General features: G+C 40.2%; 4 protein-coding genes across 6 annotated transcripts; 2 read left to right on the forward strand and 2 right to left on the reverse strand.

Moving 5' to 3' along the window:
- Positions 1-8,406: 8,406 nt before the first annotated feature.
- On the reverse strand, positions 8,407-10,868 carry LOC134291008 (uncharacterized). Its single transcript, XM_062858251.1, has 3 exons — positions 9,980-10,868; positions 9,699-9,904; positions 8,407-9,639 (listed from the first exon to the last, which is right to left on the reverse strand). The coding sequence occupies exons 1-3, from the start codon at positions 10,866-10,868 to the stop codon at positions 8,407-8,409; spliced, it is 2,328 nt and encodes a 775-aa protein (XP_062714235.1).
- Positions 10,869-11,548: 680 nt separating this feature from the next.
- Positions 11,549-14,672, reverse strand: LOC115266788 (uncharacterized). 3 transcript variants are annotated; one of them, XM_062856147.1, is made up of 3 exons: positions 14,468-14,672; positions 14,338-14,404; positions 11,549-14,276 (listed from the first exon to the last, which is right to left on the reverse strand). In XM_062856147.1, the coding sequence occupies exon 3, from the start codon at positions 14,035-14,037 to the stop codon at positions 11,560-11,562; it is 2,478 nt and encodes an 825-aa protein (XP_062712131.1). In that variant the 5' UTR covers positions 14,038-14,276; positions 14,338-14,404; positions 14,468-14,672; the 3' UTR covers positions 11,549-11,559. The 3 variants fall into 3 exon arrangements, with proteins under 3 accessions (XP_062712131.1, XP_062712133.1, XP_062712132.1); XM_062856149.1 differs by having other exon boundaries at positions 11,549-14,154; positions 14,210-14,276; positions 14,338-14,672; XM_062856148.1 differs by having other exon boundaries at positions 11,549-14,404.
- Positions 14,673-24,868: 10,196 nt separating this feature from the next.
- LOC109426306 (cytochrome c oxidase subunit 5A, mitochondrial-like) lies at positions 24,869-25,446 on the forward strand. Its single transcript, XM_019701763.3, has one exon. The coding sequence runs from the start codon at positions 24,934-24,936 to the stop codon at positions 25,387-25,389; it is 456 nt and encodes a 151-aa protein (XP_019557308.3). The 5' UTR covers positions 24,869-24,933; the 3' UTR covers positions 25,390-25,446.
- A 1,852-nt stretch (positions 25,447-27,298) lies between these two features.
- Positions 27,299-33,722, forward strand: LOC134291009 (uncharacterized). The gene is made up of 3 exons (XM_062858252.1): positions 27,299-27,322; positions 28,432-33,582; positions 33,630-33,722. Exons 1-3 carry the CDS (start codon positions 27,299-27,301, stop codon positions 33,720-33,722), a joined length of 5,268 nt encoding a protein of 1,755 aa, XP_062714236.1.
- Positions 33,723-72,089: the final 38,367 nt, after the last annotated feature.

Here is a 72,089-nt window from a genome sequence, read left to right on the forward strand (position 1 = left end):
GCACTCCATCGCACCGAAATTTTATCCTTGCTGCTTATTATGCACTTAATTGCTGGTAGAACGCAAAACCCAATTTCACATAACATGTAAGTATCAAATTGGTATTATCTCACCCAGTTGTCCAAATTTATGTACATAGTTGGTATGTTTTCTTGCTGGTAATTCAACAGCTGCGGTTTGTTAGCGCCGACGATGCATCTTCCAGAATCGTCCCTGCCGAATCCCGATGCTCCTCCACTTTGACATTGACGCCGCCTCAGAATATAAGAGAAATAGCAGAATATTTGCACTGGCACATGTGTCTTTAACTTCTTCGCTTTCATTAGCAATCCTTCTATTTTTCACAATATTAAGTGCATTTCACTGCGATTCGAACCGAGTTAATACTATTTGGGAATCAGAAATTTCTGTGATGATTGATGGTGAAAAACAGAGCAATATCGAATTGCAAAAAAAAAAGAAATAAAGCGAATCGTACAATAAAATCGAAGAATATAATTTAATACCATATAATAGGAATAATAGAAATATAAAAGTTGTTGTAAAAACCACAAAAAAACATCTGAAGAAATTGTTAAAGTTGTCATCCTACCAAATAAATCGAAAAAAAAGGATCAATGGACTTTCGGGATAGAAATGTTGAAATGGAAATCATAAATAAATTTTTGAAAGAATTTTATAAGGATTTTTTTTGAAGATATTCATATCAGTTTAACAAGAAGTTTATTGAGCGGGTCTGTCTTGAATTATTCTGGATTTTTTCCACAGTTTCTTCAATGTATTTCACCAAAAAACTAATCGAAATTCTAAAATGTTGACATGAATGTATATCCAAATATAATTGAAATAGTCACACATTTTCTTAAAGAAAAAAAAAATGTGCACAAATAATATCTTAAGAAATTGCCGTTTGAAATTTTCAAATCACCATTCTAACACTGCCATTTTAACTCCGTCATAAAATTCTCACACAGAGTTCATTCACGTCTCAGGGTAAATTATAAGGGATTACTCTAGAAATATCATCAAGTTCTGTCAAATAAATCCTTCGGATAAGTAAGGCAGAAGTTAACCTATAGCCCAAGTAAACCTATTGCGGAAGAAGATGAACTTTATTTGAAAATTTTCAAATACCTTTGAATGTCTCCAACTGCCCTCACACAATCAAATTTCTATGAAATATGTATTTTCTTTCGAATATAATGATTATTAGTTGATCGAATTTAATTAAAAGTGCTTAAGAAATCGTTCCATTAGCTTTTTCATCGTTTTTCAGGAAATTTAGATTTTTCCCGGGATCCCGGGAAATCCCGGAATTTGGAAAATAAAAATCCCGAATCCCGGGATTTTTTTCAGTCCGGGAAACAAGACCCTCTGTCCTACCAAATTGTCTCCCAGCTCTTCAAAATCGCAATGTGCTGCGCTGCTAGGAGGCTCACGAAAATCTGGTGGGTGTGAGCTAGGCGCCTAGCTCCCGGGGAGTCGTCTCATGCGCTGCGAGAGCTGTTGGTATCTAAGGTGAAAAACAACTTCTTGGTAACGAAGAACCTCAACAACTTTTTCCGTACATAACTCAAGTATCTGGTTGGTCTATACGATACGACTAGGGACTCTCAATGCAAAGGTTAAGGTTTCAATTCTCGTTCATTTAGGAAGTTTTTGTCGTAAAATTTTCTAATTTAATCAGCGCATGAGACACGAAGCTCATGAGACACATCTTGAGAAAAATGAGGCGCGCAACTTTCAGTCTCAAAATGTACAGAGCTCCTGGGAGCTCGCTTGCCACGTGGCTCCCGTACATGGGACTACAGCACGTGTACATCAACTCTGGTCGTGGGTTTAAACCCTGGCCCGTCCCTTTTCTCCTACTGTGTATCTTTTAGTATTCTTTCTCCCTTCTTTCTACATATACAACTCATGTATATTCGTATGTTCAGAGCCGTCGCTAGAATAGAAACGGGTTGCAAAAACCGTTTCCCTTCCATTCAAACTTTCACACACACAGTGTCAATCTATCAGATAACGCCTACGAGTTATGCAAGCAAGCGAACTGTGCCGTATATCATGGTAAATCTTCATAATAAAAAAACAAACAAGGTGAATAAGGTGATCTGGAATTCTGCTGGAAGCTAGTCCACCATGGCCACGAAGGCCATAGCTAGGCTAGCCTAATAAATAAAAAGAACGCAAGACACCTTCCATCAAACTAGACGGCTGCCGACTGATACCTCAATCAGCAACCGCTACACTCTTTATTCATTCCTGGTATATACAATTTGTCAATCTTCTTCAATAAATACAGATAAATACATACCTACGCCAACAAATCTACCTCGCTCCAACACTCCAAACTGGTACCTGAAGGTTCGACGCTATCCGAGCGTTTAACGCTACCTAACTTCCAACTCATTCACGCACCAATGTGTGAACCCCCTGCCAACCATATCCCATCAATTTGTGCAGACGCAGAGGTATATTCGGTCTGATGTGGATACAAGCGATTGCAATAATCGCTTCCATCCCCTTCCCCACATTGACCTGCAACCTGACTTGGCAGGCGCCATTGTCGCCTAAAAAATAGAAGATCATCAACACTCACACATTGAAGATGTTTGCTAGTCCCCGGCAGATATCTCATTGGTTCCTTGTGTGAGTATAGCTGGTCTGGTGATACTGGAGTAGCATCAACGGGCGGCCAGTAAAGCCTAAGCTCAAGCTTAAGCTAAATATTTTAGCATACTATTTTTGGAAAAGTTGTTCAGAACATTTATACTTCGTACGCGATGAACAAACTTGAACATTGGCTAGCAAGGCGGTAACATTGGCGTAACGTTGCCACGGTTTCTGAGTCCATTTTCAAATATAAAGTACATTTTTTCTTGATATTTTACCATGGTTCTGAATTTGAAGTTGGTGTCTTCGGCGAAGTTGTTCATAAGGATATGAATCACTGGACGGTGCTGTTAGTATAATTGATTTAATTTGGTTTCCACCAAATTTATCTGGCCAACTTAGTCCGGTAAAGTCATCTTAAGTAAGAAATTCTTCAAGCAGGTAGCACTATGGATAATGAAAAATTATTGTTGATAATAGGTTTCTCAGCTCAGTAAAGAGATACAGTGAAGATCTATAGAGATTGAAGACGTCACCTTTAAAGTGTATGAGAGCCATGGGTTGGAAAGGTTTTCAATAAAAAATTACCGCACTTGACGTAATCTGTATTCCTTTGAGGATTCCTCACGAAGTTTTCTTTAGAGGATTCCTTCAGTTTTTTTTTCCGAAATTCTTACGGAGTTTCTTCCCGGAGTTTTTTTTTATTTATATCTCTTCGGTTTACTTCCGGAAGTCTCCCAGGGATTCCATCCGGGATGTCTCCATTCATATTTCACAAGTTTCCTTAAGGAGTTTCGTTCAAAAATGTCTCCTGGGTTTCTATCAGGGAATCCTCTTCCTAGAATTTCTCGATAGATTTCACTGGGGTACTTATAAGCATGAGCATGAGCATGAGATGACCGTACAATTCGTAGTTGCTACTCCGTTACTGACCAGAACCGTCAACATTGCACAGGGAACCAAAAGGAAGGGGCCTGGGTGTAGCTTTCCATCCTCAATGTGCAATTTTGGAGATTCAAAACTTTATATTGTCAGTACCGGTGCCGGCCACGTCCTTACGGTCATCGGGGAAGGGAAGGAATGTTAGTGTGACATCCGTTGCTACTAGAGACCGTGTGTACCTCCGCATCCCCACGGTTGTCAATGGGGTACTTTTAAGGATTTAAAACTTGGTATTTTTCGGCTTTCAGTCACAGAAAAGCGTTGATTGTTTTGGATCATTGCCAATCAACGCTTTTCTGTGACTGAAAGCCGAAAAATACCAAGTCTTACGCAAACCCAGTCATACCCCGCAGAACATATAAGGGTTTATTTCGGCAGCTCGGGATTCTTTCAACGATTTCCCCCGGGATTACTTTTAAGATTCTTTCCGGAGCTCCTACATTGGCCATTCCCGGGTTTTATTTAAGCCGGGATTTCTTCATTGATTTCTCCCAGGTTTCCTCAAGTAATTCCTCCCAAGCTTCATTCAGAGAATTTTTCAAGGACTCTTCTCTGGAGTTGCTTCCAGAATTGCCATTAAGATTCCTTCATAGATCTTCCCCAGGGTTCATCATTGGTTTCTCCCAAGATCCCTTTTTATGGATTTCTCCCAAAATTCCTGCCGGGTTCTTTCACGGATTATTCTCGAGATTCCATCAAGGATTCTTCCTTGGTTTTTTCCCAGTATTCCTTCAGGGATTTCTTCTGGGATTCGTTTTTGAATTCTTTCATTGATGCCTCCCGGAATCTCGTCATATATTTTTACCGGATATATTTCTTTGCAAGAATCGTTTAGGGATTCTTTTGAGGAGTCTTACGGAGATGCTTTAAAGATTTCTCCCGAGATTGCTTCCGACATTATTTAATTAGGAATTCCTCCTGAATATTTTCAGAATGTGCTTCGAAGATTTTTACCGGGATTTTTCCATTGATATTCCATACGATCCCTTTGTAGATTTATTCCGGGATTTCATTAGAAATTGCTTCAGAATTTTTTTCAACGATTCTTCCAGGGACTCCGCCTTGAAATTATTCAGAGATTTCTTCAGGACTTTCTTCATTGATTTCTCTCGAGATTGTTTTTTTTGATTTTTCGGTATTCATCCCAGGATTGTTCGGTGATTTTCCTCGGGATTCTTTCTCTGGGATTCATTCATTTAGCTTTCCTTGATTATCTTTACAGATGACTCCAATACTGTGTCAAGGATTTCTCCATGAATTCCTACATTGATTTTTAAAGGATTACCTTCAATGATCCCTCCCGGAGTTCTCCCCAGGATTGCTTTAGGGATTCTTGGGATTTCTTCTGGCATTCTTTCAGGTATTCCTCCCTAAATTTATTTGAGTATTTCTATGGAAATTTCTCTTAGATCCTTCTATGTATTCTTTTGGGGATTTCGCTCATGATACCTTCATTGATTCTTCAATGTTTTTCTTGCGGAATTTATCTTAGTACTTCTTGAGGGTTCCTTGCCAGATTTCGGTGATTAGGGATTTTTATCATGAATTCCTCCCAGGTTTTCTTCAGACATCCATCCTAAGATTTCGTGAAAGACTTCTTCCGGGATTCCTCCAGGGATGTTACCGAGATTGCTACACATTTTTCTTGAAATTCCTTCAATAATTCCACCAGGGATATCTTCTGGAATCCCTCCAGGGGTTGCTCTATGATTTTCACAGAGATCTCTGCCTAGAATCTTTCAGGGATTCCTTTAGGATATTCAGAAGGACTCCTTTTAAGATTCTTCCAAAGATTTCTCTTAGATGTTTTGTGGATTCCTTCTGGGATTTATTTCGGGCTTTCTGCATGGAGTAGTCCTCACGGAATTTCTTCAGATATTCTTTCCAGGATTCCTTCAATGAGCCAATGAGGATTCATCAATTCTCAGGTTTCTTTAGGGATTCATCCCAAGATTCCTTCAGGCGTTCTTTCGAGCTTTCCCGGTATTCCTTTAGGGAGATATATCAGAATTTCTTCATTGGTTTCACCCAGGATTCCTTCAAGAACTTCTCACGAGATTCCTGCCGCGTTTATTTAGGGATTTCTTCGGAGATTTTTCCTGCGGTCTTTACTTTAGGTATTTCTACAGAGATTCTTAATGGAAATCCTCTTCAGATTATTTCAATGATTTCTCCAGAAGTTCTTTCGGGATTCCTTCATAGATCCTTCACGGGGCTCCTACCTAAGGTTTCTCCTGGGATTGTTCCCGAGATTTTAGGGATTCCTCCAAGATTCCCTCAAAGACTCCTCTTGTGGTCTTTTGAGGGATTTCTCCAGGATTCTTTCAAGGATCGTTCCCGGGATTCCTCGTTGCAAGATGCGTTGAGCTCCAGATAGAACTTCCTTGTTTTATAGCAGTTTCATGTAATCGCAGTCCGCTTCTTCCTGGCGGTGTTTTTTCTCCCTTAAGATAAGAGTCTGCTGATTCCGTTCCTGTATGCATCGTTCCACGTTCTGTCGGGTCTTAGCTATCTACCAAAATGATAAGGACCGTACATCATAGGCCTGTAGATATCTTTTTTCAAAATAACTCAGTTTTATGGTCACGCAGCAAATGTTTGGAGGTATCAGTTTCCTCTTGCGAAAAACGACAAACATCTTCTATACTGACTATTCTGACAAGTCTTAGGTGACATATAACTAAACATTGAATTGTTTTGTTATCATTCCTGTATACGTGCACATGTGACCTGTGACAGGTATTTCTTTTTAAACTGTTTTTATGTAACATCAGTATTAGGAGTTATAAACTTTTCGATTGACGTGTGGCCACATCTACAGGTTCATATATCCCATAACTTTAGTTCCATTTTTATAAAACATGAATAGGCTTCACAAAAAGGGTCCGGTCCTAGTTGAGGTTTAGAATGTGATCCAAATTTTTAAAAGGTTTGCGTCTACCTTTTTGTATTCAATTGTTAAATAGGAATCAATAATGAAGGTTCAAACGAAAGTGATGAAAACTACAGGGGATAGACAAAACGATTGGGACAGGCAAAATTTTCACTTTTCAAAAAATGTTCAACTAGCTGTAACTTTTCGAAAAGTACATCAAATATTCTCAAACTTTTACTGTAATTTCATCAACTAGTTGTGTATCAGTGGTTCAAATTTGGAGAAGATCGGGCTATTCTCGACGAAGTTATAAAGATTCTTGAAAAGGCTGAAATTATCCGATAGCCATCTTTGAGCTGTTATATCTCCATATTCAATGAACCGATTGCAATGAAATTTTGACCATTCATGACTTATATTATGAACTCTGGAAAACATTTGACATAACTTGAAAATTTTAACAAGAGAAAAAGTTATAGAGATTTTATATTTTTGACGATTTTTTGGTAAATTGGTCTATTTTTAATATGCACTCCATTACTCCATTACTTTTTGTTGGCGGCTATGTTGTTACTTTCCTTCAAAACATATTTATATATTAGTCAATTAGAGGAAAATTAAATGAACTATAATTTGTATCTTGAATTTTGAAACGATGTTGATGCTTTGGACAATTTGGTGTATTATTTGAAAAATAATCCAATCGTTATAATTTTCTTCCGCGTTTAGAATATTTTGTTAAGTCAATGGTTTTTCATAGCTCATTATATAAGTCATAAATGGTGAAAATTTCATTACATTCGGTAAATTGAATCCGGAGATATAACAGCTCAAAGTTGGCTATCGAATAATTTTACCTTTTTCGAAAATCTTTATAACTTCGTGAAGAATGGTCCGTGTTTCGGATAAGGCGAAGAAAACCGTGACACGTCTTTGCAGCAGTTACCGCAGCTTCAAAGCTGTAAATATATTTATATAAATAGGGATCGTGCATGTGTACATTAGGTTACTCACATTTTCGTGTGGCTTCTTCTTTTAAGCCGAAACTATTGAAATACACGGTATCTTGTATCAGTCGAACCTAGCATTAAGAATTCATCAAACAGTTAATCTTTAGAACTCTATTGTATTGCATGACTTACTGTTAGCTTGTTGCTATAGATTGTAATCAGTTCACTTGTTCAATTCCGTTCTATTAGGATTAGCATGCTATAAGAATATAACAGTATAATTAAGCTTAACCGTAACAATTAAGTAGAATAATAAATTTACCAATTCACTAGCTCAATAATAATAAATTCAGTAAATATTGCACTTCGATATGACTTCTCTCTCTCTCTAGAGCAAATTCTGCCTTATCATTGTCCTCTACTGATCAAATGTCAACCACCTCCCCTTCATTACTTGCTGTCAATCAAACGATCATGGGTGATACGGAACTCACCCTATGGTACTGAACGCAGCTGCCCTGTGGTGTTTTTTACAATCCCCCTCCCGTGGAGTTCCGGGGAACCATCACCTACAAACTGCTTCCGGTCTGCGCCAATGTCCAGTAACGCCAGCTTGACCGCAGGCCGAGTGAACAATCCGTCCTTGGTTTGTACAACAGCTCTTCTTGTCTGCCCGTCCTTTCCTTTCAATACCTCCACGATTCGTCCTCGCAGCCATCCATTTCGCTTATTCTCATCCACTACATACACTACGTCTCCGGGTTCCAATGGTTCTGCCGGTTTGAACCATTTTGTACGTCTGGCCAACGTTGGTAGGTACTCCAGAACCCATCGTCTCCAGAATTGATCCGCTAAGTACTGGGATAGCTTCCAGCTGTCCCGTAGTGCATTTCCTTCCATCATGAATGCTGATCTTGGTTGAACAACTCCTGTGCCACCGTTGAGCAGGAAGTGGTTTGGCGTGAGAGCCTCTTGATCTGCGTCATCGAGCGGCACGAAAGTCAGCGGCCGTGAGTTGATGATTGCTTATGCCTCCAGTACGACGGTCTCCAACACTTCGTCACTTGAGTGCCGAGGGTGTTCTGCGATAGCCGTCATTGCAGTCTTGACAGAGCGGACCATCCGCTCCCAACATCCTCCCATGTGGGGTGCAGATGGCGGATTGAAGTGCCATGTTGTCCTGGCATTCGTGAAGGTAACCGCGCAGTTCTCATGTATAGACTGGATCTGCTCACGGAGTAATCTGCTGGCACCCTTGAAACACGTCCCGTTACCAGAGTAGAACGCCGCCGGTGCTCCTCTGCGACTGATGAATCGACGGATTGCCAGTACACAGGACTGCGTGGACAAGTTGTGCACGATCTCTAAATGCACTGCACGTATGGTGAGACACGTGAACAGTGCCACCCAGCGTTTCACCAAGCTGCGACCCTGCTTTACTAATAGAGGGCCGAAGTAATCCACGCCAGTGTAGCTGAATGCCCGGATATTTGGAGTTAGTCGTGCTGCTGGAAGCGGTGCCATCATTGGTGATCTGGGTACAGCTTTCCTGATTTTACAGTGCTGGCAGTCCTTGGCGATCCGTTTGATGACCGAGCGTAGTTGGGATATTCTGTAGCGCTGTCTAACTTCGTTGAGTACCGTATTGTTGCTACTATGCAGGAAGTGACGGTGATAGTTATCTACCAGTAGACGAGTAGTATGATGATCTTTCGGCAGTATCACTGGATATTTCGTCTCATATGCAGCGGTGGGTGCTGCTGAAATCCTACTGTTTATCCTGATTACACCCGCTTCATCCATGAACGGTGATTCTGTATACAGTTTGCTACCCTTTTCCAAAATCATTGGTACTTCATTCGGATGCTGCGAGTTATATTCCAATACACTGTACTCATCTGGATATGCTTGAAACTGTGTCTGGCGCCATAAGAAATTTTCTCCCTGTAGCAACTCGTCGCTTGTTAAGTTTCCATTGATTTTCTCTTTCCGAAACTTTCTCACTGCTCGATATACGTATGCCGCCGTCCGCAATAAGCGATTCCAGTTGGAGAACCTTGTCACATCGATGAGCGGTTCTGGTAACTCCCGATGAAGATGGAAAACGGCACGTAGTTCCTCCTTTGTGCGCTCCTGCTTTTGAGCTTGCTTCGGCCATTCCGATTTGGACTTGTACAGAAAGGGTTCACCGACGTACCAGCGACTGTCCGGCTGAAAGCCTGGTCCATTTCCCCACTTCGTGGCCACATCTGCCACATTCTGCCTCGATAGACGTGGTGCCATTCATCAACATTAGAGCTGTTGAGAATTTCGCCTACTCGAAACGCCACATAGGGATGATAGCGTCGGCTATCGGATTTAATCCAAGCGAGTGCTGTTGTGGAGTCCGTCCAGAAGTAACGCTCTTCGATGTTGAGGTTTAATGCTGCGCTGATTGTTTCCATCAGACGACACCCGATAATGCAAGCCTGGAGCTCAAGCCGCGGAATAGATAACGGCTTCAAGGGGGCTACTTTCGTTTTCGCTGCAACGAGAACACAACGGACAGCTCCAGCTTGAACAATTCGCAAATAGGCCGCGCATGCATAAGCTAACTCGCTTGCGTCAACAAATACGTGCAGCTGGATGTTTGCAGATACTTGGCTGCTAATCTCACCGAAGAAACAACGTGGAACTTCAACTTCCTGCAAACGCTCCAGTAGATGAATCCAGTCCCTCCATATTTCGAACAACTCCGGTGCAATTTCTTCGTCCCATTCTGTACCCGTCCTCCAGATGTGCTGCATTAGAATTTTGCCTTGTACGACGAAGTGGGCAATGAATCCATATGGATCAAACAAAGACATCACCAGCCTCAACACATGTCGTTTTGTGGGTAGAACTGGCTCCACTAGAAACTGCGCCAAATCCTCCTTTAGTATTACATCGAAAGTGAACGCGTCTTCAACGGGCTTCCACACCATACCGAGCACACGCTCGGTGCTTATCGAGCCATCTAGATCGAGCGACTTCCTCTGCAAGTTCCTTGGTTCTCCCACCTGCAGTAGAACTTCTGCTGAGTTTGACATGAAATTTCGAATTTCTAACCCCCCTTGCGCGTGTACATGTTTTATATCCTGTATCAGTTTCACTGCTTCTTCTACGGAGTCTACACTGTCGAGGAAATCGTCGACGTAATGAGCATTGATGATCGCTTCGGTTGCTTTTGGGAACTCCGACTCAAACTCTTTCGCGTTCTTGTTCTTTACGAACTGAGACGAGCAAGGAGAACACGTTGCGCCGAATGTTGCCACATCCATTACATAGATTTCAGGTTCCTCATCTTGGCGCTCGCGAAAAAGAAACCGTTGATACTGCTTGTCCTGAGGTATGATCTGAATTTGATGAAACATTTCGCGGATATCACCACACACCGCGATTGATCTTTGCCTGAACCTCAGCAGAACAGCGAACAACGACGTCAACAAGTCCGGTCCTTTCAGCAACATGTCGTTGAATGACAAGCCATGAACCCGTGCAGCAGCATCCCAGATAAGACGGACTTTCTCCGGCTTCTTTGGGTTCCTCACTACCCCAAGTGGAAGAAACCATGTTTGATTCGAATCGGTTGATTCTAGTTCTTCCTGAGTGATCTTATGTGCGTAGCCTTTTGATTCATAGTCACGAATCAGAGTAATGACTCTGTTCCTCAGCTCTTGATCCTTATCGAGTCGCTTTTCTAGACACTGAAGTCTACGGACGGCTAGTGGATAGCTGTCTGGAAACACGGGCTTGTCGTATTTCCAGAGCAACCCTGTCTCGAACCTGCCGTGGGTTCTGCGCGTTGTCTGCTCCAAAATCCGACGAGCACGACTGTCATCCGCCGACTCTATCGGGGTGGCCACCGCCGCTTCCTCAACAGCAAAAAACTTCTTTATCAAATCATGAAGTTCACGGTTTTCAAGTTGTTGCTCCACAGTGTGTAGATTTAGTCGCTCGATAGTTGATCCTTCTCCAGCCGCTTGCTTGCCGTAAACGCACCAGCCTAGTCGAGTTTTTACTGCTAATGGTTCATTTGCTCTGCCCTCTCGAACCTTCAATGCCGTTAGCAATTGTGCATGTTCTATGCCGATAATAAGTCTTGGCACAGCGTCGACGTAACTACGGAGCGGAAGACCACGTAAATGTGGGTATGTCTCCTTACTCCTTCATCTCCTCGTACTGGAACGTCTGTCCTTGCAGTTGAAGCTTCTGCACCGTGCGTACGTTGCTCAGTTTATATTGGCTTTTTAAGCCGCTGCCGGAAATATTCACAGTAACCCGCTGCGATCCTTTTTCTTCTCGCGTGGTGTTACCCGCCCATCCTAGCCAGAGCGATTCACCAGGTCCCGCAATGTCTAGATCAGCTGCCAATCCGGCTTCCATAAGCGTTGTTTGACACCCATCGTCCAGAAAAGCGAATGTTTCTACCTGTTTCCCGTTCATTTCTAGTGTTACCGGCAGGTAACGAAACAGACAGTAGCTGAGCGTCGAGTGATGATTTTGTTGGGTAACTCCTACTCCGCTCACCGACACCCTATGCTCAGATGAACCTCGATTAACAACGGCGTCGGCTCTTGAGTGCAGCAGCATATGATGGCGGAACCGGCAACCGTCGACTTCGCACTCCTTTCCTGAGCGACATGGCCATTTTCGATGTGGAACCAAGCAAGTCCTGCATAGGCCTTTGGATCGGACTGCCTTCCACCTCCCATCTACGTCCAGAGCTTTGAACTGTGGACAGTCCGATACAACATGTTCCTCATTGGAACAATAGTAACAGGACTTATTGCTTCCGCCCGACCATAATGTTGATTTCGGTCTGCCGTCTGTAGTCTGAGTCACCGATTGTTCATCTGTTGACTCTACATGCACGTATAACTTCTGCTTGTCTCTCCCAGTTTGACCTGATCTGAACTGTTGGACTTGGGGCTCCGTTGGAAGAGTTACGTCAGAGGCTGTGGTGACTAACTCGTCCATAAATTCTCCGAACGTCGCCAGGTTGACGTCTGTTTGAGAACGCTTGTACCACGACCACTGCATTTTCATTTCTGACGGAAGTTTCTCCACCAACTCGTGCAACAGCATAGGGTTACGAAGATGATCCAGTAGCTTCGCCACGAACATATGGTCGACCAGGTTTCTCACAGCCATCCCGAAAGTGATGACCGACTGCAGATTCTCCGTTTTTGGTGGCGGGACGCTTCGTAGTCTTCGTAATAGTGTGTGGATGAGCACTTCTGGCCTGCCATACAATTTGCGCAGCGTCTCCATTACATGCGGCACTGATTCTGGCATCAATAAACGACTCTTCACCGAATCCAGGGCGTGTCCTTTCAAACACCGTTGAAGCCTAGCTAGGTTCTCCGCATCTGTGAAGCCACATGCTGCAGTCGAGTTGTGGAAGGAGCTGGAAAACAACGGCCAATCTTGTGGATCTCCGGAAAAGTCTGGTAACTCGCGTGGCATCACCTGTCTCGCCGCTAACTGTGCGCTACTGGGCGTAAACTGCTGCGGCGTACCCATTTGCGACGCTCCAAAACGATGCACACCAGATTGCAGTGATTCCACTCCGGCGGAATTTTCCGGCACGTCAATTGTCGATGCATGTTGATTTGCTTGCGGGTAGAAAGCAGCTGCTGATGTCGATGGGCCTGATACACTCGCGTATGGTACGTTAACACAAAGAGGAACTACTGTAGTCTCTGTTGATTGACCAACGACCGAAGTAGTTTTCGAATTTCGCGGAGCCGGCATCCGACCAGTAAACGTTTGACATTTAGGAGGAACTACTTCTCCAAACTGTCCCGAAAAGGTCACTTTTGTATCAGCACGGGGAAAGTGAGACGAAGCATGGAAAGGAAGTGTTTGCCTACCCGTGGATGCTAAAAAAGGCTGTGCTGAGTTACTATTCTCAATATTGTTTCGTATAATGCTTGCGATAGAGGAAATTGGTTCTATCTGCTGAGATATGCTAGCCTGAGGGCAATCTACTCCTAGGATACCTATCGCTTTACCTGACTGTGGTGTTGATGATGAGGTGGGAAATCCTGCCGCTGGCTCCGAAGCAGGGTGCGCCGGTCCTACGGCGCGACTTGTTGATGACGATGCAAGCTGTTGGGCTGCAGGTAATTGAGGGATGGCTCCATTATGCGAAGACCCAGTCGCTTCTGGCTGACCACCTTGACCATTGTTGAGCCAATCCACCACTTTCTTACGGCTTGCCCGACTACTCAGTCTACTACTTCTACTTTCGTTGTCGTCCTCCAGGATTAGGTTCAGTTTTTGCTGGAGAAAGACCTCATCCTCTTCAGCCCGTTTCTTACGGATTTCATCCTCTTCCGCCCGCTGCTTCAGCTTCAGCGCACGCTGTTCCTCCAGTTGCTGCAGTAGTAGTTCTCTTCGTGCTCTACTACTCGCCGAGCTTCTCGCCGACTTATTGGTGTGACGACTAGCTCTTTCTCCAGCATCCTCCTTGGCACAATGGCTGCACTTCCACGTCCTATCCGGATTTAGACTTGCTTCCGTTTCGCCGACGCAACCGGCGTGGAACCAGATGTCGCACATATCGCACCCGACCATCTGTCCTACTACACCGCCGGAGGAGCATTTACCGCAATCTTTCTCCGTCTGCATCATTCCTGGGCTACTTTCTGCTGCCTACTACACAGCGAATAGGAAATTTTTTGAAGATTGTTTCGGATAAGGCGAAGAAAACCGTGACACGTCTTTGCAGCAGTTACCGCAGCTTCAAAGCTGTAAATATATTTATATAAATAGGGATCGTGCATGTGTACATTAGGTTACTCACATTTTCGTGTGGCTTCTTCTTTTAAGCCGAAACTATTGAAATACACGGTATCTTGTATCAGTCGAACCTAGCATTAAGAATTCGTCAAACAGTTAATCTTTAGAACTCTATTGTATTGCATGACTTACTGTTAGCTTGTTGCTATAGATTGTAATCAGTTCACTTGTTCAATTCCGTACTATTAGGATTAGCATGCTATAAGAATATAACAGTATAATTAAGCTTAACCGTAACAATTAAGTAGAATAATAAATTTACCAATTCACTAGCTCAATAATAATAAATTCAGTAAATATTGCACTTCGATATGACTTCTCTCTCTCTAGAGCAAATTCTGCCTTATCATTGTCCTCTACTGATCAAATGTCAACCACCTCCCCTTCATTACTTGCTGTCAATCAAACGATCATGGGTGATACGGAACTCACCCTATGGTACTGAACGCAGCTGCCCTGTGGTGTTTTTTACAGTCCGATATTTTCCAAATTTGGACCACTGATACAAAACTAGTTGATGAATTTACAGTAAAAATTTGAGAATAATTGATGCACTTTTCGAAAAGTTACAGCTAGTTGAACATTTTTTGAAAAGTGAAAATTTTGCCTGTCCCGATCATTTTGTCTATCCCCTGTATAAGAAAATAACCCTAAGTTTAGCATTGGAGAATGGCATGAAAAACATATGTTTTCCAAGTTATCCAAGGTATCACAATGAATCTTAAGACTCATTCGACAATAGGGTAAAAGCCCCCTTCTTCGGCCTAGTACCTATATTCATCTCATTTTGTCTCAAAGACTAGAGATGTGCGCCGTCGAGATTTATTACTTCACGCCGCCGGATGTTTTGATTTTCTAGCACGCCGCCAGCTTAAAACTCATCACGCCGCCGAACTTAGAATTTCCCCAATAATCTTCAGAAAATAATCGATTTAAGTTTAAACGCTTCCAAAATGAATGCATGTCATTCATTGCCGAATAAACAAAATATTTCGTTCAATGATCCTGTTGAGATTTTAGTTACTTTTTAGTCACTTATATATCATCATATAAATATCCTAGCAAATATCATATTCTTCACACAAGGTGTATAAAGCATGCAATGACAGCATGCATGCTTTTCCCCGCGTGACGTCATAACGACGTTCGTTTATAATTGAGGGGGTTAGAAGCAAAGGGGTGTAAGTGACAAAAACCCACTTTTGAGGTTTAAAATTTTTCGTCAATTTTTCATTACATACATACAAAATGTGAGGAATTTCAAAATCAACCCAATTTTCTCCGATTTATTATAAGTTTTTTTTTAATCATCGTAAAAATAATCTTAAAAATGTTCCTGAAAGCTTGAAATCTGAAGAATTCAGGTCCTAATAATTCAATTCATGCCACAACTTAAGAATTATTTAGGCAGCATCCATTTATTACGTAACGCTAAAATTGCTATTTTTGCGACCCCCCTCCCCCTCCGTAACGCTTTTTTGTATGGAAATCCAAAAATTTTTGTATGGGCCGTAACGCTTGGCCATACTACCCCCTCCCCAAAGAGCGTTACGTAATTTGTGGACTGCGCCTTATGGATTTTTTTATTTATTATGGAACGTTTAATTGTCTGCCGCACTATATACGAGTGCGCAATTACAAGTTACTACACTAAAACCTCAATTTATGCACATGGCTGGGGGTGCATAAATTAAAAAATGCATAAAATGAGGGAAATTTGTGCATAAAAATACTCCTTCATAACGCTTCCGTAACGCCTCTGAATCCCGCCGAAAATGCTCTGAAACTTCCTGAAATGGCTCCAAAATTCCCCTTAAATCGCCTCGGACCCCATGTAACGCGACGCTCCCCGAAATCTCCTCCGTAACGCTTCCGTTACGCCTCTGAATCCCAAACCCCAAAATTCTTCTTAATAAGACGCTCCGAAACCCCCGAAAACGCCTCCGTAAGGCCCCTGAATCCCGCCAAAAATGCTCTGAAACTTCCTGAAATGCCTCCAAAATTCCTCTAAAATCCCCTCGGACCCAATGTAACGCATCTGAACCCCCAAAAACGCCTGCCTAACGCCTCCGAATCCATCTAAGACTCACTTGCACCCGTTTAACGCACGTGAGATCCTCGGAAACCCCCGAAAACGTACCAGTAACGCCTCCAAACCCCGTCAAAAATCCTCTGAAACTCTCTGCAATGCTTTCGAAAACCCCCTCAGACCCCCGAAAACACCCCGGAGATCTCCTAGTACCTCGCGGAAACCCCTGGGAACCCCCCGAAACTCCCCTGTGACTTCCATTTGCTCATCCTTATGAACACCCTTCAGCCGCCGTTGCAATAGTTACCGTCATTATTAAATATTCTTATGCACAATATTGGTTCTGAGTAGCTTTCCCTTAATTTATGCAGGTCATAAAAAAAGGTGCATAAATTAAAAAGTGCATAAAAATAACATGCATAAATTGAGGTTTTAGTGTATTTACATTCTCATATGCAAAGTATAGTTTGTTAAAATGTTTCGCTATATGAGATGTAAAAGAGCGAAATATTGAAATCTCATTTTTAACGCCGCCGCCGCCGACGACCAAAAATGATGTTTTAACCGCGGCGCACATCTCTGCCGAAGCACCAAAGCAAGCATCACAGCGGTGCCAGACATCAAGAAACAAGTAGTTAATTGAATGAGATTTGGTCACTACAAATACGATGTTTTTTCAATCAGAATATGGTCGTTTCTTGGTTTAACATCTTGGTAATCGAACTTCTACGCAAATCGATCAATAATTTCATTTTCCAACGCCATTTCTTTCAAAATATTTGGTTTGGTTTTCATCTAAACATGCTGCTACCGCTCAAGCTTTACGAACTATACTCCAGTTCGGCAACACTGATTTGCCAATCAGCTGTGAATGTATGCGAGTGCAAAACGTGGGGAGCGAGCATAGACGATTCGTCGCGCCGCACATTGTTGTGACTTCTCCTTTGCGAGAGAGAAAAACAATCACTATGAAACTGTCACCTGCTAGGGAAAGGGAGTACGTTAGTGGGTGAGTGCAGAATGCTCTACGATGAGAAAATGTGAGAGTGGTTGTGGATTTGCTGTAAATACTGTTGAGATGAAAAAGGGGCCACCCGGTGGACCGCGATGAGATGAAAATTTTACGGTGTGCTGAAGATAGGTGCGAGTGGCTCGCGATTTGTGATCGCAATTAAACAAAATATTGAAGATAAATCCCACTCTAGTGCATCGTAGGATCAACAGTGGAAGTGAGCACGTGTGTTAAAGGTTTGTATCATTAAGTTTGAAGCGTATACATTGCGCTGTGAGTGATTTTTCATGTTGCACATCCTTAATGAGACTAAGATAGGCACAAATACCCTATAAACAAACTGAAAATCACAGAAAAATCAAGTGACATACGTTGGCTTAAACTTTTTCCCAGCAAATGTGTCACACAGGTGATCAGGTACCTACAGTACCGCCTTATTGAGTCGAGCACCAGCAGCATCAGCTTTGCCAGTTCCTAGGACGTCGTCACCAAGACAGGCGAGCGCGAGCTCCCAGGAAATATCAACTTTTTCAATTATAAACTTTCCTGTGGCTGGCCGAGTGCTTTCTGTCTGCGAAGTGAAAAAGGATTCGCCAATTGCCCATAAAATGAGCGAGCAGCCGTCCCAGAGTGAGAGCTACCTACATAGATAAAAAGCGATCTTTCCTCTGTAGGAACAGATGACATCCAGCAGACGTCAATGTTGCATGCAGAGTCGTCTCCTATATTATAGCACGGCCAACTTCTCCGGAGGACACCACCACCGCCAGGAAATGATTGGGAAAAGAAGCAAGAGCAACTCGTGGCAGGCACAAGTTTCTTCTGTTTCAATATTAATCAAGTTGGAAGGTTTTTGCTTCCTGTGTCCCATGCGTATGTATGATGGGGAGTGAAAAATGAAAGTGGGAAAAGCTGTTTTTCAACTTTCTGTTTGATAAAGTTTGGTTTTGCATTCCACATTCAAATCATTGATTGAAATGATACATTCATGTTTTTTTTTCAAGGGGTCTGCCTTAGAAGACACCTTTTTGCAACAAATTTGAGAAGACAAAGAACAAGAAGAATAAAAAAGATATGCACAGAATAAGAGGAAATTTTACTTTGTTTTATACAAAACAAAACACTTGGATTCAGAAGTTCATCTGAAAGCCATTTCGGTTTAATTTTTGGCACACAAATAAAAGCTCTCACCTAAAGATCAAACAATTTGAAATCTATTCATGTGTAACAAGTTCTTTATTGAGAAAACGTTCCATCTACGCGTTTAATTTGTTGCCGAAGCATTCAGTACCGTTATTTATACTTTTCAAAGCAACGGAATGTACCCACTGCATGGAAGTTATCTATATCCCAATCCGAAACTCGAATCAAAAGCCAACCAGATCACCAAAGTCCAGCGATTTCATAAATCGCTAAATCAGCTATGGAACCCCCGGTTCATGCACCCCATTCTAACCGAGACATGAAAGAGAGTATAGTGAGAGGGACAGCAGCAGGCTCGGCAAGGGCACATTGAGGCGGATGTTCCGATCGAGAGCACTCTTCAGAAGTTATTCACGTGACCGAGCAATGTTTTAATGGACCACACAAAAAAAAAGGCAACGGCGCCGGCACCGACCGACCCAACCCGACGGTGGATCCGATTCAGCATTTCCGATACAGCAGCCGGTTATCATCCGGGGGCACAAGAGAAAATGGTTTTTAAAAAGACACAGACACGTTTAATGCTTCCAGTGAGCTATTTGCTCTTTGAAGGAAGCACGACACTAGACAACGGACTAGCATGCAACGCCCAGTGGCACAGCCGAAAACTTTTCCGGACAGCTGCGGCGGGAATCGAACCCGCGCTCCTTAGCACGATGCGACTAAAGGCTTGGTGACCTTAGCCGCACGACCACGAAGCCTACTGCCGTGGAAAAGAATGGTATGCATCACAACAAATTGAAAACCATCATAACTTCCATTATTCCTTATTCATCGGCTCTTTGGTTCTTCAGTCCTCGGCTCCTTCAGCTCCTTGGCTTTTTACTTCCTTGATGCTTTCCGTCCTTCCATAGCCCTTTAGTGCCTCTATTTTTTGAGTTATGTAATTTCTTAGTTACTTGGTTCTTTAGTACTTTAGTTCATAAGTCCGTTAGATCCTCAGTTCCATAGTTCTTTAGTTCTTTGGTCCCATTGGTCCTTATTTCCGGCCATTGGACCGAGGGTCATTAGGCCGTATAGTCATCAGGCCGAAAGTCAACTGATCGTAGCTCCTCTGTTCTTGTTGCTATTTTCTCAGTATAATTATAATAATTGTAGAAATTATATCCACTGACATTTGACACACCCATTTTTTCTTCATTCAAACAAAGGCATGGGATTTTTTTCTTAAAATTTTGTAGGCCATCCTTTAACCGTTATGTGTCCGACAAACTTTTTGCTTTTTTCTACACCGTGCTTTTTAAATGGGCGCTGGGTACCCGGGTACCCTGTCGACCACATAAGGGTTAAAACGTTCTCTTCAAGGTTGCAACCATTCATTTGCAAAGATTTACATTCATTTGCTATTATCTCAGTTTGGAAGCATGCTATCGAAAAACAATGCATGGATGAATTTAACCTTGTAGTTTTATCTGAAAGTTTGCCAAATAACATTGGGGTCGCACACGCATTCCAAAGTCGTGAGCGAGCTGTGAAGGCAACTCTCCACGCGGTGAATGTAAATTTCATTCATGCTGTGGAAAGTTGCCTTTACAGCTCGCTCACGACTTTGGTATACGTTTGCGACCCCAATGTTATTCGGCAAACTTTCAGATAAAACTACAAGGTTAAATTCATCCATGCATTGTTTTTCGATAGCATGCTTCTGAACTGAGATAATAGCAAATGAATGTAAATCTTTGCAAATGAATGGTCGCAACCTTGGTTCTCTTGGTTATTCTTTCAGAAATTTCGGTAATTGCTTTGGGAACTCCTACGGCATTCGAGAATTAAACTAGAAATTCCTTGGAAATACTTTGGAATTCCTTCGACAATTTCTTCGGTGACTCTCTCGGCAATCCATTTTGGAACTTCTTGAGTAATTCCTTTGGAAGTTACTTCGGGAATTCTTTAGGTTTTCGAAAAAATCTTCGGTAATTATTCTGGAAATTGCCTCGGTATTTTTTTGGTAATTCATTCGAAATTGGAAAATTTTGCTACACATTTTGGGGGAATTTCTGAGGCAACATATTTGGAATACATATCGGCACTATCGTGTCCAATTTTTCTATTGAAAATCATTTCGGCAACTCCTTCTAATTGCTTTTGAAATTTTTTTGGTAATTCCTTAGGAATTTTCTCTGGCAATTTCTTTCAGTTTTCTTCGCTAATCTTCTTGGAAATTTATTCAGCAATTCTCGTAGCTATTTCTTCGGGAATTCTTTTGATAATTTCTTCTTAGGTTTCTTTCTCCTAATTTACGTCATTTACAGTTCAAGATATTTTTTTGCATATTTTTTATTCTTGCAATGCATCCTGGAATTTTTTCCAGATTTCTTTCAGGAATATGGATTTTCTCAAGAACAATCGAGAAGATTTGGCCTCGAAAGCTTTCATAAAACTTACGAAAAACTTACGAAAGCTTACGCATTGTAGGAGAAACTTTAGAAGGAATGACATGCAAATATACTTTAAAATTCCAGGAAGAATCTCAGATGAAAATGCATTTTTTGAGCAGAGAAACTGCCGAAAATGTTCTCGAAAAATATTCCGAGGGAATCCCTACAGAAACTTCTGAATGAACTGCTGGAATAAGTCTCGTAGAAATAAACACCCAGGAGAAAGCCCAGCAGATCTAACTCCTGTATTCCCAGAGGAATTTTAGAATTCCTGAATCAATTTGAAAGAATTTCTTGAGGAATTTTTGAAAATTTTCTGGAGTATCAGCCAATTCCAGATGAATTTCCAAAGGAATGGTGGGAAAAAACATCGGTGAGAATATCCAGACAAACTTCAGGAGGATTTCTCGGAGATAATACTGATACAACTCCCGTAAGAACTTCCGGAATAATCTCCTGAGGTAAATCGAAAAGAATCAGTGGAGGAACTTCTGGCAAATTCCCGGAGCAAAGCATTCCTTTAGAAAACTCAGAAAGAATTCACGGATAAACTTCTGGAAGAATTCTTGGACAAACATTCGAACGAATTTCCGAAGGGGATTGTGGTAGAGATCGAGAAGGAGCTTCTGGACGAATATCCAAAGGAACTCCCCGCAAGAATCCCCGGAGGAACTTCTAGAAAAGCTCCCAAAGCAACTTTCGATATGATTTCCACTTAATCTTCTTGAAGAATTTCCAGTGGAACACTTGCAGGAATATCCAGAGGAACTGCTAGAGAAATTTCCAGTGGAACTCATAGAGATGTTTCCTATGGAAATCTTCGAAGTAACTTTTGAAGGAATTTCCGGAGGAGCTCCTGGAGGAAATCGCGTTACAAATACTATATGAACGCATTAAAAATATAGGGAAATTCCCGAAAAAACTCTGGGGTAAATTTCCGGAGGAACTCCTAGAGAAGAATTTTGGAGGAAATTCTGGAGAAATTCCCGGAGAATCTCTTGGAGGCATTACCGAAGGAACAATTTGAGCAACTCTCGGAGCAACTTGCGGAGGATTTTACGTAGGAACTCTTGGAGAAATTTCCGAATGAACTCCTGAAGGAATTCCCTAAGGAACTACTGGAGAAATTTCCAAAGAAATTCTCGGAGGAACTCCCTGAGTTATTCCTGAAAAAACTCTCGGAGCAACTAACTTCTGGATCAATTCCCCGAGGAACTAGTTCAATAATTTCCGGAGCAGAGCAATTCTCCGAAGAGTTTCTGAAGTTATTCCCGGAGGACTTTCAGGAGCAACTCCCGGAGTAACTTCTGGAGCAATTCCTGGAGGAACTCCTAGAGTAATTCCCGGAGGCATTTCTGGAGCAATTCCCGGCGGAATTCCTGGAGCAATTCCCGGAGGAACCCCTGAAGCAATTCCCGGAGGAACTCCTGAAGCAACTATTGAAGGCACTCCTGGAGAAATTTCCGGAGGAGCTCCTGGAGCGCGATTGCTGAAGGAACTCCAGGAACAATTTCCGGTGGAACGCCTGGCTCAATAGCCGGAGTAACTCTCGAAGCAAGTTCCAGAGGATCTCCTGAAGCAATTTCCGAAGGATCTCTTGAAGTAATATCCGAATGAACTCCTGAAGGAATTCTCTAAGCCTTGTTTGAGGAATTTACGGAAAAAATAACGGAGGAACTCCTGAAGAAACTCTTGGTGTAACTAACTCCTGGATCAATTCCCAGAGGAACTCCTGGAGGAACTAGTTCAATAATTCCCGGAGGAACTCCTGGAGCAGAGCAATTCTCCGAAGAATTTCTGGATTAACTCCAGGAGAAATTCCCGGAGTAACTTCTGGAGCAATTCCCGGAGGAACTCCTTGAATGATTCCCGGAGGAACTCCTGCAGAACTTTCCGGAGGAACTTCTGGCGTAATTTTCAGAGCAACTCTTGGAGCAATTCTCGAGGGAACTCCTGGAGCAATTTCCGGAGGAACTTATGAAGCAACTATCGAAGGAACTCCTGGAGCAATTCCCGGATAAACTCCTGGAAGAATTTCTGGAGGAACTCCTGGAGCAATTACCGGAGGAACTCCTGGAGAATTTTCCGGAGGAACTCCTGGAGCGATTCCCGTTGGAACTCCTGGAGCAATTGCCGGAGGAACTCCTAAAGCAATTCCCAGAGGAACTACTGCTGCAATTTCCGGAGCAACTCTTGGAGCAATTCTCAGAGGAACTCGTGGAGTAATTCCCGGTGGAGCTTCTAGAGTAATTTTCGGAAGAAATCCAGGAGCAATTGCCGGAAGAATTGTTGAAGCAATTCCCGAAGGAACTCCTGGAGAATTTTCCGGAGGAACTCCTGGAGCGATTCCCGTTGGAACTCCTGGAGCAATTGCCGGAGGAACTCCTAAAGCAATTCCCAGAGGAACTACTGCTGCAATTTCCGGAGCAACTCTTGGAGCAATTCTCAGAGGAACTCGTGGAGCAATTCCCGGTGGAGCTTCTAGAGTAATTTTCGGAAGAAATCCAGGAGCAATTGCCGGAAGAATTGTTGAAGCAATTCCCGAAGGAACTCCTTGAGTGATTCCCGGAGGAACTCCTCGAGCAATCCCAAGAGGAACTTCTGCCGCAATTTCCGGAGCAACTCTTGGAGCAATTTCCTGAGGAACTCCTGAATCGATTTCTAATTTCTTTATGCTTATTTATACATTCATTATTCCTTATTCCTTATTTCTTATTATTCCTTATTCCTTATTCCTTATTCCTTATTTCTTATTCCTTATTCCTTACTCCTTATTCCTTATTCCTTATTCCTTATTCCTTATTCCTTATTCCTTATTCCTTATTCCTTATTCCTTGTTCCTTATTCCTTATTCCTTATTCCTTATTCCTTATTCCTTATTCCTTATTCCTTATTCCTTATTCCTTATTCCTTATTCCTTATTCCTTATTCCTTATTCCTTATTCCTTATTCCTTATTCCTTATTCCTTATTCCTTATTCCTTATTCCTTATTCCTTATTCCTTATTCCTTATTCCTTATTCCTTATTCCTTATTCCTTATTCCTTATTCCTTATTCCTTATTCCTTATTCCTTATTCCTTATTCCTTATTCCTTATTCCTTATTCCTTATTCCTTATTCCTTATTCCTTATTCCTTATTCCTTATTCCTTATTCCTTATTCCTTATTCCTTATTCCTTATTCCTTATTCCTTATTCCTTATTCCTTATTCCTTATTCCTTATTCCTTATTCCTTATTCCTTATTCCTTATTCCTTATTCCTTATTCCTTATTCCTTATTCCTTATTCTTTATTCCTTATTCCTTATTCCTTATTTCACATTACATTTTTTTTTGGTTGCATGAATATATCTGCCAAGATGAAAAAATCAGACCGGTGCGGTGAAGTCCGATAGGCGACGGAAGCTCACACTAATTGGTGGTGTTGCGGCTCAGAGTATATCTCTTTTCAAAGCCCCTCTCCACAAAGTGTCTTTGCGCGCAGTAGGGTGCTTGTCCGGATCGAACCGTGTTTTTTTTTCGAACATCCTCATCGACCTCGGATTTTGACTGTAAATTGGTTGGAATGGTACGCGCGAGCAAGGCTAGCGAAGCCGGTAGGTAGTAGAGGGCGCTTTATTTTGCAACCTTGTTTATTATATCCGGCAGTTTGGATTGGCGTTGCCGAAAATGTTTCCGCTCGAAATGAGATGAATGGGAAATTTCACGCCTCGGCAGGTTGATAGATTTTGCGGTTTATTCCACGCTACTGCTACCAAAAATGGCAGGGCGATGCGTTGGAAAAGTGAGATGCAGATTGCAGAGGTTGTTTTCCACTGTGGATGCCCTATTATGAAACCTTTTCCTCGGGAAATTTGTAACCACTGAAATAATTATTGTGTCGCGGATATTTTTCGGGATGTGACCAATTAAAAACCAATCGGAAATCATTGTAGGCGAATCGCAACCGAATTGAAATGTATTTGATACAAAATCGTTCAAGAACCACCGAAACTACTCACTTTTTTCCACCAAGTTTTGAATGGTTATGAATCACTGTTCTAATCAAATCTCAGTAGTCGTTTTCTCTTCCATCATCATTCTGTCAATATTCTCGACCGCAAGAAGATGTTCCGAAGCAGTATCATCCACCTGCGAAGCATTCTCCAGGGAACCACCGGATTGTCTGCCATCCGGACCGCACCCGTTCGCCACTCCCACGGTGGCTGTGAAAGTGATGCGGAGTTTGACGCCCGCTTCGAGGCCTATTTCAATCGACCGGATATCGACCACTGGGAGGCACGGAAGGCGATGAACGATCTGCTCGGAATGGACTTGGTCCCGGAGCCGAAGATTATCGTTGCCGCATTGAAGGCATGCCGTCGGTTGAATGACTACGCACTGGCGATCCGGTTCATGGAAGGGGTGAAGAATCAGTGTGGCTCGAACGAGAAGGAAATCTATCCGTACCTGTTGCAGGAGATCAAACCGACGTTGTGCGATTTGGGAATCGATACGGTGGAGGAGTTGGGGTATGATAAGCCGGAGTTGGCAATGAAAACTATTTACGATTTGGAAAAATAAAAGTTGAAATGTAATGAAGTTTGATGTGAAATAAAAAAAAAATAGTAAAAACAAAAATTAGTACACTAGAACCTCTTTTTATGCACATGGCTGGGACTGCATAAATTAAAAATGTGCATAAATTAAAAAAGGCATAAAAAGAGGGAAATTTATGCATAAATTAAGTTTGGGCTTTAATTAGAGAATCTAGTTCGCGAGAACAGGTCTTGCTCCTGGGTAGTTGAGGTGGGGCTAAGCGGGTTTCCAGAATGTTCCCAGAGAGCCCAAAAAGGGGGTTCCAAGGTGCTTCAGGGGCGTTTTAAGTAGGTTTTAAGGAGTTGTTTCGGGGGATTTAAGGAGTTGTTTAAGGGTGTTCTGTCAAGAATTTTTGGTGTTTTTATGGGATTACGGGGAATTCTGGGGTTTTTCAATAGTATTAAGTGGGTTTCAAAGAGCGTTCCAAGGGGTTTTAGGGGCAATTTAAGGGATCTCGGGAGCCTTATAAGGGTGTTGCAAGAGGTATGAGGGGCGTTTTAAGGTATTTCAGAGTCTGCTCTGAAACTTCCTGAAATGCCTCAAAAATCCCCCTTAAGGCGAAACTGGAAGCATTTCCTCACTTTTTGGTTTTCGATTTTTTATTTAATAACGAAGCAATATTTTCAAAATCGGTTTTCGTACACATGTAGAGTACGGGTCAAGGAATCTTCTGATTTTTTTTTTTGGTGGAATATGTTTTTCATTTTTGTAGAAACCATTTTTGAATAAAATTTCACAAAAAAAAATGGTTCCTGCAAAAATGGAAAACGTTTTCCACCACGAAAAAAATCAGAAGATACATTGATCCATTCTCTACATGGGTACGAAAGACGATTTTGAAAATATTGCTTTATTATTTATTAAAAAATCGAAAACCAAAAAAAAAATGAGGAAATGCTTTTAGTTTCGCCTTAAAGCTCCCGGGACCCCATGCAACGCACCTAGGAGGCTTCGAAACCCCTGAAAACTCCTTCGTAACGCTTCCGTAACGCCTCTGAATCCCCCGAAAATGCTCTGCAACGTCTTGAAATGCCTCCAAAATTCCCCTTAAATCCCCTCGGACCCCATGTAACGCACCTGAGACGCTCCGAACCCCTCGAAAATTCCTCCGTAACGCCTCTGAATCCCACCGAAGAGGCTCTGAAAGGTTTTGAAATGCCTCCAAAATCCCCCTTAGACCTCCTCGGACCCCATGTAACGCACCTGAGAGGCCCCAAACTTCCCGAAAACTCCTCCATAACGCCTCTTATTCACGCCGAAAATTGGTCTGAAACATCCTGAAATTCCTTCAAAATCCCCCTTAAACCTCCTCGGACCTAATGTAACGCACCGGAAAGGCTCCGAACACCACGAAAATTTTTCGTAACGCTTAAGCTACACCTCTGCATCCCGCCGAAAATGCTCTGAAATGCCTCCAAAATCGCCCTTAGACCCCCTCAGACCCCATGTAACGCACCTGAGAAGCTCCGAACACCCCGAAAACTCCTCCGTAACGCCCTTGAATCACGCCGAAACTGGTCTGAAACATCCTGAAATGCCTAAAAAAAATCCTCCTAAACCTAAACCCCTAAAAACGTCTCCGTAGCGCCTCTGAAACCAACCTAAAATGCTCTGAGACTTCCTGAAATGACTCCGAAACCCCCTTTAAGACCCACTTGGACCCCATGTAACGCACATGAGGCCTTCGGAACCCAAAAATGAACCTGTAACCTTCCTTTGCTCTCCTCTGTAAACACCCCTTGGCCGCCGTTGCAATAGTTCCCGTCATCATGCACAATATTGGTTCTGAGGAGCTTTCCCCGTGGCTTTCCCTCCCTGCAGGGCTTAAAAAGGTGCATAAATTAAAAGTGCATAAAAATATTTATATATATTCTACATTACACGCTTTGACACAATGACAGTTCTGCACGAACAATTGGTTTGACGATGAGTGTAGAGCGCTTTTGGAAAAGAAGAACGCAGTGAGGGCGGTAATGCTGCTGAGAGGAACCCAGCAGAACGTGGAACGTTACAGAAACAGAAAACAGAAGTGCAAACAGCAGACACGCTTTTTTCGGGAAAAAAGCGCCACCTGGAAGAAGCGGAGTGAGAAGAAATGGAACCACTGTGCCGTTCCCATGAAACACGGAAGTTCTATGAGAAGCTCAATGCATCCCGCAACGGCTTCGTGCCCGAAATATACAGGGATAAGGACGGAGGACTCTGTAAGGAGACGCTTTCAGCCCTTACCTGCTGTTACCCGGCAGGGCAGCCTAAAGCAGGGTACCTCCACTTAAAATTCAGATTTCGGATGAAATAAAATAATAAAATATAAATAAATAAATTTCGCAATATTCTTTTAATTAATCTATCTGTTGCGGTGAAATATATAGAATCCATTCGCAAGGTGGGACGGCATGGATGGCATCACTGATATGAGTACAATGCTGATAGGGCAGTGATGATGACGAGGAGGAATCAGTGGAAAAGGATTGGATTGAATTGTGTTTAATAACAAGCATATGTTGAATTGAATATTGAAAATTGAAGAAGTAGATGGACTAAGAAATTCATTAATTTTGATTAGTAGCAACCGTGAAATAAACAGAAAGTGTAAGTAGACAGTTTGATTGAGGAATACAAGTTATACGGTAATACGTTTCATTAGGTGCTGCGACTTCTCCTGTGTAAACACCAACAGAGCGATATTGGGTATTTGGATTGATGGTTCACGAATGAGATAGGCCAAGATTCACGCGCTGCGTAAAGTCAGAAAGTGAGTAGGACACATTTGTGATTGTTGTAATCGATTTGTTATATAGGAGTCTTACAGTACATGATAGTTGTAGGATAAAATTCTACTAAGGACGGCTCATTCGGTGTAGGACGAAATATTGGAGTATAGGGTGACCAATGTGAGTTTGAGGATACTTTCATGATGTTAAACAGTGCTAATTCAATAAAATTTAGCTTTTAGCATATCTCCACCAAAGACCCGGTGTGTGAGGCTCAGAAGACCCCGAAAACTCCCCCTACAAAATCTAAAAGATTGCGGTCGATCAGACGAGCTGTAGGTCGTGGTGGCATTTCGAATGCGTCGGAGTGACCGGCAGTATCGCGGAGCAAGGTAGAACCTTCACTTGCCCTGGATGCCAGCAACCATCGCTAACTATCCCGTCAGACTTTGAGAAGTCTAAAGTTGGTAAGTCCGTAAGCAAAGCCGGTAGTTTCGTCTCCGGAAGAACGAGGTCCAGCGTTAGGGCTAGAAAAGCTCAGTTAGAACTAGAGAAGCTAGAGGCGCAGAAGGCTCTCGCCTTAAAACGATTAGAATTAGAGAATAAGAAGTTGCAGCTGGAGGCAGAGGTCCTTGAGGAATCTTTCCGGTTGCGCGAAGAGATAGAGAGAGAGGGCGGAAGCGATACCGGGAGCGTGTATTCGCAGCAGAGTTCACGTAGTAAGGTAGAAGAGTGGCAGAAGCAGCAGGAAGAGATCATGAGTTCGACGATCGCGGCATCTGCGGAAATACCCTCGGAGGTCGGTCTTCAGAAGGAAACCACGGCGACAATCGGAACAGGTGCTAGCCAGGGCGGCGAAAAGCAGCCGGGAAAGAACATTCTCGATAGGGCCTTGCAAGGCATTTCCTTAGAAGATAGTATTAGCGAGGGTACGTTAGGAGGCATGATTGGTCGAACATCGGAAATCATAAGGCAGTCAGGCACCAGTAGGGTAGGACTTCCCCCTGTAAGCGTCAGCTCTAGAGTACCAGGCGTGAGCGCCAACAACCAAGTCTCGCTCGGGTACATACATCCGCACTCCACTCTTGGCTCATGGAATGAGTCCAATATTCCGCAGTCAATAGCTCCCTCGTTAATTCCCAGTCAATCGCAAATCGGCGGGTTTGCGAGGCATTTGCCAGCAAGCAATTCGCGAATCGTTTCCTCGGTAGTGAATATGGCAAGTGGTACGAGAATTGGTGATTCCTGCAGTGCGCGACCAGTTGCAACAAGCGAATCGGTTGGTGATTATCCGGTGAACACACGAGATGAACAACCGTTGCTGAGACGCAGAGATCAACCGATGCGGAATCCGGAGCTGCACACATCACTCAACCCAGAAAGGCAGTCAGTAGAGAGTCCGAGGGAGAATCTCGCTCAGAACGCTGATCAGCATGGTTGGGGACCGAGCCCGCAGCAGATTGCAGCACGGCAAGTTATTGCAAAAGAGTTACCGACGTTTAGCGGAAACCCAGAAGATTGGCCACTGTTCATCAGCTCGTTTACTAACACCACCCAGGCGTGTGGGTATTCAGATGCGGAGAACTTGGCCAGACTGCAGCGGAGTTTGAAGGGAAATGCACTTGACGCAGTGCGTAGTCGATTGCTTCTTCCTGCAGCAGTTCCACACGTTATAGCTACCCTTGAGACGTTGTACGGTAGACCAGAGCTGCTAATCCATACGTTGTTGCAGAAGGTTCGTGGGGCTCCAGCGCCGAAACAGGATCGGCTCGAGACTTTGATCGGGTATGGAATGGCGGTGCAAAACCTCAGCGATCACCTGGAAGCAGGCGGACATCAGGCTCACCTAAACAATCCGATGTTGTTGTTCGAGTTGGTGGATAAACTACCCGCTAATATGAAGCTGGACTGGTCGTTGTATAAGCAACGCTGCGTGGATGTGAACATCCGGGCATTCTCGCAGTACATGGCAACGCTGGTGCGAGCGGCAACAGACGTTACGTTGCACTACGACCCAAAGCATCAACCAGAACAGCAGCAGCGAGGAGCGAGAGGCGGCAAGGATAAGACTTTCTGTGGTGCGCACTCTACGGAAGCAGCTTTGAAGACGCCGGCGAAGAAGGAATGTATACCCGGACGAAAAGAAGAGCAATCGAGTCCAGCCTGTTTGGTTTGCAAGGATCCAGAACATCGGGTGAAGAATTGTTCTGTGTTCGCCAAGAAGCCCTTGGAAGAACGCTGGAAGCTAACCGGGCAGTTGGGTCTATGTCGGATCTGCTTAGGAATCCATGGGAAACGACCTTGCAGGATTCGAGGAACATGTGCTATCGACGGATGCCAGCTGCGACACCATACTTTGCTGCACTCGAAGCAGAGGGGAAACGAAAATCAAGCGAAGGCTGACTCGAAGGCGGAAGGATCAAGTGCGATAACCAACCATCATTCAGCGGACAGGGCGGTACTTTTCCGAATCGTTCCCGTAATGCTGCATGGCAATAATCGCACGGTGCCCGCATATGCTTTTCTGGACGATGGATCGGCTAGAACCTTGGTGGACGAGGAGATCGCAAAGGAGCTGGGTGTAACTGGACAACCACTTCCCCTGTGCTTGCAGTGGACTTCCAACGTGAAGCGTGTCGAATCAGATTCTCAACAAGTGGCCTTGGAGATTTCTGGAGAGAAGAGCCACTGTAAATTTGCGTTGAAGGACGTGCGCACAGTACGGAAACTGGACCTGCCACGACAATCGCTGCGGTACGCAGAATTGGCAGATGCTTTTCCTTACCTGAAGGGACTGCCGATCAGAGGATATGAAAACGCGCTTCCACGGATACTCATCGGCAATGATAATGCGCACGTCACGGCGATGCTGAAGATGCGGGAAGGTCAGCCCGGAGAACCTATTGCGTCTCGACTCGGGTGGACGGTGTATGGATCGAGGAACGAGAGCATCGACCACGCACATAGTTTCCATATATGCGACTGCGAAGACGATCAGGCCCTTCACGATCTAGTGAAACAATTCTTCTCCGTAGAAAGCTTGGGTGTTGACGCCGCGCCATGCCTGGAATCGGCGGAAGTGCAAAGAGCGAAGCGAATTTTGGAGAACACCACTAAGCGCATTGGACAACGTTTCGAGACAGGGCTTCTGTGGAAATATGATCGTTTTGAATTTCCGGATAGTTACCCGATGGCAGTTCGGCGTTTACAGTGCTTGGAGCGGCGTATACAGAAGGACCCAGTGGTAGGCGAGAGTGTCATGAGACAGTGGTCCGAATACCAGACCAAAGGCTACATACATAAAGCGACCCCGGACGAGCTCAGAGCGGCAGATCCGAAGCGTACGTGGTATCTTCCGCTGGGCGTTGTTATCAACCCGAAGAAGCCATCAAAGATCCGAATTTTCTGCGACGCGGCGGCGAAAGTAGATGGCATCTCCATGAACACGATGCTCCTTAAGGGGCCGGATCTTCTGAACACGCTGCTCGATGTGCTTTTTGGATTCCGTGAGAAGCAAGTCGCACTCTGCGCCGATTTGAAAGAGATGTTCCATCAAATTCAGATTCGACCAGATGATCGACATGCGCAACGTCTGCTATGGCGGGAAGATCCAGCGCAAGTTCCAGACGTCTATATTATGGACGTCGCCACGTTTGGAGCAACCTGTTCGCCGTGTTCGGCACAGTTTGTTAAAAACAGAAATGCCGAGGAGCACTCGTCGGAGTACCCGGAAGCAGCGGAGGCCATCGTGCGTAAGCACTACGTGGATGACTATCTTGACAGCGCAGACAATGTCGAGGCAGCAGTGAAGATAGCTTTGGACGTAAAACATGTACACTCCCTCGGCGGGTTCCATCTGCGAAATTGGCTGTCAAACTCAAAAGAAGTTCTTGCACGGGTCGGGGAAACCGATACGGCAACAGAGAAGAATCTCCAGTTGGACAACGGCAACTCGACAGAGCGTGTACTAGGGATGTTCTGGAAACCGGAAGAAGATGTGTTCACCTTTTCGACGACGCTGGCACTTGAAACGGATCATCCCACAAAGCGACAAGCGTTGCGCGTCGTGATGAGTCCGTTCGACCCTGTCGGGTTGTTATGCTTCTTTCTCATCCACGGGAAGATCCTAATACAAGAGCTGTGGAGGTCGAAAACCGATTGGGATCAGCAGATACCGGAGCAGTTGAAGGAGCTGTGGATGCGCTGGACGAGCAGGTTTGAACAGCTGGACGAAGTACGTGTCCCGCGTTGTTATTTTCCTCTCCGGGCGCAAAACGAGATCAACAACCTTCAACTGCATGTCTTCGTCGACGCCAGTGAAGAAGCGTACGCCTGCGTTGCATATTTTCGAGCGGAGTTTGCGGACACGGTTGAGATAGCAGTGGTCGGAGGCAAAGCGAAAGTAGCACCGTTAAAAGCGATGTCAATTCCAAGGTTGGAGCTGATGGCGGCGGTGATAGGAGTTCGTCTACTAAAAACTATCCGCAATGGGCATTCGCTGAAGATCGACAAAACGGTAATGTGGAGCGACTCGAAAACAGTGTTAGCCTGGATCAATTCGGACCATCGGAGATATCGGCAGTTTGTCGCATGCCGCGTCGGTGAAATTGTTTCGAAGTCGGATGCTGCGCAATGGCGATGGGTGCCAACCAAGGAAAATCCAGCAGATTTGGCAACCAAGTGGGGAAAAGGTCCATGCTTTTCGTCGACAAGTTCGTGGTTTAGGGGACCAGAATTTCTGCGTTCCTCCGAAAACGAATGGCCTCTCGGAGAAAGGACAAACGATGAAGCAACCACCGAGGAAATTAGAATTTGTCTGATGCATTCAAAAGCAGCTGAGCTCCGTGTAATCGAGTGGCATCGGTTTTCCAACTGGATTCGTTTGCAGCGTTCAGTGGCATTTTCTCTCCGATACTGCAGAAATTTGAAACACAAGGTGAAGAAGGAGCCGCTAGCAGAGGGACCGCTGACGCAACAAGAACTATCGCAAGCAGAGATGGCTATATTTCGCCTGGTGCAGAGCGAGGAGTATCCAGATGAAGCAGCAGCTCTCAGCGCCGAACGTGATCAACAGGAGAACTGTTCGGTACGACTAGAACGAACAAGCAAGATTCGGACATTGTCGCCGTTCATGGACGATACCGGCGTTATGCGATCGGAGACTAGAATTTGTGCAGCTGCGTTCGTATCATACGATACCAGGTTTCCGATAATTCTTCCAAAGGATCATGCGGTTACTAAATTGTTGCTGGAATGGTACCACCGCAGATTTCTCCACGCGAACGGAGAGACGGTGGTCAACGAAGTGAGGCAGCGGTTTCACATTTCGGCTCTGCGTTCAGTAGTCCGAAAGGTGGCGAAGACGTGTATGCAGTGCAAGGTGAGGAAGGCGGTCCCGGCAGTTCCACGGATGGCTCCTCTGCCAGAAGCGAGGCTAAAGCCGTACGAGCGTCCATTTTCCTATGTGGGGCTCGATTATTTCGGACCAATTTCTGTTCGAGTCAACCGCAGCACGGTGAAGAGGTGGATAGCACTGTTCACTTGCCTCACTACGCGTGCCGTTCATCTGGAGGTCGTTCATTCACTGTCAACCGAATCCTGTAAGCAGGCGATACGGCGATTCATCGGACGGAGAGGTGCTCCAGTTGAGTTTCGCAGTGACCGAGGCACAAATTTCGTGGGTGCTAACAACGAATTGCGAAAGGAAATGACGAATTTCGCCCCAAATCGTATTCGGAGTTGGCAGCACCCTTTCAGATTACAATGAAACTTTCTGGGTATGTACACCAAGACTAGATAAGCCACTTTGCATACTTAGTTTCTTCAAAATTTATCTGGACTGACTTTTGAAAAGGGCTAAACTTTTTTTATGGATTTTTTAAAAATGTTTTTAATCAAAAAATGACTACTCCTACAAAAAAGTGTTGTATGGGTGATTATCACAAAATAAGTCAAATTTTAAGAAAAAAATACTGAAAAAAATCCAAAATGAGCCCTACACTGAAAAAAATCATTTCTAAAAATTCAAAGTTGATTAAAAAAAAACACCATTTTTGATTTTGATGAAATTTTGTCTCAAGACAGGTAATTATGTTCCCTACCAACCGTCCATACATCACAAGATAGGCACTTTTAAGGAAAAAAAGTTTTTCTAACAAAAACTTTTTCTTGTTCGAATGATTTTTTTTTTCAGTGTATTTTTTTAAAAACAAACTAAACCAGTGAAGGTTATCTAGTAATCTCAAAATGCAATGAAATTTATTGTGTCATATGCGACAATGCAATGCACCCATATTCACGCAGCAGCACTCTAGAAGTACGAAACAATATACAATTAGAACACGCATTTCATACGTGCTGCTGTAATTTCTACCCAAACGTTTCTACCCCATGTTCTTACCTAATATTAGGTAAGGCTATTTATTAGATTCGAACTACCTAATCGAAAAAAAAAATCAAGAGTTGTACCTAAAGCAAATATGAACAAAACAAGAAAATGAATCGGTATCATTCAACGTGTTACTTCTCTTTGGTTATTAAAGGCAGAAAAGTAATGGATCAATCGTATAAATCAAAATTCAACAAATTCAAGTGCAGTGCAAAAATAAACAATCCAAAGTGCAACCGTCATAATCTACGGGACATGTCATTAAGATTGATAGATAAGATTCATTCCATGGGATATACACATGAAATCGACGAATCGATGAGTATTTGTGAGTCATGTCGTGGATTGATAAGTCACAACAGAAGCCCGAATACGAAAAAACGCCGATCGGATAGAAACGACGAAACTATGCAACCATCATTTAGTGGGCAACAACATCATGATGTTCCAGAACCAGAACCGTCAACGAGTGGTCAACAAATCGAACATGAGCTGGGTAAGTAAGCCTTCAACGTGTTAGCTTCTTTTATATAACTCATTTTGCAGCTCGTTGCAAAACTACATTTTTCAGTATTCTTCGTATTTATCCAACCCGGCAAGCCTCGTTGGATAAATGTACTACTGGTGCGAAAAAAAATCATTTTTGCAACTCGTTGCATAAATAACTATCATTAACTTTCCACTGCATTCATTATTATATTCCCAAGCAACACACTTGGACATTAATAAGTTCCTGTAATTTGTATGCAACTATATTGAAAGTTTTGCCATTTGAACCAATTGTCTTATTAACGACTAAATTGCAACCAAAAAAGCGCAAGAGGTGGAGCCAATATAAAACATCCATTCGTGATATAAACGGTTTTGATACGCAATCGAATTATAACCAAGATACAACTTACAGTCGACTTAAAAAATGGTGACCGATTCGACAACTAGTCAGTTAGTCACCACATTCGTCACTGCCAGTTATTATGCATTAACAGTTTCGTTCATGTGATTAATAAATTGTGTGCATAAATAAACCGCAAAACAGGCTGACCGAGAACGTCAATTTGTGTGCCGTTCCAGATTTATCGGCAAGTTACGCATTTTAGCTCCGTATTCTCAAAGCGCCTCAGTCTACCTATCATTTTGCGAGTGAAAATTTAGGCATTTGTGGTAAAAATTAACTCGCCATATTGCTTTGGCGGAGTGCATTTCAGCAGCTTATTTAATGCACCGGTACACGGAACCGCCAAACTACCAAAAATTGGATTCTTTTGACGCAATCCTATAGTTCGGCCCAATAAGTCAACATTTGAGTGAATCGATTAAACTCACGCAAGGTAAATTGCTTTTACCTCCAACTAAAAATATACTCAAGAATAGGTAAATTGAACTCCTTCATTCAACCCAAATTTGGGTAAATCTACATTTACCCAAAATTGGCTTACTGGCCTCAAGGACCCCCGTTGGATAGACGCATCTCTGTTTAGTTACGACAAAATCTGTGGGGAGAGAGGAAAAACAACCTAATTTTGGGTAACTAATCAATTTGATATACTCATTTTAGGGTAAAATCGACCCAAAATAAGGTAGTTTGAATTTTCCGTGTAGAACATAAATAACCAAAAAAGCTGACACTTGGACGTGTACTTCCCATTTAAGTCGACAAGAGTCTGTCCATTTATTACGTACCGAAAATTTCACGTTTTTTGTAAAAAATGTAAACCCATTGTAAATTTTTTTGTGGGAAACTCCTAATATTTTTGTACGTTACGTTAGATTTCTCAACACCCCATATATTCAAATTTTCCCAATGGTAGGTACCAGTACTGAGAAAATGAAGCAGATTTTTTGTATTGGGTCAATATTATACTTCCAATCAGATTTTTTTCACCACTTTAATTTTATGAAATTTGGAATATGTCGAGAAATTTATGAAGAAAAAATTACATTACATTTGTACATGATTTCGTTATGTTTATTTTGTTTTTTTATATAGTGCATTTTATATTTTTCGTGATCGCAAAAGTATTTTGCCGCACATTTTGGAACTTCTATCTCTCCTGTCAAAATTGTTCGGTATGTTCTAAATAAGTTCCAGGTGCAACATGTTTATAACAATCAGAATCAATGTTTTGGTTGATTTGGTTTGTAAACGGTTGTAACTAAGATTGGTTGAAACAATCAGATTATAATTCAGTTACAAATTGGTTTCGCAAGTTTCGACTAATGATGACGTTTGTTTTCATTTTGCTAGTTGTTATAAAATTGTTACACCTCAGTTTGGCATTAACAACAGGATTTTAATAGGTTTTAATTTTGTTTGTTTCATAAAAACTCAGTTGCAACATGTTTGCAACGATGATCTTTTCCATTTTAGTTGCAGGTGCTACTTGGGTTGTTAACCTTAACTTTTATCTTACAGATATGGTACCATCTATTCCATCATTGGAGTCAATTCCGTCAACAGATCAACTACAGGGTCCCCATAATATTGAGAAGTTTAATACCATTGCTGAAACATTGAGTTTATCGCCAATCTCATCTAGAAACATGAGAAGTATGGAATATCGCATAAACAAATCATTGCAGATTACGAAACCAGTTCGAAAAAATATCTTCGGAATAGATTCAACGGATGTTGGCAAAGTGGAGGCGTATGACGAGATAATTATGCAGTTAAAGGATAAGTTCAATCACCCTACAACTGACAGAAGCGAACAGATTAAAATACTATCTGTACTTCCTAAGTCTTGGTCGGTAAATAAAATCACAAGAGAGTTTAACGCACCAATGTATATGGCGAGGCAGGTGAAGGATCTTGTTTATGAACAGGGTATTCTTTGTACCACCGAAAAAAGAAGGGGGCATGGTATTGATGACGATACAAAACAAATAGTAAGAGAATTTTTTGATGATAATGATATCAGCAGGCCAATGCCAGGAACAAATGATTTTGTTTCTGAGGTTCGAAATGGAAAAAAAACAACAAGTTCAAAAACGACTTTTGATGATGTCGCTCAAAGAGGCTTATATGATTTTTGTAGATATGTACAAAACTGTGAATATTGGTTTCACAGTATATACACAGTTTAATTTAAGTAATACACAGTAAATTTAATGTTCAACAGTATAAGAATTGTGTCACAAGATGAAATAATACAAAAAATGCTTTGCGATATTTCCACCAGAACAGATAATTGCTTTTTCCGTGCTTGTGAAAAGTGTGCTTGTAATGAACACATTGAAGAAGAACTTACATTGATATTAGAATCAAATGACAAAGAAGAGATTATATTTCAGCAGTGGTTGAATACTGATCGCTGTAATTTAGAAACGATTATTAAACCTGTTGATGAATTTGTTCCGTATCTTGTTGATAAAATTGACAAACTTATAACACACGACTTTATCCATAAACAACAATCATCATTTCTCAGAAATAAAAAAGATACATTAAAGGATGATGGAATTCTTGCGATTTGTGATTTCTCTGAAAACTATTCATTCATAATTCAAAACGCTGCTCAAGGATATCATTGAAACAACTCGCAAGCAACAATACACCCATTTGAAATTTACTATATGAAAGATAATAAACTTGTAAATGTTAGCTTCATTATCATATCGGAAGTAATGGCTCACGATACAGTTGCGGTCCAGTTGTTCATCTCAAAAATGATAGATTTTTCGAAACAATTAACGAACTTTTCTAAAATTTATTTTATGTCAGATGGGGCAGCATCACAATACAAAAATAAGAAGAACTTTGCTAGTCTATGTAGATTCCAGTCAAAGCATGCATTAAGAGCAGAATGGCATTTTTTGCAACGTCCCACGGTAAAGGTCCATGTGATGCTATTGGTGGCACTCTCAAGCGAATGGCAAAGAGAGCAAGTCTTGCTCGAGATTATGGAAATACCATAACAACTCCACGAGAGTTATATAACTGGGCAGTTGTACAGACAGATAAAAATATAACTAAATTAAATTTCTGTTACGTATCCACTGAACAGTACATTAAAATGTCAGAAGATCTCGAAGAAATATATAATAACGCCAAAACAATACCAGGCACTCAGAAATTCCATAGTTTTTTGCCTATTCCTGGCGACAAAGTAAAGGGAAACAGGTATTCTAATTCAGAAGATGAACCAAAAATATTTAGTATGATCGGAAAAAAATAGAAAAGAACATGTTTGAAATTGGCTCTAAGACACATATATATATATTTGAAAAATTCATAATTATAAATAATTGTATATTTAAAAGTGCACTTCAATACATATTGCGATCAAACATTACATTTCCTAAGAAAATACATTTGTAATATTTTGAAGTTTTTTATGTATAGGAAAACCCTTCCAAATGATTGAATAAATAACACAAAATCTCCTAGAAAATTGAGTTTCATTGGATTCTGGGATTGTTATGGCCTTCACTGGTTTTATTGTTGCTAACAAAATACACTGAAAAAAAAATCATTCGAACAAGAAAAAGTTTTTGTTAGAAAAACTTTTTTTCCTTAAAAGTGCCCATCTTGTGATGTATGGACGGTTGGTAGGGAACATAATTACCTGTCTTGAGACAAAATTTCATCAAAATCAAAAATGGTGTTTTTTTTAAATCAACTTTGAATTTTAAGAAATGATTTTTTTCAGTGTAGGGCTCATTTTGGATTTTTTTCAGTATTTTTTTCTTAAAATTTGACTTATTTTGTGATAATCACCCATACAACACTTTTTTGTAGGAGTAGTCATTTTTTGATTAAAAACATTTTTAAAAAATCAAAAAAAAAAGTTTAACCCTTTTCAAAAGTCAGTCGAGCAAAAAAATTAGAAAAATGAGTATGCAAAGTGGCTTATCTGGGCAAGGTCTACACACCAAGAAAGTTTCGTTGTAATCTGAGAGGGTGCTGCCAACATTTGTTCGAGTTGGCGCGAAATCCGTCAAATGAAGGCGACGCACGATCAGCTAGCAGAAACGTTTACGAATGCAAACACTCGGTGGGTGTTCAATCCGCCGGCAGCGCCACACATGGGCGGTGCTTGGGAACGTTTGGTGAGGTCCGTGAAAACGGCAATGGCGGCAATCAAAACAACGGAGATCCCGAAGGAAGAAGCGTTGGCGACGTTCGTAGTCGAGGCGGAAAGCGTGGTCAATTCTAGGCCACTAACATTCATCCCTTTGGCGTCGGATCAACAGGAAGCACTGACCCCAAACCATTTTCTCTTAATGAGTTCAACCGGAGTAGTTCAACCACCGAAGACTCCAGCGGACCCGAAGTTGGTTTGCAGAGGGAGTTGGGAACTTTGCCGATCTATGGTTGACCAATTTTGGAGGAGATGGATACGAGAATATCTACCAACTATAGCTCGTCGAACTAAATGGTTTGAAGAAGTAAAGCCTATTGGAGTAGGGGACCTGGTGATCGTTGTTGAGGAGAAGATGCGAAACGGATGGATACGAGGAAAAGTTGTGAAAGTCATGGAAGGACAAGATGGGAGAGTACGTACCGCCGTGGTCCAAACTGCGACAGGAGTTATGGAGCGACCAATTGCCAAGTTGGCGCGACTGGACATAGAAGGATGTGGTAAAGCTGATTAGTAGGAGCCCAACCAGCCTTACGGGTCGGGGAAGTGTTGCGGTGAAATATATAGAATCCATTCGCAAGGTGGGACGGCATGGATGGCATCACTGATATGAGTACAATGCTGATAGGGCAGTGATGATGACGAGGAGGAATCAGTGGAAAAGGATTGGATTGAATTGTGTTTAATAACAAGCATATGTTGAATTGAATATTGAAAATTGAAGAAGTAGATGGACTAAGAAATTCATTAATTTTGATTAGTAGCAACCGTGAAATAAACAGAAAGTGTAAGTAGACAGTTTGATTGAGGAATACAAGTTATACGGTAATACGTTTCATTAGGTGCTGCGACTTCTCCTGTGTAAACACCAACAGAGCGATATTGGGTATTTGGATTGATGGTTCACGAATGAGATAGGCCAAGATTCACGCGCTGCGTAAAGTCAGAAAGTGAGTAGGACACATTTGTGATTGTTGTAATCGATTTGTTATATAGGAGTCTTACAGTACATGATAGTTGTAGGATAAAATTCTACTAAGGACGGCTCATTCGGTGTAGGACGAAATATTGGAGTATAGGGTGACCAATGTGAGTTTGAGGATACTTTCATGATGTTAAACAGTGCTAATTCAATAAAATTTAGCTTTCAGCATATCTCCACCAAAGACCCGGTGTGTGAGGCTCAGAAGACCCCGAAAACTCCCCCTACACTATCTGATTTTCGTTTTGCCCCGTTCTCCCCACACTATGTTGGTCGACTTTGTTGAGGCCCTTGCTGCAGTGGTGATCAACAACTAAGTCTATGGTGGTGATGGTCGGCACGATGGTCGTCGGCTTTTGCTCCACACGGTTTGTGTGGAGCTTCCTTCCTTCTTCTTCTTTCTTCTTCTTCTCACTTTTCTTCTTGGGCAATAAAACTATCCTTTGCTAATTAGCCAAGGGGGTGGAACCTGGTGAAACTAGCTCCTTTGTTGGAGCCCCCTCAGCGACGGTGGTGTAAAACACCGAACTGCCTACTCGCCGTAGACAGTTCCGATAGTCACCGCGGTGAACTATCACAGGTGGTACGCCCCTTTGTACCTACCTGTCTTCGTCTTCCTTGACTTTTAGCTACACGGGCGAGACAAAGCTCTATTGACTGAGCCCGTGTAGCGAAGACGGTGGGATATCGGACGCTTGGCGAACCGCAAATGGCGGTGGTCCTCACCCTAGCACTGCACTTTTGCACTGCATTTTGGTTCCCGAACCACGGGCCGGCACTAAGTTTCGGGGGAACCTTTTTTGGTGTATTCACTCCCGACGATGCTAGGAACAACCATCTAACACATTTCCGCGCGAAAACGGCACTTTTTCACTCCTTTACTAGGTGATTAAAAAACGGGTTGTAAAAATGCGTCCGTCGCATTACGTGGTTCGTAACTCTCTCCTTGGTCAAAACAAAACCCCACACACCGCACTCGATTGTTTCTGCTGCTGCTGCTTCTGCCAATGTGTGCAATGAGGGGGAGATTGGGGTCAAATGACTCACCGATACAGTAAATACGATTTTAAATTCCCTACTTTTTAGCTACACAAATAAAAATTAATAAAAATAAACAAATTAAATTATACAAAACACAGTGGTGTAGGTGGGTGAAATGCACGTAACGACAAAAGTACACAAAATTGTAACCGCGGGTTACAACTCTTGACGGATGAACGTGAAGTGATCGAAAGGTGGAAGTAGCACTTCGATGAGCACCCGAATGGAGAGAAGATCATAAGCACGGGGGAATGGAGACGACAACGGAGGGAATAGTTACGCCAATGCAGCAGAGGACGGAAATAAGTCGACTCTCAAGACCATGAAAAGCCGCGGAGGGGGGTGGGGGGTTGCGACCAAACCACGTGTTTTTTTGGTATTTTATTTTTTTCTGTCTGTTCCAAAGCATAATAGTTATTTATGTAACGAGTGGCAAAAAATTGATTTTTTCAGCACGAGTCGTGCATTACGAAGAGTGCTGAAAAATTCGAGTTTTGCAACGAGTTTCATACAAAATTTTATGCAATGATTTTTTCGTAATGCAACCCATTTGAGTTGCATAATATTCATAATGCAACTCAAATGAGTTGCATTATGAACATTATACAACTATTTTTCATTATGCAACTCATTTCAGTTGCATAATGAACCAGTTTGGAAAAGTTGGCCATTATGATACCAAAATGAGTTATATAAAATGTAAATTATGATACTGAATTGCATAAAATTAGTTTTGATTTAACTGAATAGGGCACTGCACGAAGTTCTCTCCTTCTCTTTCACTCTTACAGAAGTTTTGTAAACAACAAGGCCAAGAAACGTCAAAATCTCATACAAAATCAAAACAGTGCAGTGCCCTATAAGTAGTTTTTTTCTGTCCATTAGAATTGGTCAAGCATTGAGAACAAAGATTTTTAGTGCTAATTAACCTTCCGACAATCGTGCAGTTGTCTATCACCGCCAACACCACGCTAATACTGAGTACAAAAAACGAGATTTTTTCAACGTGTTGTGAAAAATACATATTAATGAAAATTTTCTAAGACATACTTTCTTTAATTTATTTTGGATATGTTTTTGCTTTTTTCTCATAAATTCTTCAAAGTTGCATATTCTCATCTCATGTCATGTCACATATTTCTTTTTTAACATTAAAATAATATGAAAGAATTCAGGAAAGTAAAAAATCGAGTGATTTTATTGATTATAAACAATGTTTTCGTTCATTTGGCAATCGTTTCACTCACTTGTCTATAAGGCAATTTAGAAGCAAAATATTAAAATGTGATGCTCAGCAAACATGTGATTTTATGCTTTTTCTAAAATTTTAACCAAGGGCGCAATATTCTAACTCTAATATTTAGGTTCCGAGGCGAACCAGCCTGGGGCTGAAAGCCTCGTAAATAAAGCTAATAATAATAATAACTCCAATATTTACGGCATGAGACCGCCAGTACCCATCTACTAATACTACATGATCGAAAAATGTGATCGTTTAGTATGAGTAGGTGGTACTAATAATTTTACGCCGTGAATATTGGAGTTAGAATTTCGCGTCCTTGGTGAAAATTGTAGGAAAAACAAAAATCTACTTGTATGTCGAGCACCACATTTTGGTATTAACCCTCCTAAGATGGTAGATTTTTTGCACCACGATGGCATAGTGCACGTTCAGCGTGCCTGTCTGGGTCATATTGATCCTAACATCCTACTAGGGTAAAGCTTCTGAACTGAGTTATAACTAAATGAGTCAAACGGTTTCCAGGTGATCGAAAACATCCTTAAACACTAACCAACCAAAATCAAACCTCTGAACATCTCCACCTAACGTGACTAATTACCAAATCAGACCAGTTCTTTACAGACCATTTATTGGTTGATTGGTTGTGTTCAGCCTGAAACCACGCAAGACCACGGTGGGGGAAGGGGGGGGGGTGTGGTGGGGGTGGTCTAAAGTTCAGGAAAAAAAGACCACGTGGTTTATGGACAGCCCCCTATCAGGTATCAGAAGGCCGGCTCCAGAGGCACGTTATCCTCCATATCGGACATTTGTGCCATGGCCATAATAACAGCCTATTTCATCATCCACCTGAGGGAAAAGGAAGGAAATAAGGATAAGGATGGAGATAAGGACAGGTAGGGGAATCGAAAAAAAAATACCCTGGAAGAGGATATTAACGCATGAGCGTATCACAATGGGTTCAAACAGCGCTTTGAAAAGGGCCCAGTAATAACGTAAAGAGCGTAAAGAGAGCCTATAGCTCTTCACCACAGCGGGTTAAGAACAACAGAATATCCTGAAGATTCAGGTTTATTCAGGTTTCAGGTTTAAGTATTTACCGAATATGTACTCGGAAACGCAGTTGTGCAAGAACTGGACAGTTGCATATCAAATGATACGAAGTTCCATAATCGGATTCACAGCCATCACATAGAAATGAATCAGCTTGCTGAATATTCGCCATGTGGTAGCTGAGTCGGCAGTGGCCAGTCAATGCTTTGACCAGAATGCTGCAATTCTGCTTTGCAAGCATGGGAAACTCATTCGCTCACCCGAATGCCGGCGATTCAAAATAGCAAAAAGAACGCCACACCCTAAACGAATGAGTAACTTGCGAAAAGACAAAGGATTTTTCACTCATATTTGCGTACGACTGGATCAGCACAAAAAATGTGCTGATCCGGTGTTACACAAATTTGCGTGAATTTTTACACAAGTTTGCATGAAATCTTTTGTCTTTTCGATCGCTGCGTGAAAGTTACTCCTTGCTCTGTGTACATCGATCTTTCCGTGCAACAACCCAATACTGAATGAGAGCACGGCGCACTAAGAACGAAGGCAACACGAACGGCTCGCAACCGACGCCACCGAAGCGAATCAGGAGGGAAACAAATAGAGTGAAAATGAATCAGCTTGCATCGGTGTATACGAAAAGAACGTTCGCTCTCTCAACTACCGAGTGGCATTCAGCTGATTGAATCAAAACGCACTCACTGATTCAATTCCCAGTACTGAATGCTTCCACTGAACGCTAAATGAACGTTCCAACATGAATGCTCTCGCACCCGACTCAGAACGCAAACATTCGTTCAATCTTGGTTCGTTCGCCTTCGGCACTCAGATTCGGTAGCGATTCATTCGGCCGTCGTTGCTTGCGTCGCCTGGTGCTCGGCGATTAGAAAGAATGGGCAATGAAAGTGGAAAGATTTTGCTTGGCTGGGGGAGAAGCACACTCGCATCAGATTGTGCGTGGAGGTGAGTGAGGGATACGCAATAATTGAATGATTTTTTCCCATCCTTGCTGCTTTGACAGATTTGTAAGATACTTCGCCACTCTTGGAGATGGCTCAGTACAATACAATTTGGTTTGACGACGTGACTCCAAACTATTCCAGTATTGTCTGTGTTAAGTGGCAGCCCAGGTCTGAATCGGAAGCTTTACTGAACACTTCGATATCGGAATAGCTGGTTCAGGGCCAATGAAGACCAGCGATGGAAGAATGGCCAGGTACCCGTGCAAGGTGAACAGCGTTTGCAGAATTCAGCTCCTCGATTTGAGTTCGACAAGTGATAACTATCTTCGACCTAGAGTTGACCAAAGGAAGTGCTTTGATAGCAGCCTGGCTATCTGAACAGAAGTATATTACTTTGTCCATTACGTGCTGCTGAAGTGTCGATTGCACTCCGCACATAATAGCAAAGATTTCGGCCTGAAAAACAGTGCAGTGTCTACCAAGTGAGTAAGACTGATACAGCCTTAGCTCACGAGAATAAACACCAGCACCTGCTCGACCTTCGAGAAGGGAGCCATCAGTGTAGCATACAATTCCGTCTGAAATATTTCTTTCCAGATATCCAGAAGTCCACTCTTCCCAGGAAGGGAATTTCGTGGAAAATGTCCTATATGGGAAATTACAAGCAATTGTAAGATCACTTGGAGCAACGTCAAAGAGAAGAGAGTTATAAACATTCCCAATTCAAAAGTAACAGAATTGCCATTTAGTATGTCGAAATCTTAGAATCTACTGTGTTGCAAGATATATATAGAAAAAATCGAGATGTTTCGATAATCAACCTATAGAACTATTACAGGGGATAGACAAAATGATCGGGACAGGCAAAATTTTCCCTTCTCAAAAAAATTTCAAATAGCTGTAACTTTTCGAAAAGTGCATCGAATATTCTCAAATTTTTGCTGTAAGTTGATCAACTATTTGTGTATCAGTGGACAAAATTTGAAAAAGATCGGGCCATACTGCACGAAGTTATAGGCATTTTGGAAAAAGCTAGAATTATCCGATAGCCAACTTTGAGCTGTTATATCTCCGGGTTCAATGAACCGAATGCAATGAAATTTTGACCATTTATGACTTATATAATGAGCTTTGAAAAACTTTTAACATAACTTAAAATTCTTAACACGGAAGAAAATTATAACGATTAGATTATTCTTCTAATAAAACACCAAATTTTCTTAAATTTCAACATCGTTTCAAAATTCAAGATGTTAATTATAGTTCATTTAAATTCCCTCTTATTGTCTTGAGTTCAGATATGTTTTAAAGGAAAGTAACAACATAGGCGGCAATTCATTGAAAAAGTAATGGGATACATATTAAAAATAGACCAATTTACTAAAAAATCATAAAATTAATTAAATCGCTATAACTTTTTCTCTTGTTAATAATTTCAAGTTGTTTCGAACGTTTTCCAAAGCTCATTATATAATTCATAAATGGACACAATTTCATTGCATTCGGTTCATTGAATCCGGAGATATAACAGCTCAAAGTTGGCTATCGAATAATTCTACCTTTTTCTAAAATGCCTATAACTTCGTGCAGTATAGCCCGATCTTTCTCAAATTTTGTCCACTGATACACAACTAGTTGATCAACTTATAGTCAAAATTTGAGAATATTTGATGCACTTTTCGAAAAGTTACAGCTAATTGGACATTTTTTGAAAAATGAAAATTTTGCCTATCCCGATCATTTTGTCTATCCCCTGTATGTGTTTCTCGATTTTATATGCCAAGAAAAGGGACATGCTGCACTCTGAATATTATTGGCTAATGAAGGACCAGTTTGCGCCCTACAACAGTTATAGGCATGTACTTTTGCATTTGACACCCAACATATCATTCTCATTGACAGCATTATCAATTTTATTGGTATATTCAATGGTAACCAATAGTACCCAGCACGTGCTCTCTCCTCATAAACATTCCTCATTAAATAGCAACGGTAACGCCAAGTGAAAGTAATTGCCCCTTAACTGGATGTTGGCAACATTTCAATCCGCTCAATTGACCATTCGAATGAATGTGAACACATTCATTTGGGTATACAACTTTCTATTCCAAAAGCCAACCATGCATGCGAAGATTTGTGATCGCAAATCGATTAGACGGTTGATTAGGCGGGCGGCAACCTACAGCCCCCTCTGGCAATTTCGTTTCGATTTATGACCTTTAATGTGGATCCATAAAATCGGCAGCAGATTTTCCTTTGATTTATCATCGAATAGGCTGCTCTCGTTCCGGCCTCCCTAGGGTCTCCATGGGACGATAATTCCAACCGGGAAGACTACTCAATCAACTAAATTAGACTGCTCGTTCGTCGATGGGTTTACGAGCATTGTTAAAGTGATTGATACACGGATACGCCGATTTACATTGCAATAAAAGTCTTCATTTTAAAAGCTTCGAAAACACCATTAATTACGAATACCGCCCATTTCAAGATTGTTACATCCTCAGCCTCACCACCATCCAACTGGACAATAGCCATAAATTCAAATAATTTTACAACCAGCACTGAAAGTGAAAGCAACGACATCATCTTCCTGCATGAAAAATGACAAACGCAGGGGAAAACGTAAAGCTTTCGGGGGGACAAATTTTCCATTTTTATGACGGCTTGTCCCCGACCGGCAACCGGTTGACCACCGCCAATAACCATTTTGATCACTTTCGGGCAGTGTCCGTCCCGAGAGCTGGGACCCTTTCGACGCTGGCCGGTTCATAACACATAAAATGTAATTTATATCCAGCAGCATTTCCTCCTAGGACTGTACCCCGAACCGACTGCTTTACATTGCTGCTGGGCTGGGAGTGTGGAACAAACATTTTGGGGCTTTTTCATCGATGCATAGGAATAGAGGACACCTTGGACGGTACTTGTTCGGAATCGAGACATCGACGCCAAATGACTTTTATGAGTATTTTATGCTGAGTTATGGCTGCTGAGCGGGCGACGGGAGGGATCGGTTAGCTTAGAGATTTGTGTGAGCTCGTGGATGTTGGCACTTGGCGTTGACCATCGTTGAAGAGGTCTTCTTCTGGAATGGATTTATCGTGCTGCAAGGTGTTGCATTGATGATTTGAGGCTTGAATACGACTTTTATCAGTGCTTGTTTGATGGAGCACATTTATATTATAGAGCTAGGAATAATTTCGAAATTTCGCCGTAGAGTACAGTGAGCTCGTGGTTCATCCTTCACACTGCCAAACGTGATCTTTAGCACAAGTCGCTGGAAAACTTCAATTTGTAGGTCTTCCTCGAGCATGGTTCATGTCTCATATCCGTAGTGACCACCAGTCTTATAAGCGTTTTGTACTTTTGGTTTTAGTACGCCCCTTTGAAATAACAGGTGGTAGTTCTGCTAGTTGTATTTACTCCTGTTTTTTTTTCTAGGGTTTGTCGCCGAGTAATCATTTGATCCATCATTGAAAATTAATTTAATTTATTTAGTAGTACATCAAATTCAAGATTAAATTGAATCAATAATATTTCTCCATAATACACGGTTCGTGGCTAATGTTTCCATTCTGGGTTACGCCCAATGCTCGCCAAGTCACGCTCCACCTGATCCGCCCATCGTGCTCTCTGCGCTCCACGCCTTCTTGCTCCAACCGGATCAGTTGCGAACACCTACTTTGCTAATTAATTGTCCAGCATTCTTGCAACATGCCCTGCCCACCGTATCCTTCCGGCTTTGAGCACCTTCTGGATGCTGGGTTCGCCCTAAATTGCAGCAAGCTCGTGGTTCATCCTCCTCCGCCACACACCATTTTCCTGCACACCGCTGAAGATTGTCCTTAGCACGAGTCGCTCAAAAACTCCGAGTGCTTGCTGGTCCTCCTCGAGCATGGTCCATGTCTCGTGTTCGTAGAGGACCACCGGTCTTATAAGCGTTTTGTACATGGTTCATTCGGTGCGTGGGTGAATCTTTTTATACCGCAGCTTCTTCTGGAGCCCGTAGTAGGCCCGACTTCCGCTGATGATGCGCCTCCGAATTTCACTACTCACGTTGTTGTCAGCCGTCAGTAAGGATCCGAGGTAGACGAATTCCTCCACCACCTCGAAAATATCCCCGTCTATCGTAACATTACTACCCAGACGGATCCGGTCGTGTTCGGTTCCTCCTACCAGCATGTACATTGTTTTTGAGGCATTCCCCACCAAACCGACCTTTGAAGCTTCGCGTTTCAGGCGGGTGTAAAGCTCTGCCACCATTCCAAATGTTTTGGCGATAATGTCCATGTCGTCCGCGAAGCATACAAATTCACCGGATTTTATGAAAATCGTACCCCGGCTGTTGAGACCGGCGCACACTGTTGCCGATGGCCCAAAAACGTGATCGAAATTGTTTTGACCATGATAACATGATTTTTGATCTTTGGTGTCTTCGGAAAAGTTTTTCTATAAAATAAGCCCTAATTTATGGAAACATCAGTTTTGTGATCAATCCCCCTAAAAGTGAGAAACGGTTTCTATCTTTTTTATTTGTAAATTAAAAAAATATGTTTGTTCAGAGAAGTTGTAGACAATTTTACTAGAAATAACTTTGCCTAACATAAAAAATTTCTATCTTTTGATTTGTATGTACATTTGAGGCGTTTTTTTATGAAGCACCCCTAAAAATCAGTTTTTTGCTTATAACTTTTCCCATACATTTTTAACAATTTCCAAATGTTCTAGCAAATGTTTTGCCTTATCAAAACTTTCTCGAAGAAAGTATATATCTATCTCTCATATTTATCATGTTATTGAAAATTTTTCTTTAAAAAATGCTTATGTTTGACATGCCCATTTGTCAACTTTCGCACGTTTTCGCAGACCAGGATTTCCACATTTGAAAATATGGAACGAGTTTTATCTATTGCAAATATAGCCAGTTTTAGCCTGATTTCGCCTGTATATTAAAATTCACATACTAGAAATGAATATCATTATAAAATGTGTCATTTTAAAATGATCAATATATCAAAAAATGTACTCAGTGCTTTTCTTACTTGATTTTCCCACATGAACACGCAAAACCGTTTTTACAGAATCACTTGGAACTGCATCAGATGACTTTCCCATAAAATTTAAGTTTTTTTTTCGGATAAACAGTGGTTTTCAAAGTATTGCGATAAGTCTCTTCCACAAAATAAACGATATTGTTAAATGCTCTTGATAATGCTCATAAAATGTTTCGTGTTCATGTTCACTTTGCAGAAATGTTAATTTTCAGAAATTTGAAATAACAACATCTAAAGATTTGATTAAAATTGGTTTTAAATTTGTTTACTTGAAAAATATTACTTATCTGATATTATTAATACATATCATTGATTAACGTCATCACTAATTACATTGCTTCCAGTTACTATCTCGTCGTATGTTTAGAGCAAAAGGTGTTTCGCATCCTACGTTTATGATGTTCTAGTTTTTTCGGAAATAGTCCAATATTCTTTATTATGGGATCAGATACAGGGGATGGCCAAAATGTTTGGGATAGGCAACTTTTTTTCTTCCACAAAACAATTTAACATGCTGTAACTTTTCATAGAGTGCATCAAAAAATCTCAAATTTTGACTGTTTGGCAACCTATTATATGTGCATCATTGGTACAAATTTGAACTCGATTGATCAATTTTTCGCGAAGTTAGAACCGTTCGGGTAAAACACTATTTTTTAGACAACTCATTTTTGAACTGTCATATCTCGGAAACTAGTGAACCGAATTGAATGAATTTTTCAACGTTTATCAACAATATATTGATACTTAATACGACGTTATAAAATGTAATATTTTCTTACGACGAATTTAGTTATACCGAGTTGAAATTTTAACCCATATAGAAGAAAATAAGTCAAATTTACAATACCACACAAAAATTAATAAATGTGTTATTTCGTTGATATAAATAGGCTCAAATATATCTGATTAGAGATAATTTGAGAACAGAAGTGGAAAATCTTTGGATATCAACACGAAAATTTATTGACATGAATGTAAAAAAAAAATAAAATTTTTCGAGAAAAATCCAAAAGTGTCAATCCATGATAACTTTTTTCAACTTTGAAAAAGTACCTATGTTTTAATAGTTTGTGAAGCATTTACATATTGTTAGTGTACGTTCAAAATTTCATTCAATTCGGTTCACTGGTTTTCGAGATATGACAGCTCAAAAATGAGTTGTCTAAAAAATAGTGTTTTACCTGAACGGTTCTAACTTTGCGAATTATTAATCAATTGAGCACAAATTTGTAACAATGATGCACACAGTAAGTTAACAAACAGTCAAAATTTGAGATTTTCTGATGCACTCTATGAATAGTTATAGCATGTTGAATTTTTTTGTGAGAGAAAAAAAAAGTTGCCTATCCCAAACATTTTGGCCATCCCCTGTAGATGTTTCAACCAGACGATGTGAGCGATCTGTGTTAGTTTGGATTCTTGAAAACTTACGTGTATTATCCTCTCTGCAATTCCTGATGTCTTTGTTTCGTGACTCTTATGCTTCCTCGGACAGAAAAAAAAAACATATACAGGTCGGACTCGATTATCCGGGTGACTCCGAAAAACAATCTCCCCGGATAATCGAATTTCCGGATAATCGAGCCATACTTTTTATATTTTATTTTTAAGATTTATCGAACAAAAACAGTTCGATAAACATAGAAGCAAGCTTGTATGATGTTATAGTCCTTAAACTCAACGGCTGGCACGATTATAACCATATTTATTAAGAATGAAAATTTAGCCGAAAAATCTGCATAATAAAAATAATTTTCAAATAGGCTAAATCTGATTTATGGGTGTTGTATTTGACATTTGCTACATCTTTTGACTTATTGCCATCTTAAATTGTGCAAACAAAACGAAAAAATATTTGGTCCCCGGATAATCGAGCCATTTTTTCCGGATAATCGAGACCCGGATAATCGAGTCCGACCTGTACACAGTAACTGGAAGCAATACATTTAATGATAACAGTAATCAACGATATGTGTTAATATTAACATATAAGTTTTATTTTTTAAGTAAACAAATAAAAAAAAAATGTAATCGAAACATCAGTTACTGTTATTTGAACCTTCTGAAAATTAACATTTTGGCAAAGTGTACATGAACACGAAAAATTTTATGAGCATTTTCAAGAGCATTTAACAATATCGTTTATTTTGTGGAAGAGACTTATCGTACTACTTTGAGAACCACTGTTTATCAGAAAAAAAAAACTTAAATTTTATGGGAAAGTCATCTGATGCAGTTCTAAGTGATTCTGTAAAAACGGGTTTGCGTGTTCATTTGGGAAAATCAAGTAAAAAAAGCACTGAGTACATTTTTTGATATCTTGATCATTTTAAAATGACACATTTTATAATGATATTCATTTCTAGTATGTGAATTTTAATATACAGGCAAAATCAGGCTAAAACTGGCTATATTTGCAATAGATAAAACTCGTTCCATATTTTCAAATGTGGAAATCCTGGTCTGCGAAAACGTGCGAAAGTTAACAAATGGGCATGTCAAACATAAGCATTTTTTAAAGAATAATTTTCAATAATATGATAAATATGAGAGATAGATATATACTTTCTTCGAGAAAGTTGCGCGTTTTGATAAGGCAAAACATTTGCTAGAACATTTGGAAATTGTAAAAAATGCATAGAAAAAGTTATGAGCAAAAAACTGATTTTTAGGGGTGCTTCATAAAAAATGCCTCAAATGTACATACAAATCAAAAGATAGAAATTTTTTATGTTAGGCAAAGTTATTTCTAGTAAAATTGTCTACAACTTTTCTGAACAAACATATTTTTTTAGTTTACAAATAAAAAAGATAGAAATCGTTTCTCACTTTTAGGGGGATTGATCACAAAACTGATGTTTCCATAAATTAGGGCTTATTTTATAGAAAAACTTTTCCGAAGACACTCAAGATCAAAAATCATGTTTTCATGGTCAAAACAATTTCGATCACGTTTTTGGGCCATCCGCAACAGTGTGCGGCGCGTCGCATCACACCTTCCAGAGCGATGTTGAAGAGTAAGCATGAGAGTCCGTCACCTTGTCGCAGTCCCCGGCGAGATTAGAATGAACTGGATAGTTCACCCGAAACCCTTAAGCAGTTTTGCACATCGTCCATCGTTGCTTTAATCAGAATAGTCAGCTTCCCAGGAAAGCCGTTTTCGTCCATGATTCTCCATAGCTCTGCGTGGTCGATACTGTCGTATGCCGCTTTGAAGCCGATAAACAGGTGATGCGTTGGGACCTGGTATTCACGGCATTTCTGGAGGATCTGGAGATTTGAAAATCTGGTCTGTTGGCGACAGGCCGTCGATGAAGCTGGCTTGATAACTTACCACGAACTCATTCGTTGTAGGTAACAGACGACGGAAGATGATCTGGGATAGCACTTTGTAGCAAGGGCGTAGCCAGCTTTTCGGCCAGAGGGGGGCGAGCACCCTTAAACTGAAAACCACTTTGCAGTAACAAGGAGTTCAAATACTTCATCATTTAAAAAAAAAAAAGTGAAGTATGAAATATGGGTGATTAACAGGAATGGTTCAATGGAAGAATCATATATGATTATAATCCTGAGGAATTCCTCAAGATATTGCTTCAGGAATTTCTTAACAAATGCCATCATGAATTTGAATTTATCCAGCAGTTTCTCCAGAAATTTCTTTAATATTTTTCCAGGTTATTTTAATGTAGATATTCCAGAAGAAATTACCTTCGGAAAACTTGCAGTAATTCCGTTGGGAATACTTTCAGAAATTTCTTCAATAATTCCTCCAGAAGTTTTATTACAAATTTCACCATGCATTCTTTTGAGAATTTCCCCAGTAATTCTTTACAAATATTATTCTTAATTCCACCAGAAATCCGTTTGAGAAGCTCCAGAAAATACTTTAAGAAATTTTCCGGGAATTCTTTCAAAAATTCCAATCATACTAAGATTCCTTTCCTTGAGGAATACCCTAGGAAATTTTTGGAGAAATTTCTTCGAAAAATCCTTTAATGAATTCCTTCGGAATTACGGGAAAAAAATCTTTTAAAAATTCTAAAGGAATTCCTTCGGAAATTCCTGGAGAAATATCTTTGCAAGTTGCTAGAGGAATGCATTCGGAAATTTTTAAAGGAATCAATTAAAAATAATTTCAGGAATTTATTTCGAAAATCCATGAGGAATTCCACCTGAAATTCCTTGACAAATTCTTCATAAATTTCATGAGGAATTCCTTCATTTCTAAAGCTCCTTGAGAAATTCCATAAGACATTCCTTCGAGAGTTCTTCTACGATTCAATTTAGAAGATTCTTCGGGAATTCCTTGAGGAATTTCTTTGAAATAGATTTAGAATATTCCTTGAGGAACTCCTTCGGAGTTTTCGTGAGGAATTCTTCCGAAAATTCCTTGAGGAATGCCTTCAAAAATTCTTGGAGGAATTCATCCGGAAATTTCTGTGAGAATTCCTTCCCAAATTCTTGAAGCAATTCTTTCGAAAATATTGAAAAAAAAATTACTAAAAGTCTCTTGAGATATCCCTTCTGAAATTCCATAAGGAATTTCTTTAAAAATCTTTCAAAACTTCCTTGAAAAAATATTTCGAAAATTCCTGAAGAAATGCTTTTTGTGTTTTTATTTCCTAGAGGAACTCATTCGGAAATTCTTTGAAGAGTTCCTTTAAAAATGCCTTGATAAGGAAAATTCGGAAATTGTTAAAGGAGTTCGTTTGGATTTTTTTTTGACATATGTCTGAAATGTCTTATGGAATACCTTCGGAAATTTTGTGAGAAATTTATTGATAAGTTCGTTGAGGATTTTTTTCGGTTTTTTTATAAATCTTTACGAAATTCCTCAAGGAATTACAGCGAAAGATCCTTGAGAAGTTTCTTCGGAAATTCCTCAAGAAATTCCTTCAAAAATGTACTGCGAAACTCCTATGAAAACTTGAGAAACTTCTTCAAACATTCCTTCAGACACACGTTTAGGGATTATGTGAGAAAATCCTAAGGAAATTTTTTGAGGACAACCGTCAACAATTTTTGGAGGAATTCATTCGGAAATTTTTGGAGGTATTTCAAAGCAAATCCATTAGAAATTTCTTTGGAAATTCCGGGAGGGATTTCTTTGGAAATTCGTAGAGGAATTCCTTCGGAAATTCAGGAGAAAATCCTTTGAAAATTCCAGGAGAAATTCCTTTGAAAATTCCTTGAGGATTTCCTACGGAAATTCCTGGACAAGCTCCTCCGGAAACTCATGGAGGAATTCTTCGGGAAAATCCTAGAGGAATTCCTTCGGAAATTCTTGGAGGAATTCCTTCGAGGATTTCCTTCGGGAATTCCTGGAGGAATTTCTTCGGAAATTCCTGGAGTAATTCCTTCGGAAATACCTGGAGAAATTCCTTCCTGAAATTTCTGGAGGAATTCTTTTGGAAATTCATGGAGGAATTCCTTCAGAAAATCCTCGAGCGATTCCTTCGCAAAAGTCCTGGAGGAATTCCTTCTGAAATTTATGGAGGAACTCCTTCGGAAATTCGTGAAGGAATTCTTGGAGAAATTCTTTCGAAAATTCCTGGTGGAATTCCTTCGGACATTCACGAAAGAATTCCTTCGGAAATTCCGGCAGGAACTTCTTTGAAAATTCCAGGTGAAATTCCTTTGAAAATCCCTGGAGGAATTCCACCGGAAATTATCGCAGGAATTCCCTCGGAAATTCCAGGAGGAATTCCTTCGGAAATTGCTGGAAGATTTCCTTCGGAAATTCCTAAAGGAATGCCTTCGGAAATTTATGAAGGAAATCCTTCGGAAATTCCAGGAGGAATTCCTTCGCAAATTGCAGAAGGAATTTCTATAAAAATTCCTGGAGGATCTCCTTCAGAAATTCCTGGAAAGTTCTGAAGTAATTCATCCGGAAATTCATGGAGGAATTTCTCAGGAAATTCCTGAAGAATTTCCTTTGAAAATTCGTGGAGGAATTTCTTCAGAAATTCGTGAATGAATTCTTTCGGAAAATTTCTGGAGCAATTCCTTCGGAAATTCATGGAGGAACTCCTTCGGAAAATGCTTTAGGATTTCCTTCGCAAAATTCCTGGAGGAATTCCTTCGGAAATTCATGGAGGAACTCCTTCGGTATTTCCTGGAGGAATTCCTCCGGAAATTCCTCAAGGAATTTCTTCGGAAATTCGTGGAGGGATTCCGTCGGAAAATTTCTGGAGGAATTCCTTTGAAAATTCATGTAAGAATTCCTTCGGAAAATTCTTTAGAAATTCCTCCGCAAAATTCCTGGAGGAATTCATTCGGAAATTCATAGAGGAATTCCTTCGGACATTCATGGAGGAATTTCTTCGGAAATTCCAGGAGGACATCCTTTAAAAATTCCAAGAGGAATTCCTTTGAAAATTCCTAGAAGAATTTCTTCGGAAATTCGTAGAGGAATCCCGTCGGAAAATTTCTGGAGGAATTCCTTCGGAAATTCATGGAGGGATTTCTTCGGACATTCATGAAGGAATTCCTTCGGAAATTTCAGGAGGAAATCCTTTGAAAATTCCAAGAGGAATTCCCTTGAAAATTCCTGGAAGAATTCCTTTGGAAATTCCTGGAGGAATTCCTCCGGAAATTCCTAGAGTAATTCCTCCAGAAATTTGTGGAGGAATTTTTCCGAAATTTCCTGGAGGAAATTCTCCGGAAGTTCCTGGAGGATTTCCCTCCGAAATTCCTGGAGGAATTGCCACGGAAATTCCTGGAAGAATTCTCTCGGAAACACATGGAGGAATTCATTCGGAAAATCATGAAGGAATTTCTTTTGCAAAATTCCTGGTGGAATTACATAGGAAATTCATGGAGAAATTCCTTTGGAAATTTCCAAAGGAATTTCTCCAGGAATTTCCGACAGAATTTCTCCTGGAATTTCTGAAGGAATTCTTCCTGGAATTTCCAAAAAAAAATCCTCCAGGAATTTCCAATGGAATTCCTCCGGGAATTTTTAAGAAATTTCTCCAAGAATCTCTGAAGCAATCCCTCCAGGAATTTCCGAAATAATTGCTCCACGAATTTCAGAAGGAATGCATCCAAGAGATTCCGGAGGGATTTCTTCAGGAATTTCCGAAGAAATTCCGAAAGAATTCCTGCAGGAATTTCCATGAATCTTCAAACGAATTCGTCCAGCAATTTCCAAAGGAATTCCTCCCGGAATTTCCGAAAGAATTCCTCCAGGAATTTTTGAAGAAATTCCTAACGGAATTTGTAAAGAAATTCCTCCAAGAATTTTCGAGGGAATTCCTCTTGGAATTTCCAAAAATAAAATCCAAAAAGACTTTCCGAAAAAAATTCTCCAGGAAATTCCGAAGGAATACCTCCAGGAATTTCCGAAGGAATTCTTCCAGTAATTTCCGAAGAAATTATTCCAGCAATTTCCGAAGCAATTCCTCCTGCAATTTCCAAAGGAATTCGTCCAGTAGTTTCCTAAGGAATTCCTCCAGGAATCATAAAAAGCATTCCTCTAAGAAATTTGGAATGATTTTTTTTTTCCAGGAATGTCCTAAGGAATTCATCCTAGGATTTTCCAAGACTTTTCGAGGGAACTCCCCAAAGAATTTCCAAAGGAATTCCTCCAGAACTTTTCGAAGGAATTCGTTCATTAATTTCCGAACGAATTCCTTCAGGAATTTCCGAAGGAATTCCTTCAGGAATTTCCGAAGGAATTCTTCCAGGAATTTGCGAAGGGATTCCTCCAAGAATTCTGAATGTTTTTAAGGAATTCTTCCAGGATTTTTTGAAGGAATTGCTTCAGGAATTTCCGAAGCAATTCCTCCCGGAATTTCCGAAAGAATTCTTCCAGGAATTCTTGAAGAAATTCATTCTGGAATTTCCGAATGAATTCCTCCAGGAATCTCCAAAGGAATTCGTCCAGCAATTCCTCCAGAAATTTCCAATGGAATTCCTCCAGCAATTTCCGATGGAATTCCTTCAGAAATTTCCGAAAGAATTCCTCCAGGAATTCCTAAAGGAATTTCTCCTGAAATTTCCGAATGAATTCCTCCGGGAATCTCCAAAGGAATTCGTCCAGCAATTTCCGAAAGAATTCCTCCCGAAATTTCTGAAAGAATTCCTCCAGGAATTTTTAAAGGAATTCCTAATGGAATTTCCGAAGGAATTCCTCCCGGATTTTCCGAAAGAATTCCTTCAGGATTTTCCGAAGGAATTCTGCTAGGAATTTCCGACGGTAATTCTCCAGGAATTTCCAAAAAAAAATCTGAAAAGGATTTCCGAAAAAAATCCTCCAGGAATTTCTGAAGGAATTCCTCCAGGAATTTCCGAAGGAATTCCTCCAGGAATTTCCAGAAGAATTGGTCCAGCAATTTCCGAAGGGATTCATCCAGTAATTGACGAAGAAATTATTGCAGGAATTTCCGAAGGCGAATGAAATTCGCCCAGCAATTTCCGAAGGGATTTCGCCCGGAATTTCCGAAAGAATTCCTCCAGGAATTCCTAAAGGAATTCCTCCTGGAATTCCAAAGGAATTCGTCCAGCAATTTCCGAAGGAATTCCTCCCGAAATTTCTGAAAGAATTCCTCCAGGAATTTCCGATGGAAATCTTCCTGGAATTTCCGAAGGAATTCCTCCAGGAATTCCGCTAGGAATTTCTGAAGGAATTCCTGCAAGAATTTCCTAAAAAATTCCAAAAAGTATTTCCGAAAAAATTCCTCTACGACTTTCCGAAGGAATTCCTCCAGGACTTTCGGAAGGAATTCCTCCAGGAATTTTCAATGACATTCGTTCAGCAATTTCCGAAGGAATTACTCCAGGAATTTCCAAAAGCATTCCTCCAGGAAGTTTGGAATTATTTTGTCCAGGAATTTCGTAAGGAATTCACCTAAGGATTTCCTCACGAATTTCTCTATGGATTTCTGAAAGAATTCCTCCACTAATCTCAGAAGGTATTCATCCAAGATTTTCCCAAGGAACTGCCCAAGGAATTTCCGAAAGAATTGCTCCAGGAATTTTCGAAGGAATTCCTTCAGGAATTTCCGATGGCATTCTTTCAGGAATTTGCGAAGGGACTCCTCCAGGAATTTTGGATGGAATTCCTTCAGGAATTTCTAAAGGAATCCCTCCAGGTATTTCCGAAGGAATACCCTCAGGAATTTTCGAAGGTATTCCTCCAAGAATTTCCGAAGGAATTCCTGCATACATTAAAAAAACACGAGGATGCAGGAGAATTTTATTTTTACTAGTCAATAACAGCTCTGATCATCTAAGTTTTTCAGTTAAGTTAGAATATAGTTGATCGGTCAGGGGGGGGCCACGGCCCCCCCCTGCCCCCCCTGGCTACGCCCTTGCTTTGTAGGCAGCATTCAAAATAGTGATCGCCCTGAAGTTCTCTTATTCCAAATGTTCGCCTTTCTTGTGAATGGGGCAGATTACCTCTTCCTTTCACTCCACGGCAGCTCATTGTTTTTCCAGATCCTGACTATCAACCGATGCAGACAGGAGGTCAACTTTTCTGAGCAAATCTCGATGAGTTCAGCAGCGATATCATCCTTACCGGCTGCTTTGTTGTTTTTGCGCTGGTGAATGGCATTCTTAACTTCCCTCAGCATGAGTGCTGGCTCATTTCAGGTGCTGATCGAAGTGCTGTTTCCACCTTTAGATCACCTCACGTCCGTCCGTCCAGAGATCTCCGTCTTTATCCCTGCATATTTCGGCTCGCAGCAGGAGGCCGTTGCAGGATGCGTTGAGCTTCTGATAGAACTTCCGTGTTTCTTGGGAACGGCACAGCAGTTCCATTTCTTCTCACTCCGCTTCTTCCAGGTGGCGCTTTTTTCCCGAAAGAGACGGGTCTGCTGTTTCCGCTTCTGTTTGTAACGTTCCACGTTCTGTCGGGTTCCTTGCAGCAGCATTACCGCCCTCGCTGCGTTCTTCTCCTCCGAAACCGTTCTGCACTCTTCGTCGAACCATTCGTTCCGTCGATTCAGTTCCACGTACCCGATGGTGCTCTCAGCTGCGTCGTTGATGGCTGCTTTCACTGTACTCCAGCAGTCCTCTAGAGGGGCCACATCGAGCTCGTCCTCGTCTGTCAACGTTTATTCGAGATTTTGCGCGTATGCTGAGGCGACATCCGGTTGTTTCAGTCGGTCTAGGTTGTACCTTGGTGGTCACCGGCACCGTAAATTATTGATAAGGGAAAGTTTTGGACACAGTTTGTCCATTACCAGGTCGTGGTCGGAGTCAAGGTTAGCGCCACGATTGGTCGACGTCGATAATTAAGCAGGAACGAGGATCAGCATGGTTGTGGTCTCGAACGGTGCACGGTCCTGATAGCACTCATCCGAGTACAGAATTTTGCAAAACCGGTAACTACTCACCAAGCTGGATACGACCGTAGAGAAAAGTGTCGACACAGAATTGAGTTTCCAATATTAGGTTTATCATTCAACACGTGAAACAGCAAGACGTACTATTTCAGGAAAATGCCATTCCCGGATATTGATTGTTAGTTCTGCCAGCTTGATAGAGAGAGGGAAGAACTAGAGTTACGTTCCATTACGTTACGTTTTCATTGATCACGGTTATATAATGACGATTTCTTCAACCTTAACATTTGATGTTAACATTTGACATCCAACGAACAAAAAAGTTGCTTATAACTTTTTCTTTATGAGCTGATCCAGAAGCCAGTCTAATTTATTTAAATCTCTTCTCGCATCGCGTGGCTGCATCCCAGCAGGGAATCACATCAATCACATTTCCACCGAATTTTCACCATTATTCGCAACAGCCGTTGAGTTCGAAACCATCAACCGCGACTGGATTGGAAACCCGTCCAAAACCCCCCAGATCCCGAATAAAAGACGCGAAACACAAAATTATTCATTCATGAAACATCTGCCCATCAAATCCAGATCAGGTTTCAGCTTATTTTTCTTTCTTTTCCCGGAAATGCGAGACGAGCGCTCAACACTTTTCCACATGCAGGCAGGCTGTGTAAGGGGAGCCGCTCGCAAAGGAAATGATATTAATATAATCATCGACACTCGTTCCAACGGCGGCGGCGACGACGGGGTGAGACCCGAGCAGAGGAGAATATCAAATTAATAACTACGAAATCACATAACCTGTTTTTATATCTTGTTTTGTTATTATTTATTTATCAAGGCATAGCATTTCCATAACAAATTTTGTTGGACAATCTCATTTTGTTATAATCAAGCTTTTGATATATATATTCGGATAAATTTCTGGAAGGTTTTTCTTTTAGATTCTCTTGGAATGAATTAAAAACTGAATATAGTATTTTTCGATCATTTGAAGTATTGTTACTCATGTTATAGGTGGGTTTTTGAGACAAAGTAAATAACGTTATATCCCTTTCGTGACGAACCAGCACAATTATTCCGTTGAGTGGTAACAGTTTTGCATGTTTTTCCATCTGTTTAGACTTCGTTTTATGTGTCGTAAACTGTTTCAATAAATCAGCCATATGTATGTATGTATGCAAATAAACTTTTGTTTACGTTGCCTGTGAGATTTACCACAACAAGGTAAACAAAAGTGAACAAAAATCGTAAAACATGAAAAAGTACTATCTGTCGCATATTTTTTCTTTTCGATTTATCTAGGTAATCAAAGCTAAAAATCGAAAGATAAAGAGTAGTTCTTTCAAATGAGGAAAAATAATTACTGTTTTATTGGGAACCCAAGAGTTCTGGAAAGCCAAAGTTGAGCCATTTGTATGAAATTCCCTAACCTCAAATCGACATGTTCAACAAATGTAAATTCTTGAATTTTCTCAGCAAATTGGCTTGTAAATAGTAGAAAATGACGAGAAAAGTCGTTTCCATCCACTTTCAATTTGATTCTGAATTCTCCGCAAATGCTAGTTGTAGGGTCGTTGAACAGGTAAAAAGTGAGGTTACGAGACGCCACTGATGAAGATTTCACTTTTTTCAGCTCCGTCCCCAAAGGGATATAATAAGTATTATAATTTTCTTGGTTACGATTTTGATATTATAACAAATTTTGCTTTCCGATTATTATCAATAACATAATAATATCAAAATTTGTTATTGAAATATTTTCCAAATGCACTGTTATTAAGTTGTTATTGAAACTAACAAAACAAGTTATTAAAATGGTTTTCCAAGAACATGTTTTGTTATGATATTTGTTATTTTGCCGCTTATGACAGACAAGTTTGTAACATAATATGTTATGCTAATAACATACCAATAATCGATTCTATGATTCAGTTATTTTTCCCAAATAACAGAGCTCCTTATGCTGTTGTTGTTCCCTTCTGCTCGGGGATCGAGCGGTTTGCAAATTTTCACAACCGCAAATGTGCGTCTGAGAAGTTTGCCACAATCTCCGGCCATCGCATCCATCGCAAAGGGAAGCAGTCGTCGGATAAAAATGATATGAATATTTTCTCAACCGGCGATGCTCTGATTATATGAATTTGATTGGAATGTGATCCGGAATATGGATTCCAAGTTCTGCTAAGGATGGGGTGACGGAAGGTTGAACTCGCTGCGCATGGAATGATTATTTGATTGCGGCAGGATTGCTGGGTAATGACGAACGCTGAATTTTCAATGAGGTTCTCTGAAGGGTGGTGGGGAATTGAGCAAGAATGAAGTGGAATATTGAAAGAGGGAATAAATTTATGCTCTTGAAGACGAATCGAAATCAATGTTTGGGAACGAAATTTGATATTATTGTTTTAAAAGCTATTTGAAGAATTTTAATTCTTCATAAAGTATCATAGAAGTCAAATTTATTCACAAATGTCTAAACTTGAGATGATATTATACCGTTCAATTTAATCGCTTTTTATGATACTAAGATATAGCTAGGTGATTCCATACCAACTGCACACACCGCGAGTAATCGACCATTGCGTATTTGAACCTATCAGCTAATCAGATATCCCTTCGCTCCACGGCAGGATCCTCGTCTTTGCCAATATGACAAAAATCAACTTTTTTCTTTCTGTGATTTTTATGTTTGAAACTTATTCACAAAAAATTTACCTGTAGCTTTTTTGAAGAAAATTGTTCAGGGAATCCAGATAAATATTACTTTTTCGATTAGACAAGACTGATATTTTCCAATTTTAATAGGTTGATGGGAATGATGGTCTAGTGGATACCGCTTCTGACTCGTATGCAGAAGGTCCTGGGATTAATCGCTGGCCCGTCCCCTTTCTCCTACTCTGTCTAATTCTATGTACTTTCTCTCTCCTCTCTACATAAACAACTCATGTATTCATATGTTCGTTCATAGCTAATGCTTGAACCAGAAACGGGTTGAAAAAATCCATTTCCCTTCCCTTCTAATTTTCACAGCACAGTGTCAATGTATCTGAAAACGCTCATGAGTTATGCAATCAAGCGATCTGTGCCGCATTATCTTCAGAGTAATAAACACTCTAATCTTTAACCTTATGTGTGAACCCTCTGCCGACCGTATCCCAGCAACACTCCGACATCCGCATGAATTTGTGCAGACGCAGAGGTATATTCGGTCTGCTGTGGATACAAACGATTGCAATCATCACTTCCTTCCCCTTTTCCGCATTGACCTGCAACCTGACGTGGTGGGCGCCATTGTCTCTCAAAACAGAAAATCGCCAACACACTGTTCCCGGCCTGTATCTCATTGGTTCCTTGTGTAGCTGGTCTGGTGATTGTTGTATACCCTGAGAGCCCAAAAAGTGGACCGTTTTCGTTATTATTTTTTTAGATGTTCCAATGATTCTATTGACATAACTATTAAAGAATATATTTCATTGTTATATTGTTCTATGTTACAATGAACATCATCTTTAGGCGATTCACTGAATTGCTTTTATGAAAGACCCTTCCAGTGATCATGATGGCTCGCAAAGAGCTTAACTAAAATTAACAAAAATTAAAGAATAATAATTATCGAAGCCAAATTGCTTTTTATTTATTTATTAACTACAGGGGATGGCCAAAATGTTTGGGATAGGCAACTTTTTTTCTCCCACAAAAAAAAAATCAACATGCTGTAACTTTTAATAGAGTGCATCGAAAAATCTCAAATTTTGACTGTTTGTCAACCTATTATATGTGCATCATTGGTACAAATTTGGGCTCGATTGATTAATTTTTCGCGAAGTTAGAACCGTTCGGCTAAAACACTATTATTTAGACAACTCATTTTTGAACTGTGATATCTCGGAAACCAGTGAACCGAATTGAATGAATTTTTTAACGATTATCAACAATATATTGATACTTAATACGACGTTACAAAATGTAATATTTTCTCACGGAGAATAAAGTTATACCGGATTGAAATTTTTACCCATATAGAGGAAAATAAGTCAAATTTACAATACCACACAAAAATTACTGAATGTGTTCTTCCTTCAATCTAAATAGGCTCTAATATATCTGATTAGAGATTACTTAATAGCAGAAGTGGAAAATCTTTGGATATCAACACTTAAATTTATTGACATTGATGTAAAAAAATTACATTTTATCGAGAAAAATCGAAAAAGTGTCAATCCATGATAACTTTTTTCAATGTTTAAAAAGTACCTATGTTTTAATTGTTTGTGAAGCATTTACATATTGTTAGTGTACGTTCAAAATTTCATTCAATTCGGTTCACTGGTTTCCGAGATATGACACCTTAAAAATGAGTTGTCTGAAAAATAGTGTTTTACGCGAACAGTTCTAACTTTGCGAAATATTAATCAATCGAGCCCAAATTTGTACCAATGATGCACACATAATAGGTTGACAAACAGTCAAAATTTGAGATTTTTTGATGCGCTCTATGAAAAGTTATAGCTTGTTGAGAAAAAAAAGTTGCCTATCCCAAACATTTTGGCCATCCCCTGTATTTATAATCTACATAATTTGCTTTTAAAAATAACCCTATTTAATTTAACCTGATTGGTTGATCGCGTCCAGGATAAAGCCACAACATAAATAAATTTACAAAGAGGGAGCTTTGCAGCTGCACGATGATATTTTGCAGAAAATACTGTTTATGGATATGTAATTCGAAAGCCGTTACCGTATGAATAGGAGATTGTTTCTGCGCATTGCAACGAAAATGAAGTGGAAGGAATTCATCATTAAAAAGCCGAATGATTCAGGCAAGCGGACTCATTTAGAAAATTCCCCGAAGAAACTCCTGGAGGAATCCTTGAAGAAACACCTACAAGAAATCCTGAAAAATGCTCCTGTAGTAACTCCTGAAGGAGCTCCAGGAAGAATCTCTGAAGTAGTTCCTGGGGGAATCCCTGAAAAAAAAAATCCTGGAGGAATCATTGAAGGAGCTTCAGGAGAAACCACATAAAGAACTGCTGGAGGAATCACAAAAAGAACCACTGGCGGATTCTCTGATGGAACTCCTAGAGATATTCTATGAGTTACTTCAGGTGGAATCGAAAGAATTCCTGAAAATATACCTGTTATTTTCTGTACTTTGCAGAATCAGCTGTACTTTGTTTCTCTGGCAGAAGATAAGTGATACCGCTGGAAATAAAATCGAATAGCTGTGTGGGGTCTTCTAGGACCATGTTGATTAATTACTCCATCCGGTCGTGGATTGCCGTGAATTGTTTTTTTTGTAACAAAAATTGTGCACGAAATCGGGTCCTGATGCAGCCCAATTTAGTTCAATATTAAGTCTTTATAATTTATTTCGAACGACGATGAATAATACATGTACAGGGGATAGACAAAATGATCGGGACAGGCAAAATTTTCAATTTTCAAAAAAATGTTAAACTAGCTGTAACTTTTCGAAAAGTGCATCGAATATTCTAAAATTTTTACTGAAAGTGCATCTAGTTGTGTATCAGTGGTCTAAATTTGGGAAAGATCGGGCCATTTTCTACGAAGTTATAAAGATTCTTGGAAAAGGTAAAATTATCCGGTAGCCAACTTTGAGCTGTTATCTCCGGATTCAATGAACCGAAGGCAATGAAATTTTGACCATTTATGACTTATATAATGAGCTATGGAAAACCGTTGACTTAACTCAAAATTCTTTACACGGAAGAAAATTAAAACGATTAGATTATTATTCTAATAAAACACCAAATTATTCAAAACTTCAACATCGTTTCATAATTCAAGATGCAAATTATAGTTCATTTTACTTCCCTCTAATTGACTTATATATAAATGTGTTTTGAAGGAAAGTAACAACATAGCCGCCAACAAATTCAAAAAGTAATGGAATACATATTAAAAAATAGACCAATTTGATAAAAAATCGTGAAAAAATAAAATCGCTATAACTTTTTCTCTTGTTAAAAATTTCAAGTAAAGTCAATTGTTTTCCAGAGTTTATTTTATAAGTCATGAATGGTCAAAATTTCATTGCAATCGGTTCATTAAATCCGGAGATATAATAGCCCAAAGTTGGCTATCGGATAATTTTACCTTTTTCAAGAATCTTTGTAACTTCGTAGAAAATGGCCCGATCTTTCCCAAATTTGGACCTCTGATACATAACTAGTTGATAAACTTACAGTAAAAATTTGTATGTATTTGTACAGTAAAATTTGTAAAATTTGTAATTTGTACAGTAAAAATTTGTATGTATTTGTACATTAAAAAATGTATGTATACCGAAAACAATAAATTGTTTTGGAGGTTGCGATTTTGTGCTATGACGCACATAGGCGTAAATGGACCAAATTCCTGCCCATAAGCCAAAATTTTTTTTGGGATTTTCCCAAGCTTAATATTTTTTGAAGATAAATGAAGTATTACTTCATCATGTGGCAATCAATAAAACAGTTTGGGATGTATATTTTTTTAAACGAAAAATGCCTGAATTTGATGATTTTCTTCACTGTTTTTTTTTTCATTTGTATCATAACTCATCGGAAGTACTTCAACTATCGAAATATCGACAGTTTGAAAAAATAATTTAGTATGGAACAAAAAACTGCACCTGGTTTCATTTATTTTGCTCTCTTACAGAAGAGATTTCGAAATCATTTTTTTTTATCCATTTTTAACCATTTTCAGCATTCAAAAAGTTTTCAGATTCTGCAGCATTCCGCGATCTGGACAAAACTACAATGAAATATATTACATATCCTTTGTGAATCGCAAGAGAACGGGTACCAGAAAGTACCAGACGGGAAAATAGACCATTTTGAAATTTTCACCTTTTTGACAAGTTTTTAGTTACAATTTATGTTTTATTTAAAAAAAAACTTCGTTTCAACTATTTTTTAATGAATGACCTATTCTCGGTAGATAGATCATAGTAGAATTCAAATCTGGTCTTGTATCTCTTAACGAAATGTGTCAAATGGAAACAATTTTGCAAATTTGAGCATAAATCTCCATACACCGATAAACGCCTGAATGTATGCAATGCACTAGTAATTTTATGTATATGTAGCTAGAACTGTTGTGTTCAAAATTTGTTTATAAAAAAATCAAAACAAACTCAAACAAAGAGCTCACTATGCATAGCATGTAATCATATGTTGATGCACCGTAAAGAATATATTTTCACATTTATGTGTGTGATTTTTTTTTATAGCTAAACCCTTTGAGTTTTTCATTCAGTACTCCACAAACTTACTTTTATGTGTAGAATTATGTTAAAACTCCATGTTTTAAAATAGAAATTCAAACTGATACATTCTCACCATGTTCATACTCCTAAGATTTCAATCCGTGATTAATTTTTAAGTTTTGATGTGTTTTTCAGGGCACTATTGAAGTTAACAAAAAATGAAAATGTGATTTCCAAAAATATCTAGAAAATGGTGCAGCATATGAACTGATTTTTAGGGGTCATTCACAAATAATGCCCCGTATCTCTATAAATTGAGCTGATAGAACAAGTTTTCTAATAATGACATGCTTTACAACTTTGCTGAAGACATTAACATGTTATCTTCACTGATAAAAAAAATTAATTTCACTCACACTTCTAGGAGAATTACTCTGAAACGAGGTTGCCCGTGTTTCCAAACAATAGATTTTATTTTTCAGTTCCCTGACAATTGGTGGTTATGAAAAATCATTCCTGGCCTTTACGTGAATTAATTTAGCTATTTATAATCCAAAATGCATCCTCAATATCAAAATCGACAATTTTATCGCTAGTACCTACATAATTCACCATAAAAACGTGTTAAAACTTTTTGGCCATGAAATGGACCCTGTTTCTTCAGTGTGTGACGCTACGATGGGAAAATAATAGTTCTAGAATATGTTCTCTCCCAATCCCCAATCACTTGCACCACATTCCTGATTTAAGTGCACCTCATGCTCATCTACAACCTTCATCAGGAATCTGTTTAATTTGCAGTAAATCTTCACTGTCATTTGCACCAGCACGCGAGCAGGTCTCGCCTTGGTCTTATCTCACCTGACTCCATTACCGATTATGACACGAAAACGATGAAAGCAACGTCACACATAGCCAAGAACCCCAAAACCCACGTGCCTCCTACTCGGTACCCAGCCCCATCATGTACGATTGTGCAAAATGGCAGCCAAGCGGCAGCGAGAGATCATAAATTTCCACCATAATTAGCATTCCACGGAGCACGGAGGGTGTGTGTTTGTGTACCTACAACATTCGGGAGATTTGCATGCGTTCCATGCCGCTTTAGGGCCACCAAAGGGCGCTAAGTTCCTACCATTAGCGGAGACATAGCCAAGCCACTTTCCTCTCGAGAGGCATCAGGCATTTGGCGGCACAACGAGTGGGCGGTTGTAAAGTTTATTGAGCAAGGATTTCGCTTTATGATCCGGCGACGGCCGGCCCGGAAAACGTGCACGTTTCCTAAATCCGGGTTTTATGGTTCTATACTGCTTTTGGTAATGATAGAACCAGAACGAACACATAAATTCTGAAAACAGAATAACGCTTCAAATTTAATGAATAATGAACATGACACATGTAACATGAAACATGAAACATGAAACATGAAACATGAAACATGAAAATTGAAACATGAAACATGAAACATGAAACATGAAACATGAAACATGAAACAAGAAACATGAAACATGAAACATGAAACATGAAACATGAAACATGAAACATGAAACATGAAATATGAAACATGAAACATGAAACATGAAACATGAAACATGAAACATGAAACATGAAACATGAAACATGAAACATGAAACATGAAACATGAAACATGAAACATGAAACATGAAACATGAAACATGAAACATGAAACATGAAACATGAAACATGAAACATGAAACATGAAACATGAAACATGAAACATGAAACATGAAACATGAAACATGAAACATGAAACATGAAACATGAAACATGAAACATGAAACATGAAACATGAAACATGAAACATGAAACATGAAACATGAAACATGAAACATGAAACATGAAACATGAAACATGAAACATGAAACATGAAACATGAAACATGAAACATGAAACATGAAACATGAAACATGAAACATGAAACATGAAACATGAAACATGAAACATGAAACATGAAACATGAAACATGAAACATGAAACATGAAACATGAAACATGAAACATGAAACATGAAACATGAAACATGAAACATGAAACATGAAACATGAAACATGAAACATGAAACATGAAACATGAAACATGAAACATGAAACATGAAACATGAAACATGAAACATGAAACATGAAACATGAAACATGAAACATGAAACATGAAACATGAAACATGAAACATGAAACATGAAACATGAAACATGAAACATGAAACATGAAACATGAAACATGAAACATGAAACATGAAACATGAAACATGAAACATGAAACATGAAACATGAAACATGAAACATGAAACATGAAACATGAAACATGAAACATGAAACATGAAACATGAAACATGAAACATGAAACATGAAACATGAAACATGAAACATGAAACATGAAACATGAAACATGAAACATGAAACACAGGGATGCCAGATGATTTTTCCAAATATCTGTATCAGGATTTTAGAAAATCTGTATTTGTCTGTATTTTGAAACTGTGACTGCAATCCAAAAAACACCAGGTTTCCGTAAATCCAGCCAGACCCCGTAAGAAATCAGTATGTTGCACATGTAAATTTTTGTGTCCTAGATTTTGCAAGAACATTTCTATTTGCAGTAAGTTTTCACTAAATGGTGTAAATAGCAGAACGTTATGATTTTGTATAGTAGAATAAATATGTATATTCTTAATAATTCTAAACTTTTACGTCGCCGAATTTTTGTGAAATTTTCTCCAGGGATTCTTCCAGAAATTTTCCCTGGGACTTTCCTGGGAGTTTCTCAAAAAATATCCTGAAACTGGTTCACGGGTTTCCGCAGAAATTCCTTTCGAAAATCCTCATGGGATTCTTTAAAGGATTTCCTTCAGGGATTGCTACGTAAGTTATGTTCGTATTTCTTAATATATTTTTTTTTTAATATGTTTGGAGAAATTCCTCCAAGTTTTTTTCAGGAGTTTTTCTATAGCATTTCTCTGAAAATTTATCAATGAATTTCTCCAGGGGTTTCTCCAAGAATTTCTCGTCACGTATCTTGAAAAGATGCAATTCCAGGAGATATTTTTCTTTAACAAACATTCAGAGATTCTATCAGAAATTCAGAAACTTCCAGTTTGTATGAAGAACTTGCATAATTTAAAATACACAAAAATAGAATGATTATAAAAACATAAACTTCAAGCACCATTCCAGAAATTATTGCTTAAATTTCTACCTAAAGGATTACTCCATTTTTTAGGGTCTTTTTTGGAAATTCCTCTAGAAATTCTTAAAAGATTTTTCTGTTAAGTGCCTAGAGGAGTTTATCCAATAGTTCCTTGAGGTATTGCTCCAGGCACTGCTTTGGATTTCAGGATTTTTTTTCTTTTTTTTTTCCAAAAGATTCTCACAACAATTGCTGCAGAACTTCAACTAATAGACATTTTCCAAAGATTTTTTTCTAGAAACGTTTCAAAGAATGTTTGTGGAGGGTTCTCCATTTTTTTTTCAAATATCTTGATTGATTTTCTAACGAATTCTTCCAAGTAATCTCTTCATAAACTGCAGGGAATTTTTTTTGATGAATCTTTAAAAAATCAATGAAGGATTTCTTAAAAGATCCACAAGTACCTTTATCTGCAATGTCTGCATTTTTTAAGAGATTTCTCCAGAAATTCCTCGACGGATTTTCCAGGATTCACTTCTGAAATCTCTCAAGAATTCTTTCATTGATAGAGTTACTAGAGTTAACAAGATTTTTTTTTATTTTTTCTAAAAAAAACATGAAGGAGTTTCTGCAGGAATCACTGAACGAATTTCTCAAAAAAATCTTGGAGAACCCTGGGAAGAGTTTTCGAACAAATCCCTTTAGGATTTGAGAATAATTTACTTGAAGAATTTCAGAATTTTTATTTTTTCAGGAGAACTCCAAGAAATTACTTCTTAATCTTGAAGAAATCTCTGGAGATAAGTATATCTTCACATACGAATTTCTGAAGATATCTAAGCAGGAAATTCTGAAAGAAAGAGTTAGAGGAGGTTAAGTTAGTGGTAAGTTAAAAAGAAAATCGGGTTAAGTACTGTTTCTTTTAATTCCACCCAGAATTTGCATCCTTTGACAGATACGTATTTCGACCTCAACTGTAAGGTCGTCTTCGGTATCTCGTACTTGACTCGACGCCAGTCAAGTCCAGTCGAGTCAAGTACGAGACACTGAAGACAACCTCACAGTTAAGGTCGAAATACGTATCTGTCAAGGGATGCAAATTCTTAGTGGAATTGAAAGGAACAGTACTTAACCCGATTTTTTTTTAACATCCTAGAAGGAGTTTCTTAAGAACTTCCTGGGGAAATACCTGAAGAAACATTTCGGAAAATTTTTGATGGAACGCATTACAAAACATTTGCAGAGATCCCAGAAATAAATTCTACAGATATTTCTTAAGGAATTTCCGTAGAAATTCTTTGGAAATATTTCTGAATGAATTTCTCAAAGAATCCGTGGAGATATTAACCCTAAAAGGGATATCTGGGGTCCATTGGACCCCAGGCGCCTTTCAGAGCTCGTCTTTGATAGAACACACTCAGCGAGGTGACGAAACTGAGGCCATGAAGGTATCCTTTTGAGGGTTAATAGAGTTATCCGTCGACAAGAAATTTTCGATAATTTTTTAAACAAAA

This window comes from Aedes albopictus, chromosome 3 (genome assembly GCF_035046485.1).
Source record: "Aedes albopictus strain Foshan chromosome 3, AalbF5, whole genome shotgun sequence".
In the NCBI taxonomy this organism is placed as follows: domain Eukaryota; kingdom Metazoa; phylum Arthropoda; class Insecta; order Diptera; family Culicidae; genus Aedes; species Aedes albopictus.

Bases quoted from the DNA above. Each gene is read 5' to 3' on its own strand.
- LOC134291009 (XM_062858252.1), top strand. From the start codon at position 27,299: ATGACAGTTCTGCACGAACAATTG. The intron at 27,323-28,431 runs GTTTGACGATGA...AAAATCTAAAAG, and splicing joins CAGTTCTGCACGAACAATTG to ATTGCGGTCGATCAGACGAG. The intron at 33,583-33,629 runs GTGGGGCTCGAT...AGTCAACCGCAG, and splicing joins ACGAGCGTCCATTTTCCTAT to CACGGTGAAGAGGTGGATAG.
- LOC115266788 (XM_062856147.1), bottom strand. From the start codon at position 14,037: ATGATGCAGACGGAGAAAGATTGCGGTAAATGCTCCTCCGGCGGTGTA.
- LOC134291008 (XM_062858251.1), bottom strand. From the start codon at position 10,868: ATGTTGCTGAAAGGACCGGACTTGTTGACGTCGTTGTTCGCTGTTCTG. The intron at 9,905-9,979 runs GCGAGTTAGCTT...TTCTCGTTGCAG, and splicing joins GCACGTATTTGTTGACGCAA to CGAAAACGAAAGTAGCCCCC. The intron at 9,640-9,698 runs GTAGGCGAAATT...CTATCGAGGCAG, and splicing joins ATCCCTATGTGGCGTTTCGA to AATGTGGCAGATGTGGCCAC.
- LOC109426306 (XM_019701763.3), top strand. From the start codon at position 24,934: ATGTTCCGAAGCAGTATCATCCACCTGCGAAGCATTCTCCAGGGAACC.